At 34.1% G+C, this 72,089-nt stretch overlaps 2 protein-coding genes and 1 long non-coding RNA gene across 5 annotated transcripts; 1 reads left to right on the top strand and 2 right to left on the bottom strand.

The window, feature by feature from the left end:
* Positions 1-29,499: 29,499 nt before the first annotated feature.
* LOC145053019 (uncharacterized) lies at positions 29,500-33,406 on the bottom strand. Of its 3 annotated transcripts, none has more exons than XR_013684320.1 (6): positions 32,789-33,404; positions 30,835-31,976; positions 30,548-30,743; positions 30,374-30,457; positions 30,148-30,253; positions 29,500-29,596 (listed from the first exon to the last, which is right to left on the bottom strand). It is a non-coding gene; the product is annotated as an uncharacterized LOC145053019 (long non-coding RNA). The 3 variants fall into 3 exon arrangements; XR_013684321.1 differs by lacking the exon at positions 29,500-29,596 and having other exon boundaries at positions 29,993-30,253; positions 30,835-30,951; positions 31,061-31,976; positions 32,789-33,406; XR_013684319.1 differs by lacking the exon at positions 29,500-29,596 and having other exon boundaries at positions 29,993-30,253.
* LOC145053017 (actin-7-like) lies at positions 29,536-57,661 on the top strand. The gene is made up of 5 exons (XM_079000973.1): positions 29,536-29,610; positions 33,818-33,890; positions 34,816-35,209; positions 52,285-52,898; positions 57,389-57,661. The coding sequence occupies exons 2-5, from the start codon at positions 33,831-33,833 to the stop codon at positions 57,452-57,454; spliced, it is 1,134 nt and encodes a 377-aa protein (XP_078857099.1). The 5' UTR covers positions 29,536-29,610; positions 33,818-33,830; the 3' UTR covers positions 57,455-57,661.
* A 5,155-nt stretch (positions 57,662-62,816) lies between these two features.
* LOC145049830 (uncharacterized) lies at positions 62,817-65,973 on the bottom strand. The gene is made up of 6 exons (XM_078998185.1): positions 65,297-65,973; positions 64,567-65,164; positions 64,029-64,495; positions 63,468-63,943; positions 63,334-63,393; positions 62,817-62,914 (listed from the first exon to the last, which is right to left on the bottom strand). The coding sequence occupies exons 1-6, from the start codon at positions 65,971-65,973 to the stop codon at positions 62,817-62,819; spliced, it is 2,376 nt and encodes a 791-aa protein (XP_078854311.1).
* Between the last annotated feature and the right edge of the window lie 6,116 nt (positions 65,974-72,089).

Below are 72,089 nucleotides of genomic sequence, written 5' to 3'. Positions count from 1 at the left end.
TGTGGTGATACTGTGGGAAGCCGTAGTATTCACCAGTCAGCGAGTAGGTGTGGTGATACTACAAGGATCCATGGTATTCACCAAACAACGAGCGAGCATTGTGAAACTGCCGGGAGCCATAGCTTTCACTAGTCAGAGGGAGAGCCTTGTGAAACTACGGGGAGCCATATTTTTCACTTTTCAGCGAGAGAATATTGTGGAACTGCGGGGGAATGGTAGCTTTCATTAGCCAGCGAGCAAGAGAGAAACATTATGAATCTACGGGGAGTAGTAGTATTCGATAATCAGAATAAGACGCAGGGGATTTCTTAGGCTTGCGTAGCTTTATCACTTGAGTCTTTTGGAACCTGGTTTCTGGACCAGGGGCGAGACTGAGGTCTCCATGTCGGTCGAGGATTGTTGTATTCTAGGTTGAGGAGGGATTATCGTAAGCGAGAGGAATTGGATAGATGTTTCGGGCATAAATTCGTGAATCACGGGTACGGGTCGTGTATCATATTGGAAATGAGTGGTTCCATTTCTGCGTCAGGCCAGACTCTCGATTTTGAGTTGGCTCTAGTGGTGTATTGAGAAGGCGAAATGAGATTCCGGACTTAGAGGTGGGTTCCATTTTGATAGGTATTGAGTGTCATCTGATGTCTTAGACCTGTGTGGGTCAGTTCGTTTGTATGGAAAGAATCATGAGGCCTATGGAGCTTATGATGAGTAGACAATAGAGGTCGAGGGTAAGATGATTTCAGTTGGGGCTGTAGTATTCGCTTGGGGCAAAGTGAATTTCGTGACTTGTGTGTCAGACTGGGCCAAGATCATTATTTTGAGAAGGAAGTTAGTGAGACGTTTTGGGGTATGCAATAGGTAACCTTTGGAGGTTCAACTTTTGGGACGGGAGATGACCTAGTGCTCAGTGTCGAAAGGGATACTTGAGAAAGGAGCTGGGGTTTATGATTGTTAGATGTCGGGGATATTTCTGAGCATGCATGATCTTTTTCTTATGTTTAAGGTCAAGGTGTTGAGAGTTCATTGTTCAGATGGGTTTTCATTGCAGTATATTGGATAGGTCCCTGGTGTGAGGTGATCCTTTCATTCCTCGGAGTATGATTTAGATTGTTTAGTATGTCTCATATGAGTGATCGATAGACAATCTTTGGGCATTGACTTGTTTCTATCAGTCGCAACAAGATAATCAGAGTGGCAGTGTGTTATCAGGGTCTGTTATTCGAGGAGCGATGAGCATGATTATATCTTGCGAGGGTGGTCTGTTTTCGGCAGTCGGGAGATTCTGTTTGGGTTCAGCTGTCCTTGAAAGGAAATTGTTGTGTGATATGAGATTCTTTCGATGGTGCTTCTCAGATCTTTGGGTTCAATCTTTGTATTGTTACAGAGCGATTTCGAGGGCGAAATCTAATTCAAGTGGGGGAGAATTGTAAAATCTGGATTCCCAGGTATATTAATTATGTGTTTATTTTTGAGATTCATTGAGCGAGTCGAGAAGTTGTGAGACCAACTCGTCGAGTAGAATCGTGTTTGGCCACGTGGGATTAGTAACCTACTCAATGAGCCATAGAGTCGACTCGCTAAGTAGACGCTGAGTGATGAAACCCTAAATCCCCGGGTTTGGGGCCTATTTAAGGACACTTGTAGCCTCACTTTTTTCCTACCTTCTCTAAGACAAAACCCTAGTCGGCCATTGTTTTAAGAGAGTGAGTTTTGAGCGAACTTTGAGTGTTTGGTGCATCTTTTGAAGAGAAGGGAAGCGTTCCAAGCCAAGGGATGAGAAGCAGCTGTTAGATCCGCGATTATTTCACCTTAGAGCTTCTGGGAAAGATATAAACTTCGCATCTTTCTCATTTTGTTGAACAGATCTCATGATTTTGGAAGCTTAGGGCTTTTTCCATCTAATATGAGGACTTGGAGTGTTTTGAGTTCATATACAAGTTTCGACATCAGATCTGGACCATGTAAGGTCCCTAGAGTCCAAAAATCCCTGCTTTATTCACAGATAATAAGTATCTTGAGTGAAAAACCAATAATAGAGTATCTTGTTGGCATTTCAAGCCCTAAGTGCCATGCATGGACGTAAAGCTCGTGGCTTTACGTAATAAATGAGCCTTTAGAGTATAGATCTAGAGTTTGGGAAGGTTTTCTACCTTGAAATCGTCTGAATGAGAAATGAGTCTAAATGGACTCACCGAGTCGATGAGCCGACTCGACGAGTCGGTTAGGGTTTGTCCCGATGAGCTTGATCATGCGATAAATCGGCGAGTTTGGGGTCAACTCGACGAGCTAAGCTCGACCTTCAAAATACTTCTAAGGAAATGAGTGGACTCGACGAGTCACATAGGAGCAGTTGGCGAGTCGGGTCAAACATGTATTATTAACTCAAGTTGACTTATCTTGACTTTAGGGTTTGGTCAAACATGAGTAATGGAGACCATGGAGGATTAAAATTGTCTTTTACCCACTTCAAGAGTTAGAAATAGGAAAAATAACCTTTCTTTTACTTACAGGCAAGAATCGGGTATTTATTAAGATAATTACCCTATGTGTTAGGCGGTGGCTAGTTTGAGATTCGGGTACGTGGATAATTGCTTGCTGTCGAGGTGAGTCTTCTCACTATACATATCTGAGTAGTAGTTACTATGTGAGCGGATGGTCTTCATAGAGATACTAGACTGGAGGGTCCTTATTATTGACCTGAGGGTCTCATTGTTATACTATGATATGCGTTATTATACATATTGTCTTTGTGACTTATGTTATTATGTTACTCGGTGTAAACGTTGTTTATATTTTCTTACACTAAGTTGTGAGATATATATTATGAATTATGCTTTGTTTTTATGCTATACTTTGTGATTATGAGATGCTTTGTGATTATGCTATGTTGTGTGGTTATGATATGCTTTGCTAAGTTAGGACCGGAGGGTCCACCCGAGCTGTGGGACCGGAAGGTCTCCACTGAGACACATTGACCGGAGGGTCTTATATGAGGCGTACATGGTATTTTCGGGAACTCTCTAAGATTCGTGCTTACCGTGTTATGTGTTATGTGTTATGAGTTTTAGGTTTTCTCAGGATCACGAGAAGGCATATTGTTATACTGTGATATGCGTTATTATGCATACTGTCTTTGTGACTTATGTAGTTATGTTATTCGGTGTAAACATTGTTTATATTTGCTTAAACGGAGTTATGTGATATATATTATGAATTATGCTTTGTGTTTATGCTATGTTTTGTGATTATGAGATGCTTTGTGATTATGCTATGCTTTGTGTATGATATGCTTTGCTGAGTTAGGACCGGAGGGTCCACCCGAGTTGTAGGACCGGAGGGTCTCCACTGAGACACATTGACCGGAGGGTCTTATTTGAGGTGTATGTGGTATTCTGGGGAACTCTCTAAGCTTCGTGTTGACCGTGTTATGTTTTATATGTTTCAGGTTTTCTCAGGATCACGAGCAGGCACCGGCTAGATTGTACACACCAGCGAAAGAGTTGTGTTTTAAGGGTTCTGGATTTCAATCATAAAATTATGGAGTTGCAATTGTAACGTAAATAAATGAGATTTTGTGAGATGTGTATTGAGACAAATGTGGTTTTAAATTGAAAACTTTGGTTTGAAAATTTACGTCGTTACACATAAGATCCGGGTATCACCAGTTACGAGGGTTAGAGGAACATGATCCCGAACCAGCCTTCCAAACTCGTTATGGTCACTACGAGTTTGTAGTGATGCCTTTTGGATTAACCAGCGCACCCGCAATGTTCATGGACATAATGAATCGGGTGTGCTGTCCTTACCTAGATAAATATGTGATAGTATTCATCGATGACATACTTATCTACTCATACATTAAGGAAGAACATATTCGACACTGACGACTGATCTTGGAAACACTACAATCAGAGAAGCTTTATGCGAAGTTCTCTAAATGTGAATTTTGGATTCGAAGAGTCAAATTCTATGCTCACGTGGTTAGCGAAGAGAGAATTCACGTGGACCCTTCCAAAATCAAGGCCATCGAGAACTAGTCGGCACCAACGACGCGTACGGAAATTGGTCAATTCTTAGACCACACCGGCTACTATCGCAGATTCATTCAGAATTTCTCAATGATCGCGAAAACACTCACCACATTGACCTAGAAATGTGTGAACTTTGACTAGGAAGAGAATGAAGAAAAGGCATTCCAAACACTGAAGCAAGCCTTATGTAGCGCACCTATATTATCCCTCCCATAAGGGATAGAAGATTCTATGGTATACTATGATGCATCCAATCAAGGGCTTGGTTGTGTTCTTATGCAACGGGGAAAGGTCATCGCCTATGCCTCAAGATAGCTTAAGACACTTAAGACACAAGAAATCAGCTACACTACACATGATCTTGAGTTAGGAGCAGTGGTATTTGCTTTGAAGATCTGGAGACACTACCTGTATGGTACGAAAAGCCCAATCTTTACATACCACAAAAGCCTTCAATATATATTCGACCAGAAGGAGCTCAACATGAGACAACGACGGTGGGTCGAGCTACTAAATGACTACGAATGTGAAATTCATTATCATCTCGGTAAAGCCAATGTAGTAGATGGAGCCCTAATTCGGAAAGAGGAATCAAATCATAGAGTCAAGGCATTGACTGTGACAATCCATTCACATTTGTCCACACAAATTAAAGAGGCTCAACAGGAATCCTTGAAACCTAAAAATGTGACAGGTGAAACCTTGAGAGGGATGGATAAGAACTTAGAAGTCAAGTGTGACAGAGCCTTATACCTCATGGATCAGGTCTAGACACCAAACTAGGTGGTTTTAGAGACGTTGTCATGAACGAAGCACACAATACTCAATACTCCATTCATCCAGATTCAGACAAGATGTATCCGGATCTCAAAAAGCTATATTGGTGCCCTAACATGAAAGCAGAGATTGCTACCTTCTTGGGAAAGTGTCTTACTTGAACCAAGGTTATGGTAGAATATCAAAAGCCCTCAGGTTTACTAGAACAACCGGAGATACCTAAGTGGAAGTGGGAGCAGATTACAATGGATATCATAACCAAATTGCCCAAGACAATGGGTGGTCTCAATAGCATTTGGGTGATCGTTGACAGGTTATATAACTAAGTCTGTGCACTTCCTACCAATCAAAGAAACCGACAAGATGGAAAAACTGACCAGAACATACATTAGAGAGATAGTACGACTGGATGGTGCTCCCATATCTATTATATCCGATAGAGACAGTAGATTCACCTCAAGATTCTGGCATTCACTACAAAAGTCCTTGGGATCTAGGCTGGACATGAGTACAGCCTACCACACACAAACTGATGGACAGAGTGAGAGGACTATAAAAATGTTGGAAGACATTTTGAGAGCTTGCATGATCAACTTTGGTAAAGCATGGGATCTCCATTTACCATTGGTTGAGTTTTCATACAACAACAGCTACAATACTAGTATCAAAGTCGCTCCATTCGAATCCCTCTACGACCGGAAACACAGATCCCCTCTATGTTGGGCTGAGGTGGGTGCCACGCAACTAGCTAAAGGGAAAGTTCCTAACAGCACTCTCACTGCTCCAGAAATCATCCGTAAAACGACAGAAAGTGTTATTCAGGTTCGTGAACGATTGAAAGCCTCTAGAGACAGACAGAAAAGCTACACAAAAAAAAAGATGGAAACCCTTGGAATTTCAGGTTGGTGACCTTGTTCTTTTGAAGTTCTTACCCTAGAAGGGCATGCTCCACTTTGGAAAGCATGGTTAACTAGATCCAAGGTACATTGGGCCTTTTGAGATTCTCGCTAGAATCAACTCTTACTACCTTAAGAACTTAGCAACGTACACCCTACCTTCCATGTATCCAACCTAAAGAAGTGCCTATCTGATGAGATTCTTGTTATCCCACTCGATGAAATCAAGATTAATGAGGGCCTCAACTTCGTGGAAGAACCTGTAGAAATCATGGATAGGGAAGTCAAGTAAACAAAATAAAGTCGTATCCCGATAGTGAAGGTCCGCTGGAATGCAAAGCGAGGACCTAAATTCACGTGGGAGTGAGAAGATCAAATGAAACATAAGTATCCACAACTCTTCCCTTAGTCCATTTGCATCTCTTAGACTTAATTTCGGGACGAAATTCCCTCTAACGGGGGATGATGTGACAACCTGTAATTTCAAATCTTGTAAAGGTCAATCTTCGACAACGAATGTCAAACATGTCAAATAAAGGTCAAACTTATTTCATTAATTATCTTAATATAGTTAGATTAAAGATTTATAGGTATATAAACCTTGTATTCAAAGGTGTTGTGTGTTTATGGAGGAAAACACTTGGAACCGAGAACCTTGTCCGAACCGCAAACCCTAGCTTGGTCGGTAAACCCTCGGACCGCAAACGGTTCGCAGCTACAAATGGTTTGTATCCGTAAACCACGGTTCATAGTCGAGAACTCATTCCTCGGACCGTAAACCCTGGTTTTATCCACTCAGTGTGGTAACCAACGAAGGTGTCCCATCAGTTTTGACACCATAGGAACCAAACCGTGAACTCCTCCTCACTTCTTCAATCCCAACCGAAAACACCCACCTTTCACTCTCAAGAACTCCAACCGTGAACACCTTTTCTCTCTCAAATATCATCCTTCATCCTCTGAATCTCCTTAGGATCTTGCTTGGATCTTCAAGGGTTCTTTATTTCCACAAGAACACTCAACCGTAAACCCTTGAATCTCGTTCATTTCATCAACAACACTTAATCGTAAACCCAAGAACACCAAGATCTTCTTGGGCCGTGAACTCTTGGGGCTAACCGTAAACTCCTAGCAGCCGTCCATTTTGCTTCTAACACTCTTATTTGTAAGTTAAACTAACAAATTAGTCACATTCCTTATCACTCATATGGTTATATACACTAATTGTATACATATATTACAAAAAATGCTATTTAGGACTCGGTTTTGCTACGGGACTTCACTTGTAGAAACAATCATCCTATATCAAACTTACAAAGGAATCACTCACATAAGGTGAATTCAGACCCATAATATTTACCTTTTTTTAAATGCTTTTAGGGGGATACAAGTAGAACACAATGTAATTTTGTTAAACAATTACATGTTGAAACAAACAAAAATATTTCTTATGTTTAAGTACCGTCAAAATCATTTTTAAAACTCTTTTAAACTATTTTTAGAATTTTGTTGATATAAAAATCATATTCATATATGTATATATATATATATATATATATATATATATATATATATATATATATATATATATATAAGTATGCTAATGGACTTCGGACTATTGCTAAATACTGTAACTCTTGTTCCTTGTTTGGTTGTGGGCTTAGGGTAGGATCACTAGTTTGACTATCGGCTAAATCATAGTTATACTTGATAAATACATACATGAATATTAAACCCCCATTTTAAAAGAACATACTTAACTCAGTTGCATCTGTTGAGCAATTGAGTCTTTTCTCCAAATTAGTTACAGTTCAATCATACATGCTAGCAAATTATAATAGGTATAGTTTAGAGGATCAATACATACTATTTTCTAGAACAGAGAAACAGACATGAATCAATACATGCATACTATTACTATTCATTACAAAGTATACTATTCATTTACTAGAACAACAAGAGAACTTACATACTATAACAAGAACAAGATAACTAAAATGTGAGATACTATTTCATGGCATGGCAATATTCTTGCTATGTCGCATTTTGTTACCAGAGTCTCCTAGAGGGAGAACGTGAGTTTGTTTATATATCTATAGGGGATTGACCATCCCAGACCTTGTTGCTAGCTACAGTGGGACTTGCAGGTCTACGGGTGACAAATGTTATATCATTTTCGACGTCTGAAGAACGTCTTGTTTAAACTAGTCAATTAAGCATTGTTATAACCTTAATCACATTTTAACCTTAATTAACCAGTTTGGTTCAAGGTAGTTAATACATCAGTAGTGTATATTACGCAGTACTACTATAAATCTTCATTTTCCATTACATTCATACAGTGATATTCTCACATGAGAAATGAATACTATTTTTCTAGTAAAGATAGTTTTACAAATATGGAAAACATAAAATTTATACTATTTCAAGTACAAACATACATTTGACACTATTACAAGAGAATAAACATACAAACAGCTGAGTCTTGGGTAGAAGACTACTTTTCATTTAAGCAGAAAATATACAATTTTTTGGGAAGTATACAAACATTTTCACTAAAAAAATTACAAACATTTTCATGGAACAAATGCAAACACTTGACACTAAATTACTTATGAACTCACCAACTTAAATGTTGATACTCTCTTTCAAAATAACTTGTATTCTCAGGGAACTAGTAGACAAGTACACTGGCAGGTTTTGGAGAAGACGTTGCATGTTAAAGACTCGTATTTTATTTTGTTATACAATTTTGGTGTCTTACAATTATACAAAGAACATACATGTATTAAGTATTTTACTAATGCAATGGATGTTGTTGCCTGTTTTACTATTGTGCATTGTTATGATACTGTAGATGACGTCCTCCGCCCCCGAACGTTTCCGGCGTTCCGGTTTGGGGTGTAAAATTATACACTAAAGGGTACAAGCAACCTATTAGATCTACTCATAACTCAATTAAAGTAACATTATATTGAACAACAAGAACCCTATAACCTTAGGTAATTTCAAAATTTATAGAAGAAAAAATACATTATGATTGTTGTAGTAAACAATCAAACAATCCTTGTAGTTGCTTGGAAACCAACACCAGAAATCTCGTGTCTCTGATGTTTCACACACAACCCTAGCAACAATGAGGATTAAGATACATGAGAGGGGATGATGGACTTTTCGGCTAACTCTAGGAAAGGAGGAGTGGCCGAAAATCCAAGGCCAAGGGTCATTTATATAGTGTAACATGGAAACCACGGATAACTCTAATTTGAATAAAATAATATTAATACAAATTGGTAATTATCTAGCTTCCAATTTATTTGTAGGGAATATTTCAGATGCCCTGGAATACACTAAAAACCATCCATCCCATCAAAGGAAGATTTTGGAATCTTTCTTGTTCCACTATTAAACAATTACATTTTAACCCTTACAATTTTAATTAATCCAGTTAATCCCAAAATTAAATCTATTTAATTTCTGATTAATTCTAAATTAAATATTAAAATTTTTGATTAATATATAATTTTCATAACATATTAATAAATTCATTTATTGCTAGTTATTTACCATATAATAATTCAATAAATCCATCTCTCTCTCTCTCTCTCTCTCTCGCTCTCGCTCGCTCGCTCGCTCGCTCTCTAAAAGCCATCCTATTCAATTACAGGGTTTGAGGGCAACCCGAAATGACTTTGCTAATAATTCAAGTATATATACTAATTCGGTTATTGGCTTAGGCACTCAATCCAACAGTATCCCACTTGCATAAGTCTATAACTGCAATTACGGTTATAACTTCTAAATTAGATAGACAAGAGTGCTTCCATAGCAACTGTCGAACTCTGATCTGAACAAAAATTGGTCATAAGATAAGTGATCAAATATTCATCTATTTTACTAGATATTATACAGAGATGAGACATGGATTCGAATCAATCTCTTTGTCCAAGTTTTGTTTCTCAATTTCACACCCGAAAACCGATAACGGCGGAATACGTTCTGGGGTGGAGGACGTCATGTACAGTATCATAACAATTGCATAATAGTAAAAACAAGTGACAACAACCATTGCATTTATATAGTAAATTTAATTACAAACGTGTTCTGTAAAGTTTAATAGACACCAAAAGTATAACAAAATAAAAGATGGGTCTTGTATGTGCTCCATCTTCTCCAAAAGCTGCACCTGTACCTGTCTATCTTTGACCTGAGGATACAAGTTATTTTGAAAACGAGTATCAGCATAAAGCTGGTAAGTTCATAAGAATTTAGTGTCGTTTTTGTGTAAAAGTGTTTACAAACTTATAGTGTAAGGACTGAAATTTATATTTATGAGTAGTAGAAATCCCTAGAAAATCCTATATTTTCCAGAAAAGTACATTGTAAGTTAAATCCTTTGAGTTGTGTGTAAGTATTATCATTGAAAACCTTCAGTTGTAAAAGTACGATAATAAATTTCATATGAGTAACATAGATGAAGAAAAGTTATGCCTGTTGACAGTAGTCGTGGTGCAAACTTCCATTAGTAATAGATATTTACTTACTTCGGGATGTTAGGTTATACTTAAGCCTTAGTGTATTAATTTGGATAAAGGTGTAACCCCTCATGTAACCCGACTGAATGATAATACACAACTCGATGACCTTCCCGGTCATGCGTAGTGTCGTGATCTAGTGCCACCCCTGGGCCTAGTCGGCTCGGACTGTAGTTAACAATCAGGATGTAATAGTGTCCGCCCCGTATAGATCTATACATGTAGTGTTGCCTTGCATTCGAAAAGCCCTTGTCACATGGTGTAAGCGCGGTAGTGTGTCTTATACAAAAATTAGTGTAGTCTTTTTTTTGTATAGTTCATAGAGTGTTCTCTTATATGTGTATTAACTTGTAATAACAGCAGTTATAGTGAGTATAGTAGTTGTAGAGGTAACGAGCAGTAGTCTTAACTATACCTATTATAGTTAACTAGAGTGTATGATTACCTGCCTTTGAATAACAAAGGTATTGAATAAGATGAAGACTTTCATATCTAACACCAATATATATGATATATATAACTAAGAAATCAGCGACAGTCGGACGGATAACAGATACCCTAAGACCACATAAAACAAGAACAGGAAATAAGGCGAGCTATCGGTCCTAAGTCCTTCAAGCCTTACTTATATAAATATATTAGTGTAGATATATTTTAAAAAGGAAAGTGATTTAACACAGTTTTGAAAACAGTTTAACAACAATTTAATCTTAAAAATGCATTTGATAATCAACTAAAACAGTTTTATTGGTAAGCAGCTAAAAGTGTAGAAAAATCCCTTTTCGATGATAATTGGTGAATCACATATGATTTAATAATAAAAACTTGTAGAATTTTACTTGTATTACCTCCCTAAAACATGTAAAAACATTTAAAAAGGTTCATTGATGGGTATGAACTCACCTGAAATGAGTAGATCGGGTGGATGTGTCGGATGAGCGTTTGGTGTCAAGTAAAGACTTGTATACCCCTTATGACCCTAGTAACATATGAAGACATATGTTTACAAGTAATTAGTGATTTAAATTTAAATTATACACATATAGACATCCTAATGTGACTAAAATCCTTATGGTTGAGTGTTAGAAGGCTAAAGGGTTGCAAGGAAAGAGTATAAGACCTCACCATGGAGTTTACTCTTTTAAAACTCACCTTAAGTGATTTTATGGTTGGGAACCATTTCCTCCATGCGTTTATGCCCGTAAACTCATGGAAGAAGTGGTTTTGAGTGCTAAAAGTGTTCATACACAACTAGGGGTAGTTCTAGGGCTTAATCCGAGGCTTACGGGGGTGTTTAGGGTTAAAGGAGGGTACTCCCTTGGAGTTTACGGTCCAAAGACCACTCCTTGGGAGTTTACGGCCATAAACCCTATGGTTTACGGTAGTAAACTCTTGGACACTTCCATTCTTTGATTTCAAGGTCCTTGGCTCATCCCTAACAAGTTCTAGTGAGGGTATAAGGCTCTTTAGGGGGGATAAACTTTCATTTGGCATGATTTAGGGGAGTTTACGGTCTAAGCATATGCTTGGGCCGTAAACCCTTGTTTACCCTTCAAATGACAAGATTTATGTGCTCCAATTTCGGAATATCAAGTCCCTAAGCCATGTCTTAAGCCTAAATGGGGTTTGGAAGTGTTTTGGGCTTGGTTTGCATTTTAGAGGGTGTTTACGGTCTAAGCATATGCTTGGACCGTAAACCCTCTTTCAAGCCCTAAAACTTGATGAATCAAGGTTCAAACACTTCTAGATTAAGTCCAAAACTAGTTTCTAAGGTTAAAGGGGAGAATTTGGGCACTTTTGGCAACATTTTAGGGGTTTACAGCCTAAGGATGTTCTTAGCCCGTAAACTCCTCTTTTTCAGCCTTCATGAACGATTTTTGAGTTAAAAAAACAATCAATGATGTCTAGAACAAGTTAGGGTAAGGGAACTTACGTTTTGGAGGCGGAAACTTGCGGTTTTGAGGTGAAATCGAACTTGAGGAGAGAGAGTAGAGAGAGAAAGTGGGTCTAGTGTGGTAAAAGGTTTCTAAAGAGTGCCCACCCTCCTTTATATAGGACTTGAGTGTTGTACCCGGTACACGACTACCCGCTACTTATGTTTAACGAGGTTTAAACTTTTTACCCGGTTAAATGGTCGTAATTAAAAATAAACTTTTTCCACTAAAATGGAAAGATAATTTACATGCTTTTATTTATTTTATTACGACGATAGTAACATAAAATACAAATAAATAAAACATTTATTTATTTGTCGACCCCAAATTAACGGAACTTTTATAAAATAGAATATTCTATTAACGGAAACGCGCTATAACGACGGACTCAATTTTGGGTTGTCACATCATCCCCCCGTTAAGGAAATTTCGTCCCGAAATTTAGAATTTAAGCAGTTAATTTATTACAGTACTACTAATCAAAGAGATGGGGATATTTGAGTTTCATTTGATCCTCGCGCTCCCAAGTGAACTCCGGTCCTTGTTTGGCGTTCCATCGAACCTTCACAATTGGGATGCGGCTTTGTTTCGTTCGTTTTACTTCCCGGTCCATAATCTCCGCAGGCTCTTCCACGAAGTTGAGGCTCTTGTTGACTTCGATCTCGTCGAGTTGGATTACGAGAGTCTCTTCGGACAAGGATTTCTTCAAGTTTGAGACATGAAAGGTAGGATGTATGTTACTTAGTTCGTGGGGTAGGTTGAGTTTGTAAGCTACAGGGTCAATTTTAGCGAGAATCTCAAAAGGCCCTATGTACCTTTGGTTCAGCTTTCCACGCTTTCCGAAGCGTATAGTGCCCTTCCAGGGTGAGACTTTCAAAAGGACATGGTCTCCCACCTGGAATTCCAAAGGTTTTCTTCGTTTGTCTGCGTAGCTTTTCTGTCGATCCCTAGCGGCTTTTAATCGTTCGCGAATCTGTACAATCTTTTGGGTGGTTTCTCGAATGATCTCCGGACCCGTGAGGGTGCTGTCAGGAACTCGTCCTTTAGCTAACTGGGTGTCACCTACCTCAGCCCAGCACAAAAGGGATCTGCACTTCCGACCATAGAGGGCTTCAAATGGAGCTGCCTTGATGCTCGTATGATAACTATTATTGTAGGAGAACTCCACAAGGGGTAGGTATGTATCCCACGCTTTATCAAAGTCAATCACACAGGCTCGCAGCATATCCTCTAGGGTTTGGATCTTCCTCTCACTTTGTCCGTCAGTCTGCGGATGGTAGGCTGTACTCATGTCCAGCCTCGTCTCTAATGCTTTTTGCAGTGATTGCCAAAATCTCGAAGTAAATCTACTATCTCTATCAGTGATAATAGATACAGGGACACCATGCAGTCGTACTATCTCCTTAATGTATGTTCTTGTGAGTTTCTCTATCTTGTCTGTTTCTTTGATGGGTAGGAAGTGCGCGGACTTGGTCAATCTGTCGACGATGACCCATATGGTATCCAACCCACCCGTTGTCTTGGGTAGCTTGGTTATGAAATCCATGGTGATCCGCTCCCACTTCCACTCTGGTATCTCCAGTTGTTGGAGAAGACCTGATGGCTTCTGGTATTCGACCTTGACCTTTGCGCAAGTAAGGCACTTACTCACGAAGGTAGCAATCTCTGCTTTCATGTTAGGCCACCAATATAGCTTTTTGAGATCCAAATACGTCTTATCTGAACATGGGTGAACGGAGTATCGAGTGTTGTGTGCTTCCTTCATGACCAAGTCTCTGAAACCACCGTGGCGCGGAGTCCAGATTCGGTCCATGAGATAATAGGCTCCATCACCCTTTACCTCCAAGTTCTTGTCCATTCCACGCAGGGATTCTCCCGCCACATTGTCAGGCTTTAAGGATTCGATCTGAGCCTCCTTAATCTGTGCGGATAGATGTGAATGGATAGTCATTGTTAATGACTTAACCCTTCGACCGGAATACTCTTTTCTGCTTAGGGCGTCTGCTACTATATTAGCTTTCCCCGGGTGATAATGAATCTCGCAGTCATAATCATTGAGTAGTTCGACCCACCGTCGTTGTCTCATGTTGAGCTCCTTCTGGTTCAGTATGTGTTGGAGGCTTTTATGATCAGTGTATATTATGCTCTTCGTTCCATACAGGTAATGTCTCCAGATCTTTTGAGCGAATACAACCGCCCCTAACTCGAGATCGTGAATGGTGTAGTTAACCTCATGTGTCTTCAGCTGCCTTGAGGCATAGGCGATGACCTTACCTCGCTGCATCAAGACACAACCGAGCCCTTGATTTGATGCATCACAGTATACCACAAAATCTTCTATCCCTTCGGGAAGGGATAACACTGGTGCGGTGCATATCTGGAATGCCTTCTCCTGTTTCTCTTCCCAGTCAAATGTTAAGCCTTTCTGTGTCAACATGGTGAGAGGTTTCGCAATCCGAGAGAAGTTCTAAATGAATCTGCGGTAGTAGCCAGCGAGGCCTAGAAATTGACGAATTCCTGTAGGCGTCTTCGGTGCTGACCAGTTCTCGATAGCTTTAATCTTGGATGGGTCCACGTGGATTCCTTCCTCACTAACCACGTGTCCTAAGAATTCAACTCTTCAGATCCAAAATTCGCACTTAGAGAACTTCGTGTATAACTTCTCTGATTGTAGGGTTTCTAGGACTCGTCGTAGATCATTCCTGTGTTCTTCCTCGCTCCGAGAGTAGACGAGTATATCATCAATAAAGACGATGAGGAACTGATCTAAGTATGGACGACACACCATATTCATCAAGTCCATGAACATTGCGGGTGCGTTAGTCAGTCCAAAGGGCATCACAACGAACTCGTAGTGCCCGTAACGAGTTCGGAAGGCTGTCTTCGGAACATCCTCCTCAAGCACTCGTAACTGATGATACCCGGACCTAAGATCAATCTTAAAAAAGTAACTCACCCCTTGTAGTTGGTCGAATAGGTCATCTATACGAGGAAGAGGGTAGTGATTTTTGACCGTGAGTTTGTTGAGCTCCCTATAATCGATGCACATACATAACGATCCGTCTTTATTCTTCACGAACAAGACCGGAGCTACCCAGGGTGAGAAGCTCGGCCTTATAAAGCCCTTGCTGAGCAGCTCGTTAAGTTGACCGGATACTTCTTGCATCTCGGCAGGCGCTAAACGATAGGGCGACTTAGCTACGGTGGTAGCTCCTGGGACTAGGTCTATTCTGAATTCAACCTGACGTTTGGGAGGTAAACCTGGAAGGTCCTCTGGAAAGACGTCAGGGAAATCGCATACAACATGGATGTCCTTTGGATCTCTCGCTTTCTGGCTTGTGTCGACAACGTGTGCAAGGAAGGCGCGATATTCCTTGTGCAAGTATTTTTGGGCTTGAATACTCGAGATGATACGAAGGCTCGTATCGGGTTTGTCTCCGTAGATCAACAGAGTTTCGTGATTCGGTGGATTTAGGCGAATGGCTTTGTCGAAGCATAGAATATCAGCGCAATGAAGACTCAACCAGTCCATTCCAACAATGACATCGAAACTCTTGATCGAGACTGGTATGAGATCGATTGGGAATGAATGATCGTCTAACGTGAGGGTACAACCTATGTAAATTTCGTTAGAGCTTTCTGTCTTTGTGTTAGCCATTTCTATGACGAATGTCTCTTTTAGTGGTTGTGGGGATTGTTTAAGTAAGTGTTTAAAGTTTTGGTTTATGAAGCTTCTTTCTGCACCACTATCGAATAAGACACAGGCATAAGAGTTGTTGAGAAGGAACATACCCATGACTATTGTGGGATCCGCTACTGCTTCATTATGGCCAATAGCGAGTAGTCTTCCTGTTCCTCCCGCATTCCCAGCCTTCGAACAATTTTTCTTGAAATGGCCCGCTTCACCGCAGCCATAGCAGGCCCGACTCACTCCCGAACTGGGGACTTGAGAGATAGGTTTGGGTTGGGATATGCAAAACTGGACAGTATGGCCCTTCCGGCCGCAGTTGGTGCATTGTAATTCACGGCAGGGGCCGTTGTGATGGAAGGGGCACTTGGGCAGGTTCCCAACATAAGTTTTTGCTGGTACCGGGGTAACAGGAGTGGTGGCAGCATGAACAGCCACAATTTTTTGGTCTTTGGAGGAGGGTTGAGTTGTCTTGCCCTTCTTCCGATCCCATTTCTTCCTCTTTTTGTTGGTTGACTTGGGCGGTGCAGTGGCAGTTGTGGTTGTTGTTGCTGGAGTGGAAGGAGTTTCATGATCGATCAACCTGTGAGCCAACTCCATGGCGCTATCAAAGGTTGCAGGATGGGAAGATAGTACATTTCCTTGATACGGGGGCACTAAACCCCAGATGTATCTCTCGATTTTCTTGCTCTCAGAAGGGATCATGTTAGGGCACATAGCTACGAGGTCGCAGAACCTGGCCGTATAAGCCACTATGTCCGTTCCCTTCATCTTGAGGTTCCAAAGTTCCTCTTCAAGCTTCTGAACCTCCCCTCTAGGGCAGTACTCCTTTCTCAGCAGGTCCTTTAGTGTGTCCCAGCCCATGGCATTGGCTGCTATTAGAGAGAGTGAACTGACGTGGCCATTCCACCATGTCAGGGCCCTTTCAGTGAAGGTGGCAGCAGCGAACTTGATTTTGCATTCTTCGGGGCATGAGCACATTTCAAAAACAGCTTCGGCCTTTTAGATCCATTGGGACAGAGAAGGATTCCTCCGGTCCAATTGAAAAATGTGGGCTTAAAGTTCATGAAATCTTTATAAGTACACCCCTGTGTACGTGAGGGAATTTCACCATGTCTGGAGTTGGTGCCCATTCCTACACCGTTGGCATCACCAAAATTCATTTGGGCCATGGCTTCCGTCACAGCCGCGGTCACAGCTGTTTGAAACAACACTGGATTGAACTGCGAAGGAGGAGGTGGTAGAGGTGGAGTTTGAGTCGCTGGTCTGCCTCTGTTTGGGCGCTTTCGAGGAGGCATCTTTCACTAAAAGTTAATAGGGATGATGACAATAGTAAGAGTCTATTGCAAGTATGACAAGAGTGTTTCATGAACTAAATCAACATAGTCCAAAAATCAGACAGAGAGCCATAGCAATAGAGTAGTTAACTGCCAATTACTGGTATTAATGATGTAATACAAGTTCGGGAAAAGTGACCTAACAGTAGGTCTTACATCAAACCAAAAGGAAAATGTTGGCAGTCTAGAGGCCTAATTAGAGTACTTTCAAAGTTAGGAATGTTTACAGACAAGTGCTCTACTGAGCATAGAAAAGAAAAGTCTAGTCCTTAAACAAAAGAGTGAGATGTTTCGACATCTTCTACTGGCGACGGGTCCCCATTGGGCGAACCCTTTGATCTGCTAGTTGGCGCATAACTTCCTGAAGTTGTCGTTCATGAGTCCTCTAACGTGCTCGGAGTTCCCTAACTTCGGCTCGGAATGCAGCTAGTTGTTGCTGCAGAGCCTTGTTGGTCCCCCTTGTCCTATCCATAGCTTCTTCAAGTTGGCAGATGCGAACAGTGTTGAGATTTGAGTTGGCATCCCCTTCTACAACTTGGCCAATGGTTGCCTGACCTTGCTCGACGTTCCTGGCAATCCTTCGGACCATGATGGACAGAACTTGGTCCGCTGATCCTCCTTCGATTATGTTGTAGAAGCTTCGGTCTCCATTGTAAGGTAAAGGCTGACCCTGCTCCTCGCTCCATCGGTTCAAGGTTATTGCCCACATGGGAGTGGGACCTTGAAATGTCGGACGGGGGTTGGGGTTTGCAGCATCAGGGGGTAGGTTGTTAACTTCGGGCTCGGATCTGGAGCTATCTGAGAAGCCTTCTGCACGGTGATCATCCAAAGGGATCGGGTAATCATCTTCTGGATCCTCATCGAGCCATCCTCCATTTCCTTGGTTTGGATAATACGGATCGTCGGGATGGTGGAAGCCAGCCATGCTATCTACGCGAGAAAGGGGGAAAGAGAGGTTAATAGACGTACTTATCTAGGATACTTATGAGATGGATCGTTATTGGTCGACCCAATACTTGCGTAGTTCATACCAATTACATGTAACCGAAGCAAGATAGTCCTTCGAATAAGCAACCCTAACTTCAGATCCCCAATCAAACAAGAACAGGAAATGAAGCAAAGGCCATAGATTCTAACTCTATAGCGCCCTAGTCACATGTAACCGTGGTGTATCCACTTAGCAACTATTTTCCTACCAGTAACAACCCTTTTAGTTATCACATATGTAGTTAGTAGAATGCAGAATACTCCTATAGTATTCTTGTTCTAAAGTTCTTATGGTAAGTTTTTAGACTTGTTGCAACACCACAGTCACTCTTAGGCACATCCTAGTCACTCCTGGAAAAATGTAGTTGATTAGGCTACCTCCATCAAGATGTGACTATATGTCTCTAAGCTTAATTGTGTTGTTCAACAATCTTAATACTTTTGTTCTGTTCTAGTATGATACTGACCCTTTTGTAGTGGTGAATGTATATATATACTTAATTAAATATTTTAGTATTTATAAGTATATATTCTTGGTCAGAGTGTTTTAGTCCCGAAGTTTTTATAGTTCGTATATCTTTTATAGGTTGATATACTTGATTCACTATAAACAATGCTCTGATACCAATCTGTCACACCCCAAAAACCGATAACTGCGGAATACGTTATGGGGTGGAGGACGTCATGTACACTATCATAACAATTGCATAATAGTAAAAACAAATGACAACAACCATTGCATTTATATAGTAAATTTAAATACAAATGTGTTCAGTAAAGTTTAATAGACACCAAAAGTATAACAAAATAAAAGATGGGTCTTGTATGTGCTCCATCTTCTCCAAAAGCTGCACCTGTACCTGTCTATCTTTGACCTGAGGATACAAGTTATTTTGAAAACGAGTATCAGCATAAAGCTAGTGAGTTCATAAGAATTTAGTGTCGTTTTTGTGTAAAAGTGTTTACAAACTTATAGTGTAAGGACTAAAATTTACGTTTATGAGTAGTAGCAATCCCTAGAAAATCCTATATTTTCCAGAAAAGTACATTGTAAGTTAAATCCTTTGAGTTGTGTGTAAGTATTATCATTGAAAACCTTTAGTTGTAAAAGTACGATAATAAATCTCATATGAGTAACATAGATGAAGAAAAGTTATGCCTGTTGATAGTTGTAGTGGTGCAAACTTCCATTAGTAATAGATATTTACTTACTTCGGGATGTTAGGTTAGACTTATGTCTTAGTGTATTAATTTGGATAAAGGTGTAACCAGACTGAATGATAATAGAGAACCCGATGACCTTCCCGGTCATGCGTAGTGTAGTGATGTAGTGCCACCCCTGGGCCTAGTCGGCTCGGACTGTAGTCAATAGTCGGGATGTAATAGTGTCTGCCCCGTATAGATCTATACATGTAGTGTTGCCTTCCATCCGGAAAGCCCTGGTCACATGGTGTAAGCGCGGTAGAGTGTCTTATACAGGGATAGTGTGTTATACTCTAGATTAGTGTATTCTCTTGTATTATAGTATAGTAGTCTTTTTTTTGTATAGTTCATAGAGTGTTCTCTTATATGTGTATTAACTTGTAATAACAGCAGTTATAGTGAGTATAGTAGTAGCAGAGGTAACGAGCAGTAGTCTTAACTATACCTATTATAGTTAACTAGAGTGTATGATTACCTGCCTTTGAATAACAAAGGTATTGAATAAGATGAAGACTTTCATATCTAACACCAATATATATGATATATAACTAAGAAATCAACGACAGTCGGACGGATAACAGATACCCTAAGACCACATCAAACAAGAACAGGAAATAAGGCGAGCTATCGGTCCTAAGTCCTTCAAGCCTTACTTATATAAATATATTATTGTAGATATATTTTAAAAAGGAAAGTGATTTAACACAGTTTTGAAAACAGTTTAACAACAATTTAATCTTAAAAATGTATGTGATAATCAACTAAAACAGTTTTATTGGTAAGCAGCTAAAAGTGTAGAAAAATCCCTTTTCGATGATAACTGGTGAATCACATATGATTTAATAATAAAAACTTGTAGAATTTTACTTGTGTTACCTCCCTAAAACATGTAAAAACATTTAAAAAGGTTCATTAATGGGTTTGAACTCACCTGAAATGAGTAAACGATAATGGAATTTCCGTCTATGCACACCCCTTATGACCCTAGTAACATATGAAGACATATGTTTACAAGTAATTAGTGATTTAAACTTAAATTATACACATATAGACATCCGAATGTGATTAAAAGCCTTATGGTTGAGTGTTAGAAGGCTAAAGGGTTGCAAGGAAAGAGTATAAGACCTCACCATGGAGTTTACTCTTTTAAAACTCACCTTAAGTGAGTTTATGGTTGGGGAACCATTTCCTCCATGAGTTTACGGCCGTAAACTCATGGAAGAAGTGGGTTTGAGTGCTAAAAGTGTTCATACACAACTAGGGGTAGTTCTAGGGCTTAATCTGAGGCTTACGGGGGTGTTTAGGGTTAAAGGAGGGTACTCCCTTAGAGTTTACGGTCCAAGGATCACTCCTTGGGAGTTTACGGCCGTAAACCCTATGGTTTACGGTAGTAAACTCTTGGACACTTCCATTCTTTGATTTCAAGGTCCTTGGCACATCCCTAACAAGTTCTAGTGAGGGTATAAGGCTCTTTAGGGGGGATAAACTTTCATTTGGCATGATTTAGGGGAGTTTACGGTCTAAGCATACGCTTGGGTCGTAAACTCTTCTTTACCCTTCAAATGACAAGATTTATGTGCTCCAAGTCCGGAATAGCAAGTCCCTAAGCCATATCTTAAGCCTAAATGGGGTTTGGAAGTGTTTTGGGCTTGGTTTGCATGTTTAGAGGCTGTTTACGGTCTAAGCATATGCTTGGACCGTAAACCCTCTTTCAAGCCCTAAAACTTGATGAATCAAGGTTCAAACACTTCTAGATTAAGTCCAAAACTAGTTTCTAAGGTTAAAGGGGAGAATTTGGGCACTTTTGGCAACATTTTAGGGGTTTACAACCTAAGGATGTTCTTAGCCCGTAAACTCCTCTTTTTCAGCCTTCATGAACGATTTTTGAGTTAAAAAAACAATCAATGAGGTCTAGAACAAGTTAGGGTAAGGGAACTTACGTTTTGGAGGCGGAAACTTGCGGTTTTGAGGTGAAATCGAACTTGAGGAGAGAGAGTAGAGAGAGAAAGTGGGTCTAGTGTGGTAAAAGGTTTCTAAAGAGTGCCCACCCTCCTTTATATAGGACTTGGGTGTTGTACCCGGTACACGACTACCCGCTACTTATGTTTAACAAGGTTTAAACTTTTTACCCGGTTAAATGGTCGTAATTAAAAATAAACTTTTTCCACTAAAATGGAAAGATAATTTACATGTTTTTATTTATTTTATTAAGACGATAGTAACATAAAATACAAATAAATAAAACATTTATTTATTTGTCGACCCCAAATTAACGGAACTTTTATAAAATAGAATATTCTATTAACGGAAACGGGTTATAACGACGGACTAAATTTTGGGTTATCACACTCAATTTCCTAATTTGTAATGAGACATAAGACTTCAAATTGAACACATCAATCGATTCCTAGCTGGACCCAGTAATATAAGTCAACACCAAATCACTAAGAGGCACAAAGATATTACTTTTCCAATTACGATAAAAAGAACGAATAAACCTAGACTCATATGCTTGTATCCTTTACTTATCAACTCATACATGATACTATGTTTTATAACATTATCTTACCGATGCATTTTCACAATACCAATTCATGACGGACTTGCAAATTACAACTCATATATCTATGTTTCTATAATATAAGATGTTATCGTCTCAGAATTATTCATGATATCATCCATGAAGTAATTCTTTGAGCGTGTGTTTATACAGTACTTAAATCTCCATGTCTAAGTATCCATGAATGTTATAGCAATTCAATTGTTATGTCTAACCCCCCTTAGACAATCTACAATCCAATTCATGATAGTCTTAATTCACTACTTACTTCCAAAAGTATGCGTGACTATGGAATTTGAATAATTAAATTATTTGGAAAGTAAAACATGAATACAAAACCTAAGAAAAACTAATTGACAAGGCATAAGACAACTCATTAATAATTATATTATTTTGATCACCAAAGATAAATCACATTTACATTTGTTACACGTTTCAAACCAATCATCTAACTGTTAAAACTAATATCATCTCTCAAACCATTGCTCCTAGCACGTTGATTATGTTTAATCCTACTTAGAGTCTTTGTGATAGGATCTGCAGGATTCTCTTCTAATGAAACTCTCTTCACTATGAGATGACCTTCTTCAAGTCTATGTCTGATATAATGATACTTTTTGTCGATATGTCTTAATTTACCATGATATCTTGGTTCTTTGGTCTAAGCATTCGATCCTTCATTATCGCAGAAAAGTTCCATTGGCTCTTGAATGGTTGGAATTACTTTAAGATCTCCGATAATGTTTTTTAGCCAATCCGCTTCCTTTGATGCTTCACTTGCCGTTATGTACTCTGATTCACACGTAGAATCAACCATTGTGTCCTGCTTAGAACTTCTCCAAGTAAGTCCTCTACCATTTAATGTAAACATTTAGCTAGATTGAGACCGAAAGTTATCGCTATCTGTTTGAATGTTGGCATCACTATACCCAGTCACTCTCAACATATCACTGCCTCCAAAGACAAGAATCATATCCTTCGTCCTTCCCAGATACTTGAGAATGTTCTTAACTATTTTTTAATGAGCTCAGATAGGATTTCCCTGATAGAGAATGACCATTCTTAAAGAAAAGGACCCATCATGGCGAGTACATTTCATAGCATACATGATCAATCCTACAGCCAAAGCATAAGGGACTTGACTCATCTCAGCTATCTCTTTATCCATACTGGGGCTTTGAGTCTTCCTTAAGTTGGCATTGCTCTGCATATGTAGCTCTCCTTTCTTGGAATTTTCCATACTAAACCTTTTTAGTACCTTGTCCAAGTATGTACTTTCACTAAGTCCAAATAGTCTTTTTGTTTCTATATCTCAAAATTCTTATCCCGAGAATATAGGTAGCCTCTCCTAGATCCTTCATAGCGAAACACTTTCCAAGCCAAGATTTTACATCTTTCAAGTTTGGAACGTCATTTCCTATAAAAATATTATGTCATCAACATACAGTGCTAGAAAATCTTGGCTTGACATACACACAAGACTCATCTTCACTTCTAGAAAAACCAAGTTCTTTGACTTTCTCATGGAATCAAAGATTCTAGCTACGAGATGATTGTTTCAATCCATGAATGGATTTCTCAAGCTTACACACTCTATTGGGAAACTTTGCATCAACAAAACCCTCTGGATGACGTCTCATGTAAGCATCTTCAGCCTACTTCCCATTAAGGAAAGAGGTTTTGACATCCATCTGCCAAATTTCATAATCATGAAAAGTGGCTATGGCTAGCGCTATCCTAATAGATTTTATCTTGTCCACTAGTGAGAAGTTCTCGTCATAGTCAATCCTTAGGGTTTGAGTAATTCCCTTCGCAACCAATTATGCCTTGAATGTGTGGACATTTCCATTCATGTCGGTCTTCTTCTTGAAGATCTATTTGCAACCAACTATCTTTCGACCGGGTTCTTGATCAACCAAATTCCAAACTTCGTTGGCATACATGGACTTGATCTTGCTTTCTATTGCTTCTTTCCATTTGGCAGCCTCAAGGCCTGTTAGGGTTTCGTTGTAGTTAGCTGGCTCATCCAAATGTGTCAGTGTTTGATCACTGATAAACATATCACCATCTGATGTTATATGGAAACCATAGAAGGTTGGTGGCATGCTAACTCTACTAGAGAGAAGAAAAGGTAATGAATTTTCAATTGGCTCAACTTGAATTTCTTCCTCTGGTTGAGTGCTAGTGTCTTCTAAAATTCCTTTATTGGTTGACTCTTGAATCCCTTCAAGGTCAATTGTGCTCCCACTATCCTCTTTGCATATGTGCTCCCACTAGAGTTTAGGTTTGATACTTATTTAACCTTATTAACCAACTTATAATCATTATTAGAAAGACACTACAATTTATCACTTTTAACTATTTAGAAAATATTCTTTAGGTTGTTTAAGTTAAACTAAAAATTTTATATTTAAGTTGATTCTGTAAGGTAATATTTAAATTAACAATTTAAGTATTTTATACAAATTGTTCAAAAGTTGTAGCTTTAAAATGATAATGGTTTAGATACAACAATATATTAGACCTAATACATTAAGTATAATGTATTAAAAGTTAAAACATAACTTTATAAGTAAAAGAAAATATTTTTTTAATATTGAAATTTAGTTTATCTATATTTACACTTAGGATTTAATATTTATTTAACCTTATTAACGAACTTATAATCATTATTAGAAAAAAATTGAAAAATCATGGGAGTTTCAAATAAATATTGTGAAAGGAAAAATGAATGGGAGTTTCAAATGCATGTGTTGAAAGGAAAAATGTTTCATTTATAAGTATATAATTATAATGATGATAATAATAATGTTAAGTATGATGTTTTCTTCAATCCTTTAGTGTTAAATGTTTCTCTTTTAGTGAATTATACTTATGAATTCGTTGATTTGTAAATTTAGGAAGCAATCAATACAATTATGAACTTATGAACCAGAAAAGCAATAAATCACTCAATGTGAATATGTGATTTAACATTTTGGAACACAAATTAACGAATTTATGATGTTATGATTTTAAATTCTTAATTTTTGTATATATATTATGTATGTTTGTGTAATATAATATTAAAAATCTAATATGTAAATTCTATATAAATATATAATATGCAATTATAAAGTATACATAATATTAAAAAACCATTATACCATTGGTATAACTTTACGATAACCGCGATTTCAAATAGGTGCATTCCAAAAATAAAATAAATGCAACTCATTATTTTAGAATTAAACCATCAATTCCTAAGGAGTGAAAGAGTTGATGAATACTTGAGTTTTATATGTTCCAACTTGCAAGATGACTACTCATTATTTTGAGAGTTTACGACAAGAAGATTGGGCAACAGCTTCGACACGTGTCGCCGCTAAAGGATAGGCTTGTCGCCGCTAATACCTTTAGCGGCGACATGTCGCTGCAAATGCGTCACCGGTATTGATTCGTCGCTAATACGCTGAATGTCGCCGCTAATACTCATTGTCGCCGCTAATACAAGGCGTCGCCGCTAATGCTATGCGTCGCCGCTAATAGGTTGTCGCCGCTAATAACATAGTATCGCCACAAAAGCTGTCGCCGCTAATACTCTTTTATTTTTATTTTTTTATTTATTTAACATTAAATTTATAATCAATCCAACTATTAATCCATATAGCATTTGAGAAATCTGATATGTTTTTATAGAAATATTAATACATATTATACAATCAATCCAAAATATTAATCCATACCACATTTAGTATTCTTTCAAATTACAAAACGTTTTATAAAATCCTAAAACAACTACTCATCCTCATCATCATCTCCTTCATTATTTGGTGGCGGCAATTAGCGAAACCACTCTTCCAATGCTGCAGAACAGGCCGGGTCCTGTAGTATTGTTTGGAGCATTTGCAACTATAAAGAAAACAAAATATATTAACAACATATCAGAATAACATTATAATTAATTATACCATTCCATTATAGCATTTACTAACAATTACCTGTGATTGTGGTTGTTCTTATGTCATTGGTTGTTGCTGATCGTACATAGACACAACGGTAGGGGGTTTACGCTCAATGCATCTGATATGTCCGCGTCGAACACCCAATATTCTTTCAAAACAATCTTTTATATCAGTTGGTGCTAGACCGCTTGCCTCAGAAGTAGCTTGGGTTCGTTGGTTTATCTCTTCGAGTAAAGCATTCTGTATTTTTTAAAAACAATAAAAATCATAAAAATTAGATTACTAAATACCTTTGACGATATAAACACTTATATGAAAAATACAAATTAACCACTTACATATTGTTGCTCGACTGCAGGACTATAAAATACACCTTGGCGATTAGAATTAGCTTTACGAAAAGCTTCGATTCGACTGATATCCTATTTAACATTAAAATTTAGATTAGTTATACTTTAAATAAATATTTAAATATATCATAACTTACTTCTTTGAAACATGCATTGCTGTATGAGCTCGACCCCCCTCTGTTTACAACTACTTGTTTTGCACGACATTCCTTGTTTGACGCCGAACTCCTTAAAAATTCTGGCGTTTGAAAATGTTCGACTGCCTTCGCCCAATTTTCATGTGACATTCCGTTAGGGGGGTTGTTTAATGCGGCTTGGATATCTGCAGGCCCCCCGATTTCTTTAAAATAAGCATGAGTTTTACTTTTTCAGCCTCTGCTATTAAGTTGGTTTTATAATTGATTTAATTTGATTTTATAAAGGTAACTTAATTTGATTCTAAAAGTAAATTAATTAGATTTTATAATTAATTTAATATTTTCTTTTTTGTTATTAGTTTAATTTATTAAACTAACTTTATTTTATTTTTAATTTATTAAACTAACTTTATTTTATTTTAATTTTAACATTAACTTGATTTTACAACTAATTTATTATTTTTTTAATGTTTTTTTTAAATTAATTTAAATTTATTCTATAATTAAATTAAAATTACTAGAAGTACGTTGCTATTAATAACCTAATTAAAGCTAAAGTTGTAATGACCAACATTAAGTCACTAAAAGTATGTTGCTATTAAGTTGGCCAAACATTAAGTCGGCCAAACATTAAGTCACTAACAAAATTAAGCACTTTGAAACCATATACAATACATTACTAGAAGTAAGTTGCTATTAATAACCTAATTAATATTAACATTAATTTGATTTTAAAACTACTTTAAGTTGATTTTACAATTAATTAAAAAAAGTAATTTTATTTTATTTTAATATTAACATTAATTTGATTCTAAAGGTAAATTAATTTTATTTTCTAATTAATTTAATATTTTATTTTTTGTTATTAGTTTATTTTTTTTAAGTAATTTTATTTTATTTTAATATTAACATTAATTTGATTTTAAAACTACTTTAAGTTGATTTTACAATTAATTAAAAAAGTAATTTTATTTTATTTTAATATTAACATTAATTTGATTCTAAAGGTAAATTAATTTTATTTTCTAATTAATTTAATATTTTATTTTTTGTTATTAGTTTATTTTTTTAAAGTAATTTTATTTTATTTTAATATTAACATTAACTAGAAAATGCATACAATCTAACAAAATAATCCAACAAAATTTATACATCTAAATTTCATACAAATTTATACATCTAAATTTCATTCAACAAATTTATACATCTAAATTTCATCCAACACACAATCCAACAAAATGCATACAATCCAACAAAATTTATACATCTTAATTTATACATCTAAATTTCATACAAATTTATACATCTAAATTTCATACAAATTTATACATCTAAATTTCATTCAACAAATTTTTACATCTAAATTTCATCCAACACACAATCCAACAAAATGCATACAATCCAACAAAATGCACAACAACTTCATATCTCAAAATAATAACATATCACTCAACAAAATTGAAAATTATTCACAAATTATCATGTAAATGAACACAAAAACAGAAAAATCATAAAAAAAGAGGAGGAATTTGACCTTTGATTAGGGGTAATTTCGGAATTTAGCTAAATATCGCCGGATTTTGGGGCTGTGGCGGCCTTGTGGTGGTCTTGGGGGAAGAATGGGCTAGCACCGGTCCAACAAGCAATTTCTACTCCACCAAATTGGAAATGACACGCGAAATTGAAGAATGCCCGAGAGGAAAGCGAGAGCAAGAAAAGAATGCAGAAAAAAATGGCAGAAAGGGAGTCTGGAAAGGGATATCTGCATAAAGCATTAGCGGCGACTGGCAATAGCGGCGACGTTAGGTCATTAGCGGCGACATTAGGGCAATAGCGGCGACAGGTGGAGGGAAAAGTCAGCACGTCTTTTGGCTTTCCTCTACAGCCGTTGGATTGAAATGAAATCGGACGGTTGGGGTTAAATCGACGCGGATCGCTGTAACAAGGCATTAGCGGCGACGCCTTTAGCGGCGACACATAGCAATAGCGGCGACATGTAACGCGTCAACTACATGTCGCCGCTATTGCTAGGTGTCGCCGCTAAAGGCGTCGCCGGTAATGCGAATATTTCTTGTAGTGGTTGACGAATACATTAAGTTTTATATGAATCCTGTATATTGTTTTGCCTCAATGGACGCAATATCACATCTTTAAAATTGAATCCCGTTATTTTAGAATTAAACCATAAATTACGTAAGGAGTGAGAGAGTTGACGAATACATTAAGTTTTATATGTTCCAACTCGCAAGATGACTACTCATTATTTTTAAAAACTGCAACTCGTTATTTTAGAATTAAACCATCAATTACATAAGGAGTGAGAGAGCTGACCAATACCTTAAGTTTTATATGTTCCAACTCGCAAGATGACTACTCGTTATTGAGAGAGAGAGAGAGAGAGAGAGAGAGAGAGAGAGAGAGAGAGAGAGAGAGAGAGAGAGAGAGAGAGAGAGAGAGAGAGAGAGAGAGAGAGAGAGAGAGAGAGGACTAATATTTACGTTTGTATATTGTTTTGCCGCAATGGACGCAATATCACATCTTTAAAATTGAATCCTGTTATTTTAGAATTAAACCATCAATTAGGTAAGGAGTGAGAGAGTTGACCCAATACCTTAAGTTTTATATGTTCCAACTTGCTAGATGACTACTCATTATTTTAAAATAATGCAACTAGTTATTTTAGAATTAAACCATCAATTACGTAAGGAGTGAGAGAGTTGACGAATACCTTAAGTTTTATATGTTCCAACTTGCAAGATGACTACTCATTATTTTGAGAGAGAGAGAGAGAGAGAGAGAGAGAGAGAGAGAGAGAGAGAGAGAGAGAGAGAGAGAGAGAGAGAGAGAGAGAGAGAGAGAGAGAGAGAGAGAGAGAGTTGATTAGTATTTACGTTTGTATATTGTTTTGCCGCAATGGACGCAATATCAAATCTTTAAAATTGAATCCCGTGTGATTTAATTAATTCTTTGGAAGTAAGTTTTAAAACGTTGTATATACAGGGTAGAGTTTATTATATTTATGAGCTATACGATTTAATATTGACCCATCATTAAGAGAGTAAATTGAACAGAAGTCAAATCGGACGGACAGGAGCAGTCCTAATGATTCCTTCCTCTCTTCCCATTATATAACATATCATTGTTCACCGAACAGACGACCGAAGCCTAGTGTTTGAGTTGCCAGCGAGTTGAGGTTATTTTCTGCTGCTTCCTCTTCGATCTGAAAAACTAAAGGTTTGCTTTGATTATCATGCAATTCTAATGGTTTTATCGTTTTGAATTTCGGATCCGAGTTTCTTCAAGTAAATCTGATGAGTAGTATTTCTGGTTTAAATTGAATCCGTGTACTTGGGTTAGTTTATTCTTTATTACTGAGGGATCTGCTATTGTTTGAACTGCATGCATGTCTGATTTTACCGTATCTTTTGAATATGTGAGGATACATTGATGATTTTCATCGGGATCTATAGGGTAATACTTGGTAACTTTGATCGTTTGGTTGGTGTAATTTTGATCTTTTCACCATATGACACTACTAGAAAAAGTAAACGCGAGCATACATACATATTGATGAGGGTTTGACAAAAAAAAAAAAAAAAAAAAAAGAAGGAAGGAATTGAATAAAATTCGTTTAAAATGAATTCCATGAATATATGAAGGATTCAAATTCCAAAAACACCCATGGAATGGAATCTTAAATTCCATTTCCATCTGATCATGCACCAATCTATAACAAAATATACGAAAACCATACAGAAAGCATCAATTGACCTGATATAGGAATATGTGCTTGACCAAGGGGGATTGATTCTCCATTAGAAACACGGATTTGCCATTCTACAAGATCTTGACCAAAAATCATCTCAGGATGTTCAACCTGAAAAAAAAAAAAAAAATCAAGAGTATCCCTCATTACTCTTTAGCTTTAGCTACTACATGTCATTAATATGAACATATACACACTTCTATATCAATAAAACCATTTAAAATATCTTACTTTTTCTCCTTTTTTGGCGAAAACAAGATTATAGACTCCTTCATTACCTTGGCACCAGATACAACAGCTTGACCTAAGCGTGAACTGGGTGAAGAACATAACAGAGGTTTGTTAAAATTTTAGAAGAATTAAAGAAAAAGGTAATGTAAATATGAGTATAAAATCATGAATTACAGCTGGAGCTTCTTCAATTATCTTTTGGTGTCTTCTTTGCACACTGCAATCTCTCTTGTATAAGTATACAACATTGCCTTGTTTGTCCCTAAATCACTGTTATCGATAGCGATAGCGAGGTAATATCGACAACCTACCTATATGCTACGTAGCAATAGCGATGAAATAGTGACGGCTATTTCATTTTAGCGATTCCCTGTTAAAAAAATAATACTAGTTTTACCTACGCCTATTTAGCAATTATAGATAATAAATAAGCTAAGCACCAAGATTCTGGGAAGGTGTACCCATTTCAAAACCAAATTCCAGCAACATAATTCCACCAATAGCACAGTTAGAAACAGAATTTCAAGAGCCTAACAGTCGCTTCTTCCAAAAGAGGCATGCTAGCATCCTTCTCTTAACTACAAAACGAAATGTAGAATACACAGAATAGAATACTAGAAGTAATTGTAGATTACATGGAATAGGAATATAGGATAATAGGAATGTCACTTGATGTAGTTTCTTAACTTGAAATCTCCCACTCAAGTGTCAAAACTCACGGATGAAAAGAGCTCACAATATAAAAATAGTTAATGAAAAGAAAGAAGAAGTGTCCAGAAGTTTATAGAGGAAAAACACATTGCTTTATTCATGAAAAGAGATGGCTATATATAGCCTTATGGAGTACCACGTGAGGCATGAAAGTAGCCATACAGTTCTACCCATTACTTCACCTAAAGAACCGGTACAACCCATGACTCAATCTTCCAATGTCACTTTCTCAACGTACAACTCCAACAAATTCGGTCAAACCAAAATACCTATTCTACCTAATAAACTATTAATAAAAACATAACATATAAAACCATAAATAATTCTAAACCCAGCCATATGCATAATCACGTGACCTTGGTAAATAATCGATTAATCCCAACACTTGAATCCATTAAACTACCAGGTATCGAAGCATCATAGCATAAGATTGGAATTTTCAATCGGTGGATAATTTTTTAGTCGGAAATCAATTTCCCGTCAATCTATAATTCGGCGTTCCAAAATCCAAATTTACGAACCCACTTGCAAATTGAAGCGATTCCATTCGGTAAAAACACGTTCCAGTATTCAATTTGGACATGGGATGGGATCGTCAAGTTGTTGTACTAGATAGCGTTTCCCGTAAATTTCCAAGACGGCGATTGATTCTCCAAATTGGCAATCCCAAACGCCAAATTGGCAAAACCTAATCACGAATTGGACCTATTCTGATCGCTAAAAACGTGTTTCAACTATCAATTTTGCAATTCAAAAAAAAAAAAAAAAAAAAAAAAACATCGTTGCGTCGCTATTTCCTCGCTACAGACCACATAGTGACATACCATCACATCCCCTCGCTATTCGCTATAGCGATCGCTATGATCGCTATTGACAACACTGCCCAAAATACCTATCATTATGAAATTCAGAATCAAGCTTAGATGGTTATTCAATCTTCATAGTAAAACCAGTTATTTGCTATAAAGTTAATAGGAAAAGTAGATAATTAAAAGTAATATGGACTTCTATATGCCTAGTTCTTGTTATATATTTGCTATAAAGTTAATTCAAAAAGTACATAAGCAAAATCTTTGCAAACTCGACCTTTGCAAATGTCCCTTCACCAATTGTTTGGCCAATCTCATATTTCCCCACCTTCTTTGTTACCCTCTTCATCATTTATCCAAGGCTTAAAGAACATGGATAATTGACAATTTGACAATGAAAAAACTTCACATCATCCAACATTTATAACTATCTATATATAATAACCAAAGTCAAATTTATAAAGTAAACCAATCAAACCAATTATAGAGCGTTGGCATCATCAGCTCCAATCCTCCATTTTACAAAAATATTATTATTTTAGGAAAGTGTTGAGCTTAAAGTATTATTATTTTAGTAAAGTGTTGAGCTTAAAGTATCTGATCATTACAAAGAATTTGGAAAAAATGTAAAATGCCCTAATTCTTGTAGTTAATTATGTCCATCAAACCATTTATAAGATTTCAGATGCAATGGACCAGAGAAAAACTTCGATCTAGAACATTCAAAAGTATTGCAAGAAGCATCAAGAAAATGATTTTGTCAGTTAGGCATTCTACCAAACACTTGGTGGCATATTTACATATATACTTTTAAGCACAAAATGGAGTATAGCAATAAACCGAAACTGTAGAACGTCAATTAACAAAAACTGTACAAGGAATTCTAAATACACACCGTTGAAGATGCAAGAGGCCAGCGTGAGATCAATGATAAGTAGCTCAAGACTTGCTATAAACCTATAAATTTGACGTATGATAACTGAGTCTATAGATAGATTACGAAAAGTATTAGTGTTTCCTTCTTCATTCTTCATTACTAATGGCTCTGATTCTAAACTTACTGATTGCTCATAGGATAACCACCACTTCCCTCTAATAGAATACCTAGTACAAGTAACCTACGCAAGGTTGGAAATCACTATTCATCAAGCGTAAGAGTCTTGGTTGAGGTGTAGATGAAAGTAGGCGAATCGTTTATGGTGGTTGAGGCGTAGGCTAGGGTTTCGCTAGGTTGTGTTGGCGATGGTTCAGGGGAGGAAAGGGGTGAATTGGCGCTTAGAGTGTGATTGTGGTGGTGAGAGGAGGCTTCTAAGGTGGTGGTGGATAGAGATAACGACAAGTCGACATCAAAGTTGAAGTCGGTGTAAGACAAGGAACAGACTTTAAGAAGGCAATTGATGTTAGAATACTGAATCATTCATTTGCAGTTCATCATTTAAAACCATCAGCACTGCTCAGAAAGAGAAAATCGATAAAGAGAGAACGAGGAAGAAGGGGTAATTGAGCGGTTGGCTAAGAGAGCAACTAAAAATTAGCTAATAAAGACCTTGACCGTTATGACCATAAAAAAGGATCTCCCGCGTCCGAATGTCCTTAACAGTACATAAGCCGTACTAGAACACAATTAGCTGTACTTGAATGTAATTAGCCGTATTTGAAAGTTATTTTTAGATGTTTTCAAATTTTCAAGTATGGGATACCTAACCTTTTACCGGTATTATATATCCCTGTATTATATTAACGGTTTTCTAGTAGTATGAGAATTGTCGTAGGAAAATGTTTAACATGTGGATAATGATAATTCGGAGTTTTTTGTGTATATTAATTTCTTGCTAACCATGTTGAAAACTGTTGAAAATAATTGGCATGCATGTCATAGATTTTTCTGTGTAAAATTATTGTTTGTTTGACATTTGTGTTGCAGGTTTATAGAATTAATGGCCTACTCTGCGGATATTCCGTCCATTGTTTGTGATAATGGAACTGGAATGATGAAGGTAGCATAACTCTTCTCTTCCTTTGTCCTAATTATTTGAACTTCATTATTTTATTTGTAATCTTGTACTTTAAATTTTTTTGTAAAATAAAGTTAAAAGCTTGTTTAGGCATTGAAGCATCGTATATACTTTCTCTCCATTATGCAACACATTGGTATTTTGGACAAGATATGCAACTATTTTGATTATGTCACCTAAATACGCAATTATCGTATGAAAGCCTGTTTAACCAATTCAAAATATGCAACTATTGAGGCATGGGTCTCTTTCCCAAAAATAAAACCTGCTTGCAAAAGTTGTAAGAGTTGCATAAATTGATAAAAGTGTGAAATTTTATTGCATAAATTAGTAAAAAGGTGTAACATTTTGGGTCTAAATATATATTAGTTTTCTAAGGAAAATATGCATGCAAGTATATTTTTTCCTATTAACTACCAAAAGATGCAACATTTTACTAGCTAGTCGCCTATTTTAAAGGTACAAATGTCGCTGCATTTCATTCCATTGAATAAATTGGTAACTAATAACCAAGGGAATCAATATAATTTTTTTAACACACAGCCACTAAACCTACTCTTAATTTGAAGCGAAACAGTATAAATGAATGAACACTGTACAGTGTGTCATTTGTATTTGTTTTTATAAATGCAATTCTAGATAAATACTAGGGAAACAATATAAATGAATGAACGTTTGTACAGTGTTTCATTTTTATTTGTTTTTATAAATGGAATTCCAGATAAATACGCATTTAGTCATTTCCAAGTTACGATATTAGCGGTTATCATTTTGCATATTTGCGTCTTAAATTGAAAATTCCATGATTCCATAAATCTTCTAAAACCCACTTTGTTGCTTAAATTGCGTAAAAGAACTAAATGACACTCAAGTTGGACTTCTTTTGGTTCTTTGATTAAATTTACAGGCAGGATTTGCTGATTATGAAGCTCCCACTGCAGTCTTTCCCAGTATTGTGGGTAGGCCACTACACGCTCGGGTTAGGGTGCGCACTGGCAAGAAGGATGCCTATGTTGGATTTGAAGCCCAGTCAAAAAGAGATAGCTTGACTTTGAAATATCCTATTGAGAATGGCATTATTACCAACTGGGACGATATGGAAAAGATCTGGAATCACACATTCCATAATGAGCTTAGTGTTGACCCCGCAAATCACCCTGTGCTCCTTACTGATGCACCACGAAATCAGAAGGTAAACAGACAAAAGATGACTGAAATCATGTTTGAGACATTCAACGTTCCTGCCATGTATGTTGCAATCCAGGCTCTACTTTCTTTGTTTGCAAATGGTCGGACAACTGGTTAGTCTCTGATTACTCTTGCTTTTCAACTATAATTTACACAGCCTGCATTATTATATTATATTGAGAAAATGATATCAAAGGATACCAACATTCCCAAAACTAGAGAAAAACCATGGCCCTCTAAAGAGAAAATTAAGGACATTATGTTTGTTACAATCAAATTGATTAACCTCTAAGTTCAATCCAAATTACTTATTGTGTTTGGTATAACGGAATCATAAAATAATTGGAATAGAACTAAAAAATAAAATTTTTAAATATAACTGTGATTTCTTTATGTAAATTCGAATGAATAAATTTCATAATTGTAAGTTATGATTTTTTTTTTCTTTCTAAAATTTGAGTAGAAATATAGATTTGATCATTAGTGTGTTACATTTAGGAAAAATATTACGAAAATATACCAAATGAAACAAGAAAACCGAAAATTTTGAGGCATGTGTTTAACACAGTATCCATAAAAATAAATTTGTCTGCTATTAGGTGTTTGTTTCCCAGATACAACATTTTAAAGTGGTTCTTCGAAACCACTTGAACATATATTAAGCCTAGATAATACCTTTACCTCAGCAAGAAAATGATGGTGTATATATATATATATATATATATATATATATATATATATATATATATATATATATATATATATATATATATATATAGAGAGAGAGAGAGAGAGAGAGAAAACATAACTACCAATTTAATGGCATAATTAAACACCACAATTTTAATGGAAAATGTGTTTTAGTTTGTCATTAATATGGGTTTAAAAATGAATATTAATTTAATTGTCAGTTATATTTGCAAAAATGTCATTAAACTTTTCTAATCAATGCACACTAATAAAAGTTCAAGTCTTACCAAGAAATCTTTTATATCTATATCTATATCTAACTAAGAAATCTTTTATATCTATATCTATATCAGTATCATTATCATTATTATATATTTATAAAGCACTGTTGTAAAAATCCTGACTAGGTCCCGATTAATCCTAGCATACATAATGAGTGAAACACTATAAAACTATGAAATTTTAACATTTTGAAGAAGTTTTATCTCAAAGAAAACCATTTGAGGCATGATTAGTGTTGTATTAATCATATTAACCTATTTTGTTAGCATATTAGTGGTATTTACGAACTTTAAAATGATATTAGTCATATTTAATTTTTTAAAATTCAAGAAATTAGCAATTAATGGTACCCGATTAATCTCCGCCTAGCCGATTAATCCTTTGACCTCAGTCCACCGACTAGCTAACGTCGAGCGTTTTTTGCAACCTTGTTATAAAGAAAGCATTTTTTTTTTCTTTTACCACATTCATTTGAAACTTTCATTAATTTTTCCTTTCACCACATTAATTTGAAACTTACATAACTTTTTAATTTCCTTCTAATAATGATTGTATGTTGGTTAATAAGGTTAAATAAATATCAAACTCAAAGTAGAATCATATATAAACTAAATTTTAATACTAAAAGAATATATTTTCTTCTATTTATAAAGTTATGTTTTTAACTTTTTAACATATTATACTTAATTTATTAGGTCTAATATGTTGTTGTATGTAAACCATTATCATTTTAAAGCTACAACTTTTGAACAATTTGTATAAAATACTTAAATTGTTAATTTAAATATAACCTTACAAGATCAACTTAAATATAAATTTTAGTTCAACTTAAACAACCCAAAAAATATTTTATAAATAGTTAAAAGTGATAAATTGTGGTGTCTTTTTAATAATGATTATAATTTGGTTAATAATGTTAAATAAGTATCAAACCTAAAGTATAGTTATAAATAAACTAAATTTTAATATTAAAATAATATTTTTACTTCTATTTATAAAGTTATGTATTTAACTTTTAACATATTATACTTATTTTATTAGATTTAATATGCTGTTGTATGTAAACCATTATCAATATAAAGCTATAACTTTTGAACAGTTTTGATAAAATACTAAAATTATTAATTTAAATATAACATTACAAGGTCAACTTCAATATAAATTTCAGTTCGACTTAAAAACACCCAAAGAATATTTTATGAATAATTAAAAGTGATAAATTGTAGTGCTAAATGCAAAAGCTAAATTGTAATATCAATTCAATTAAAATATTTTCTAAAGATATTTTTATAATCGTTAAAAGTTTTCGAATAAGTAGCTTAAAATGATTTACAATAACAATAGTTAAAAATAATATATATAAATGATTATATTGTTACTTTTAAAATCCAAAAAATGTTTGATGTTTTAAATAATTACAAAGATAGAAATTAAAATGTTAAGCAATAAATTTTAAAATATTAATTAACAATAACTCAAAATATTGAGATTATGCAGTTTTAATTGATGTATATATATTATTATATAATTCAAAATTAATCAATGTATTATATCAACTTAGTATATGAATTATTATATCAAATTTAACAATAACATTATTGTTATATTTAAAAAAAAAAAATCATTTTTCTTTTCACCGCATTCATTTGAAACTCTCACGTATTTTTCCTTTCACCATATTCATTTTAAAATCTCATGACTTTTTAATTTCTTTCTAATAATGATTATAAGTTGGTTAATAAGGTTAAATAAATATCAAAACCTAAAGTGCAATCATGTATAAACAAAATTTTAATATTGAAAGAATATATTTACTTCTACTTATAAAGTTATGTTTTTTTAACTTTTAACATATCATACTTAATTTATTAGTTTTAATATATTGTTGGATGTAAACCATTATCATTTTAAAGCTATAACTTTTGATCAATTTGTATAAAATACTTAAATTATTAATTTAAATATAACATTATAGGATCAACTTAAATATAAATTTTAGTTAAATTTAAACAACCCAAAGAATATTTTGTAAATAAAAAGTGATTAGTTGTAGAGTCTTTCTAATAATGATTATAAGTTGCTTAATAAGGTTAAATAAATATCAAACCTAAAGTGTAATCATAGATAAACTAAATTTCAATATTAAAATAATATATTACTTCTATTTATAAAGTTATGTCTTTAACTTTTAACATATTATACTTAATTTATTAGATTTAATAAATTGTTGTATGTAAATCATTATCAGTTTAAAGGAACAACTTTTGAACAGTGTGGACAAAACACTTAAACTGTTAATTTAAATATAACATTACAGTGTCAACTTAAATATAAATTTCATTCCACTTAAAAAAACTCAAAGAATATTTTGTAAATAGTTAAAAATGGTAAATTTCAGTGCTAAATGCAAAAACTGAATTGACATTCTATAAAATCATCAAAAGTTGTAGTATTTATTTTTTCATACTACTTTACTTTTTATATATATAGAAATCAATATATATTTGATATATAATTTATATAACATAAAATGGTCTATAAAATCATGAATTAATAGTGGAAATATGTAAGGATATAAATTTATTAAAATTAATAAAAGCAGTATGTTAGCTATAGAGATTGTTTTGTTATTTACATGTATAAATAATAAATCAGAATTTGTTAAATGTTATTATTTTAATTAAATAATTATATTCACGCGCACTGCGCGAGATTCGACTAGTATCTTATAATAGAAGCATTTTTCTAAGCACCACATTGTTTTAAACTCCTTTGTCTTTTCATATTCTCAAATGACTATATTTCTAAACATCACGTTGATTTGAAACTCCTTTGTCTCTTCATTTTCTCAAATGTAATTTCAAATGTCTTCTAAGTAATTGATTTGATATTAAACACCAAACTTGGTATATAAACTCTTATATATAAGGATGTCATAAGAAAATGAAAAGAAAAAATTTCAATAGGCACAATTCTTTTAGAATATATTAGCAATGATGGAGTCCCTAAAAGAGCTTAGCAAGTGAAGGTTGTAGATGAATGTATCATTTTGTACTCATACTTTGATTATGTTATAATTTTTTCCAGTAGTGATGTGCAATTCAAGTTGTGGTTTACAATTTTCAAAGTTACATGTGAGAACATCATCATTAGCCTATTTGTTTTTATCTCTTTGTGTTTGTTATGAATAATTCAATATGCTTTCTTTTTTCTTATATTTTTGTTTCCTTTTATATTTACATTTGTACATGTATAAAAGGTTGTTTGAACCACATATTGTAATTGATTAAAGCAATACATGTTAAGTATATTGATATGCTACATAATTTGTATCATAAAAAGCTTAATTTCAAGTCCATCGTTATATCAAGTTGTACAAATCTTATATGAAGTGGGCTAAAATGAGAAGTTTACAGTCTAACAAAACTTCTTTCATAATTAGTTTAATGTTATTAATAATTTTTTATTGTATGCTTAAAAGACAACAAACATGTCATAATGAGTTTTTATATCAACTTCGTATAAATATAATTATTTCAAATTTAATAATAGTGATATGATTATTTTAATAGTATGTATGTGTGTGTGTATATATATATATACATATATATATATATATATATATATACACACACACACACACAATATATGTCTTCTATATATTTTTTTGTATGATTTATCAGTGTCTAATAAGGTTTTTTTGTTACAAATGTTACAGTAGACATTGTAGTGTTTTTATGTTATTAAAAGTTGTAGTATTTATTTTTTTACATATATTTGTTATTCATTAAATACATAAATTAACATACAATTTATATACAATTTACAAACCTTAAAATGGTCAATAAGATCATCAAATATTTATTTTTTATACCATTTGTTATTCGATATATATAGAAATCAATATATGTTTTATATACATTTATTATCATTGTTTTTTCATTTATAAATATTAAATCTCAAAATTTAGAATTAGGAGAATGATTAAATAATTGTGTGGATGTGTTTGTTTACTGTTAAAAAAAACTATATAAATATATTCTTGCGTAACACGCGGTGATTCGTCTAGTTGTGCTTATATACTCAGACATGTGAGATGAATTAAAATCATTAAACTCTTTTATTACTTCTTCCATCACTCTCAATTTAAGAATTAACTTATCACTCATATTAAATTTGTTTTGGACGTGTAGTATACCAAAGCGAATGTATCACATAGAACACAAATATATAATCACTTATTAATTTTAATAATGGCTTAGGTTTCGAGTTACGTGTTCAAAAGTGAGGAAAACCTATTTTTATAAATTGATTAAAACTAATTTTCCAACATTCACTACAAGAAACATGATCATTACTGGCTACAGATGTCGCCACTAAAGAGTGTATGTCACCGCAAAAAAGGTTGATGTTGTTGCCTCGCTGCAAATGCTCAATGTCTCGCCGCTAATGACATATGCCGTTGACTTGCCACTAATACTTACATGTCGCCGTTAATATATATATATATATATATATATATATATATATATATATATATATATATATATATATATATATATATATATATATATTATTTAACATAAAAATTATTAAAAAAAACAATATAACATACATTAAAACTGCTATGAAACTTAATTTTGTAGAAAAATTGTTCGAAACATTAACCACACTTTATACTTTATCAAATCCAAAATATTAATACCTAGACATCCTGTCCAAAATATCTATCCAAACAAAGTGCAATATATCCAAAATACTAACTCATACAAAACATTTCATAAATCCTAAAAAACTAGCTACTCGTCCTCATCACTCCCGCCGTTTCCTTCGTTTTCATTTCATGGCAGCAATGTGCAAAACAAGTCTTCCAATTTCGCAGAACAGGCCAGGTCCTTTAGTATTATTTGTAGCATTTCCAAGTACAAAGAAAAACATAATATATTACTAACATATCATAATAGCATTCTACTTTCCAAAAATTACCAAAATACAAAATATCAACATATCAAACTATAACCAATATATCATTATGGCATTCTACTTTCTAAATACACTTAAACATACATCATACACAATATTACATATACATTATAGTATTTTACTTTTTTTCATTTTTTCATTATAGCATTGTACTTTCCAAAAAGTTACCAAACTACAAAATACCAACATATAAAACTATAACCAAGCTACATTATATACATTACATATTCATTATAACATTGTACCTTTTTTTCATTTTTCGATTATAGCATTGTAATTTCCAAAAATTACCAAAATACAAAATACCAGCATATCAAACCATAACTAACATATCATTATAGCATTCTACTTTCCATTATAGCATTGTACTATATACTAAACAAACAATTACCAATATATCATTATAGCATCCTACTTTTATCATTTTTCCATTATAGCTTTATACTTTTCGGCTTAAACTAAGAATTACCAGTGATTGTGGTGGTTGTTGTGTCATCGGTTGTACCTGATCGTACATAGACATAATTGTAAAAGGTTTACACCCAATGCCTCTGATATATCCCCGTCGAACACCCAATATGCTTTCAAAACAATTTTTTATATCACTTAGTGTTAGACCGTTTGCTTTAGTAGAAGCTTCGGTTTGTTGATTGATCTCTTAAAGTAAAGCATTCTGTATTTTCAAAAAATGATAAACATCATAAAAATTAGATTAATAAATGCCCCTTGACGTTATAAATGCTTATATGAAAATACAAATTAACCACTTATGTATTGTTGCTCGACTATAGGACTACTAAATACCCCTTTCAATTGGTATCAGCCTTACGAAATGATTCGATTCGAGTGATCTACTATTTAACATTAAAAATTAGATTAATTATACATTAAATAAACAGTTAAATATATCATAACTTACTTCTTTGAAACAGACATTGCTATACAATCTCAACCCCTATATCCATAAAATAAGTATGAACTTCGCTTTTTCGGCCTCTGTAAATTTTTGCAAGACTCGCAATAATGCTCCGCAACAACAGAGCAAGCTTGGGATCCAAGTTAACCTTATCCAAATCAAACTTATTCTATAAATACAATATATATATATATATATATATATATATATATATATATATATATATATATATATTAGCAATACCAATCAAAACTAAACTTAAAATTGATGGGTTTTATGCATAAGAACAATCCTATGTGCTCATACAAACCCTAATGCTTGGATCTAGGTTTCTCTATTGTACATGCTTTGAATCCAAGACTTGCAACCCTAGATCTATCATATAAAATTCGAAATTAACATCATAAGAACATATCTAAGTGTTAGCTTTTCCAAATAGCTTGAAATCCTTGTAGTCTTCTTGATCTTGAGCTTAGATTCACAATTGTAACTCCTCTAATGGTTCACAAACCCCACAAGAAAGAAGGAAATATGAGAGAGGGTGAGAGATGCTAAAATCAGCCCTAGGGTTCTCTTCGAATCAAGTGTAGCCGATTTTCATAGCCTAGGGGTCATATTTATACTGTAGGCTGCTAGGGTTTCAGTCTAAACCCTAATGGACAGCTTAGTCACCAGGCAGCCCAATAAACCTTCTAGAATAAGGCCTTGGACGAAAATATGATGGATACCCATCACAATTTCGTTCCCCCTTTAGTCCATTAGGTTTCCTTAGCCCAAAACTTAACTATCATACATTTGACAGTTTATACCCCTTTATTTAATTAATCTCTTTTAGTCACCAAATCAAATCCTAATTAATTTATGACCAATACTAATTAAATAAATATGATTTCTCCTTTAATATATTATTCTTATAATATATTAATAAACCATAATATTCTTTCTCTCTCTCCTTAAATTACCTTGTCAAATTACTTTGGTGAAGGAAACCCAAAAGGACCATGCATGACCGGGTCATGTACATACCAAATATAGTTACGGGCTTAGACACTAATCCAACATTCTCCCACTTGGATAAATCTAGTAACTATATCTCATATATGACTTCAGGATCCGATTAGAAATCGTAGCTCTTACACGTTACTGTCAACTATGATCTGTAACTCGTCCTTTAGATAAGGGATCGTATAATCCTCTGTTCTAGATATCATGCTGACAATACATATTGTCCAACACTTTTTTCTCGATCTCCGATTTGTTCGACATAGGATTTAGTTGAACACATCAACTTCATTCTGACCGGGCCCGACACATAAGTCAAACCAAATCATCAAGTGGCCAAGATATCGCCTTTATTCTCACAGAATAAAAGGAACAGATTAACTTCGACTCATATACATCTATTACTTACCAATTAAATGATGCACAACGTGTTTTATAACATCAAGTTACTAATGCGTTTACACATCATCAATGCATAACCAATCAGCAAACAACAACCATATCTCTAAGTTTTAAGACTATATGATTTTATCGCTTTGCAATCACTTCAGCTAAAACACCACGAAGTGATACCAGCAAACGCGGGTTTATTCCAATGCTCAAATCATATTCATAAGCACTCATGAACTTTGCAGCAAACCCTTGCTATGCCCAAAACCCTTTAGACAATCTACAAACAATTCATGACAGTCTTCATTCACACCTACTTCCAAAATATGAACGATTGTGGACTGTTCGAATAATTTTATTATTCAGGAAGTCAAAACATGCAAAATTGAAACAATAGATAAATAACCAACACAAGATAGTAGCATTACTCATAAATAACACAACTTTGTTTATTCATCAAAATGTCAAGTACAAAATATATATTACACGTTTCTTATCTATCTAACCTAAACTTATATCATCCTTCAGCCCAATGCTCCAAGCGTGCTGCAAGTGTTTGACCCTACTCGGTCCCTTCGTAAGGGGATCTACTGGGTTTTCTTCTGACGATACCCTCTTCACAATGAGGAGTCCCTCTTCTACCCGATGTCTGATAAAGTGGTATTTTCTTTCGATATGTCGAGATCTACCATGATCTCTTGGTTCCTTGGTTAAGGCAACCGCTCCTTCATTATCACAGAAAATTTCCATCGGATCCTTTATGGATGGCATAAATCCAAGGTCTCCAATGAAGTTCTTCAACCATATGGCCTCCTTTGACGCTTCACTTGTTGCAATGTACTCTGATTCGCACGCTGAATCAACTACGGTCTCCTGGTTGGAACTTTTCCAAGTCACTGCTCCTCCATGTAGGGTAAAGACCCAGCCCGACTGCGATCAGTAACTATCCCGATCCGTCTGAAAACTAGCGTCACTATACCCTCGTACCCTTAAGTCATCACTCCCACCGAGGACTAGAAACCATTCCTTGGTCCTTCGTAGGTACTTAAGAATATTCTTAACTGCAATCCAATGAGCTCTACCAGAATTCCCTTGATATATGTTGACCATGCTCAAAGCGAAGGCCATATTAGGGTGAGTACAGGTCATAGTATACATGATAGAGCCTACTACGGAAGCATAAGGTACTCGGCTCATATCAGCTATCCCTGCCTCTGTACTCGGGCTTTGAGTCTTACTCAGCTTGGTATTGCTTTGGATTGAGAACTCCCCTTTCTTGGAATTTTCCATACTAAAATGCTTTAGTACCTTATCCAAGTATGTATCCTGACTGAGTCCTATCAGTCTCTTTTCCCTGTTTCTTACTATCCTTATTCCCAGAATATAAGCAGCCTCTCCGAGGTCCTTCATAGCGAAACATTTCCCAAGCCAGGACTTGACTTCCTGCAAGGTTGGGACATCGTTTCTTATGATTAGTATGTCATCAACATACAGTACGAGGAAGATCTCTATACTCCCACTGGCTTTGACATATACACAAGATTCATCTTCGCTTCGCAGAAAGCCAAACTCTTTAACTTTCTCGTCAAAACAAAGATCTCATCTGCGAGACGCTTGTTTCAATCCATAAATGGATTTCTCAAGCTTGCACACTCTATTTGGATGCTTCGCATCGATAAAACCCTCTGGTTGATTCATGTACACATCCTCAGCCAACTTCCTATTAAGGAAAGAGGTTTTCATGTCTATCTGTCATATTTCATAATCATAAAACGCAGCTATTGCAAGCATTACCCTAATAGACTTTATCTTTGCAACTGGTGAGAATGTCTCATCATAGTCAACTCCGGGAGTTTGAGTAAAGCCCTTTGTAACCAATCGTGCTTTATAAGTGTGCACTTTCCCGTCCATGTCCGTCTTCTTCTTGAAGATCCACTTGCACCCGATTGTCTTACGACCATGTACATTATCAACCAAATTAGAAACTTGGTTGTCATACATGGACTGAATCTCGCTGTCCATCGCCTCTTTCCATTTAGCAGACTCTGGGCCTGCCATGGCTTCCTTGTAGCTGCTAGGTTCGTCCAAATTCATTATTGTTTCATCACTAATAAACGTATCCCCTTCAGTAGTAATATGAAAACCATAAAACTAGGGTTGAACACTAACCCTACTAGAACGTCTAAGAGGTAAGGACTCGTCAACGGGCTCAACAAGAGTTTCCTCCTCGGGTTGAGTGCCGGTGTTAGAGGTTCCTTCATCGCCTTGCTCTTGAATCTCTTCAAGATCAATTTGCCTCCCACTGTCCTCTTGGCTTATCAATTCCCTTTCTCGGAAAACTCCTCTTTTAGCAACGCAGACAACATTGTCACTCGGTCTATAGAAAAGATAGCCAAAAGACTTCTGTGGTAGCCAATGAAATAACACGTCTCACTACGAGGTTCAAGCTTGTCGTGAGTCTCTTGTCTTACGAAAGCCTCGCAACCCCAAACCTTAATATATGCCAACGAGGGAGCTTTCCCTGTCCACATCTCGTGAGGAGTCTTGGCAACCTTCTTGGTGGGAACTAAGTTAAGGATATGGGCGGCAGTCTCTAAGGCACACCCCCCAGAAAGCTATTGGTAATGAAATCCGACTCATCATAGAACGAACCATGTCCAACAAGGTCCGATTACGTCTCTCAGCCACACCATTCAATTGTGGCGTTCTTGGAGGCGTCAATTGCGAAACAATTCCACATTCTTTTAGATAGTCGTGAAACTCAAGACTTAGGTACTCTCCTCCTCGGTCTGACCGAAGCATCTTGATTTTCCTGCCGAGTTGATCCTCCACTTCATTCTTAAACTCTTTGAACTTTTCAAAGGTTTCTGACTTTTGCTTGATTAAGTAGATATATCCATATCTGCTATAATCATCCGTAAAAGTCACGTAGAAGCGGAAAGCCTCCCTTGTGGTGGATCTAAAGGGCCCACACACATCGGTGTGTACGAGATCCAATAGACCCTCACCCCTTTCACAAGTGTCAGTAAAGGGTGACTTGGTCATCTTCCCAAGTAAACAAGATTCACACGTGTCATTGTCCCTAAGGTCGAATGACTCCAGCACTCCATCCTTTTGGAGTTGGGCTATGCGTTTCTTGTTGACATGGCCAAGGCGACAATGCCACAAGCATGCTTTTTCTAGGCTAGTAGACGAATCAATATTCAATACATCATTTCCTAAATTATCAACAACCATCACAGATTCATAAATCCCATTACAAGGTAATGCATTGAAATAAAAGACATCATTCAAATAAACATTAATAGAACCATTACTATTATCAAAAGAATATCTGAAACCTTGTCTAAACAATCCATGAAATGAAATAATGTTTCTTGCCATATCTGGCGAATAACAGAAATTATCTAAATCTAATGCTAACCCATTACTCAGCCTTAAAGAATAAACTCTGACTCTGGTCACAGGCGACGATCTTCTGTTTCCCGTAATCAAGTTTATCTTCCCATGTTCCATCTCCCTACTTCTTTTTAGGCACTGCAAATCAGAACAAATGTGGTAACCACACCCCGTATCAAGAACCCATGAAGTAGCAAATGATGAGTTATTAGATTTAATAGAATACATACCTGCGAAGGTAGGCTTAATCTTCTCATCCTTTTATGTCTTGCAGATACTGAGGGCAGTTTCGTTTCCAGTGACCCTTCTTGTGGCAGTAAAAGCACTCTGCTTCTTTGGGGTCGGAAGAGGGTTTAACCGAATCAGCTTTGGTTATGCTAGAAGAGGAGCCATCTTGGATCTTACCCTTATGGTGGCTCTTACATGGAGCCTTTCTCTTCTTTCCCTTTCCTTGGCCAATTGCCAACACGAGAGCAGCAATGGTAGGGGATGGTGCAACAGATTTGTCTTTGAGGTTGCTCTCAACAGTCCTCAATAGTCCTTGGAGCTTGCTCAAGGAGACCTCCTCCTTATTCATGTGGTAGGTCATTCTGAACTGGTTGTAGCATGAAGGCAAGGAGTGGAGGATTATGTCGATAGCCAAATCCTCATCAAACATAACATTAAGTTTGAGAAGACGATCAACATACCTCTGCATTTACTGTAAATGAGAGGTTAGGGATTCTCCACTCCCCCATTTTAGTGGTGATCATGTTAGTAATGATCTCATAGCGCTCTTGCCTCGCGCTTTGGTGGTACCCATCCAGCAAATCCTGATGCAATTCATACGGATACATGTCCTCATAGGACTTTTGGAGTTCGAGGTTCATGGTGGCCAGCATGATGCAATGAACTTTCGTAGCATCACGCTCGTGAGCCTCAAAGGCGGCCAACTCTTCAGGAGTAGCAACATCTGGGATGATCTTCTCAAGCTTTTCATCAAGGACATATTATTTATCCTCGTAGCGTGTGATCATGCGAATGTACCTCATCCACTCGTTGAAGTTTGAACCATCAAATGTCACCTTTTGACATAGGTTCATCAACGAGAATGACCCAGAAGCGTTGTTGTTGTTGTTTGCAGACATCTGAAAAACAAAGGAACAAAGTTTGATTAGAAATGAGTCCCTAATTAAACAACCAAATGAGAAATAAGGGCTAGGACCCAACAACATTATTTACAACTTAGAAAGGGATGTTGTACTCTAAAAGTAAACAATTTGAAAGTAAGTGAATGACGATTCACTAATTCTCACCATGAAAAACGAAAAAAAGATTTAAGTTTTAAATGTGTTTGAAAACTCCTAGATCTTTGAGATTCATTGAACTTTTCAATGGCATGTTTAGATCTCGATATGCACTTCAAATTTGCGACTAGGATGCCGAGGATCGCAAACAAGTTGTGAATAACCATGCGAATCAACATGGTGCCCTCAATGTCACTATCACCTAATCAATGTGTTGGTTAGCCACGCATGCTCCATTGATCTATGACAAACATCGAGCCACCCTTTGCCACCAATGTCAATCCCAAATTAGTGTGTCGGTTAACCACGCACGCTCCACTAATGTTTGACAAGGGTACAAAGTGTAATTCCATGGGATATCATCATTTTCACATTTTTGCCCTAAAGTAACTAAGATTGGGAATTTGTAAAAAAAACATGTTAGTTACTTTGCAATATTCATTATACTTATAATGAGGTATTAATTAAGTGCCCTATCCTATCCGTTCTGCTAACGACCATCCACTAATCAAGCAAGCGGTGGGTGTGAGTGTACACCCATTAAGCGTCATTTTATAGGCAGCAACCTTATACCCACTTTATAGATCGGCTTCGTGAATGAGGCCTACTAGCGATAAGAGTAGCTTTAATCTTATATATATATATATATATATATATATATATATATATATATATATATATATATATATATATAAATCTTGTAATAATATAATATTATAGAGTTGAATTTTAAACTTGTAAAACTCTAAGGGTTTGAAATTTAAATTACTCAACATTAAACTTTTAATCATAAAATATAAAAAACTTGAGGACAAGTTTTGGACTTTTCAAAACAAAAGGGATCAAATAATAAATAATTTAAATTAAACAATTAATTTCATAATTATTTATATTTGACTTAATCCAATTTTAGTTACAAGATAGTTACCAAATAAAATAAATATTCCATATTTATCATATAAATAAATTATTATTCAAAAGATTTGAAAGTATCTATTGTTTTGGCAAGGATAATCATGCAAATAATATAAAATTCGGATTTTATCTTTCAAAACCGATTTAGGCATTAATCCCATGTCAAAACAACAACAAAATCCCGAAAATCTCTCTGTCTGACGTCTAAACTCGTCGAGTCCACTTTGGAACTCGTTGACTTCATCCAACTCATCGAGTTTATCAAACAGTTAGCACAAAATTCGATTTTTAGCAAGCAAACAGTTAAAGCATCACATACAACTGAAACCAATCATGGCTCTAATACCACTGATGGGTTTTATGCATAAGAACAATCCTATGTGCTCATACAAATCCTAATGCTTGGATCTAGGTTTCTTTATTGTACATGCTTTGAATCCAAGACTTGCAACCCTAGATCTATCATATAAAATTCGAAATAAACATCATAAGAACAGATCTAAGTGTTTACCTTTTCCAAATAGCTTGAAATCCTTGTAGTCTTCTTGATCTTGAGCTTAGATTCACAATTGTAACTCCTCTAATGGTTCACAAACCCCACAAGCAAGAAGGCAATATGAGAGAGGGTGAGAGATGCTAAAATCGGCCCTAGGGTTCTCTTGGAATCAAGTGTAGCCGATTTTCATAGCCTAGGGGTCATATTTATACTGTAGGCTGATAGGGTTTCAGTCTAAACCCTAATGGACAACTTAGTCATCAAGCAGCCCAAGGAACCTTCTGGAATAAGGCCTTGGACGAAAATATGATGGATCCCCATCATAATTTCGTTCCCCCTTTAGTCCATTAGGTTTCCCTAGCCCAAAACTTAACTATCATACATTTGATAGTTTATACCCCTTTATTTAATTAATCTCTTTTATTCACCAAATCAAATCCTAATTAATTTATGACCAATACTAATTAAATAAATATGATCTCTTCTTTAATATATTATTCTTATAATATATTAATAAACCATAATATTCTCTCTCTCTCTCTCTCTCCTTAAATTATCTTGTCAAATTGCTTTGGTGAAGGCAACCCAAAAGGACCATGCATGACCGGGTCAAGTACATACCAAATATAGTTACGGGCTTAGACATTAATCCAACAAAAATATTATCCAAGTTACATTTAGATGCACGACTGTTGCATTCTTTAAAGTGGGGGAAACATTGTCTCAACCAGATACACTGGAAAGGGATTTTCATACACATATACCTACCAATCTCATGTGTAAACCAATTAGCACGCTTCTCAACAGAGGAATATGTGATCTCTGTGTTGAATTCCAAATTCATGGGATTTCCCTTGTTTGTCTGTATCAACTTTCTTAGATTGATGTTTTTTTTATAAACCCCTGCTTTTTTTAGGAAGCTCAGTTGATAAAATACAATAAAAAAAATACTATTCATGATACTTATAATAAATTAATAAAAATAGCTAACAAATATATCATAATAAGACTTACCATCATGTTTGTGTTGTCCACGACCAAAGCCTATTAGAGGTGGTAGATCCCCGACTCTATCACCTCCATATCCTAGGCCAATAACATTGTCCATCATGGTAAAAAACATCACCCAAGTCAACCTCATATGTAGCCTATAAAATTACAAGATGCACAATATAGAAATACAATATAAATAAAAGTTAGTTACCCTACAAAATTTTAAGATGTATAATATAGACAAACAACATGAATAAAAGTACAGTGCTATAATTGAAAAAAAATTATGTATTTGTATGTAATTTGGAAAGTGCAACACTATAATATAATGAAAGAAAATGAAAAAAAAGTTTGAAAAGTACAAATTATTTTTTCATTTTTTCTATTACAACATTGTACTTTTCAAATTGCATACAAATATACAAAAAAATTCATTTTTCCATTATATCATTGTACAACCCTTTTTTTTCATTTTTCTTCCATTATAGTATTGTACAAAAAAAATCATGTTTAAACATGCTTCCTGCACATATATATGCATCATACATATAAAAATGCACATAATACGTACACAAAATCAATAAATTCTACATTAAAAAATAAAAAATAAAACATTTTTGTGGTGGCTCAATTTCCGACGAAAAATGGGGGCGTTGGGGATCTACAAATCCGAAATACACTCCAAGAAATTGAAATTCCTTCAACCAACATGTAAATTAAGTGGGGGAGAGAATAAACTGAATAGAAAACGAGAAAAAGAAAAACGAAAAAACCTACACTTTATGTCGTTAGTGATGGGTTTTGAATGCCACTAACGTTGCCGGTGATGGGGTGGATCGCCAATAATGGGGTAGGTCGTCGGTGTGTTCAACGCTGGTGGAAGCCTTGGACGATTCGAGGTCACCGGGTTGCAACAATTTTTCCCGAAAATGAAAAGGAGATGCACATTGAATTGGAACAAAACGGAGGGGGTAGAATCTGCGACGAGTATTAGCGGAATAGCGGCGACGTCAACCAATTGTGGCAATAAAAGGGTAAATAGCGGCAACACCAACAGAGGCAATCTTTGGCGGTTATGTTTTTGCATATTAGCGGCAACAACGTCGCCGATAAAGGCGTCGCCGCTAAATGTATTAGACGAAATGGATTTCCTGGCGTTGGATTAGGACTAAATTGACGCCTATCAATTCACCTTAAACACGGATCGATGACGTGTGATCATTAGCGGCGATGCACACCTTTAGCGGCGACAAAAAACGCAAAACTTGTTTGTCGCCGCTAAAAGTGTGTGTTGCCGCTAATGCTCACATTTCTTGTAGTGATTAGGTTTCTTGGTTTCAATAAAAATTTTATCATGTTAAATTTTTTTCTTGCAAATACAAAACTCATTAGTTATAGTTAAATAATAAGAGTGAGATTAAAACTGAATATCATTATCTAGTTAAATATTATATATCAAACGGCTCTTTAGCCAAGATGTTGTCCTCCTCCTTAAAATTGAGGGTTCATGTCCCAGAATGAATATATGTGTAATAAGGTTGTGGAGTGGTTCAGTATATTTGTTGTTTCATCTGAAAGTAAAACTTCATGCATATGCTAACGACACGTTGAACATGGAATGTAACGTTACTATGCCATTACCCAGTCCATTTCTTTCCTTAATCGTCCATTTCCTATAAACACTTACCGTTTTTAAATTGTATTTTTATCGAGACACTTTGAAGCCAAAGTCTGGACTCGGCACGGACCCCAATCCACCATTTCTTTTTCCGACTTGGAAGGATAAACTTACCTTTTATGTTGGCAAACATAACTCAAGGTTACTTTTTCATTTAGGTATCGTGTTGGATTCTGGAGAAGGTGTGACCCACGCAGTCCCAGTTTACGAAGGTTTCCCACTTCCTCACGCCATCAAACGTCTTGATCTTGCGGGTCGTGATCTCACAGATTTCCTAATGAAAATCCTAAACGATAGAGGTTACTCATTCTCCACTACCGCTGAACGGGAAATTATCCATGACATGAAAGAAAAGCTTGCTTATGTGGCTCTTGACTACGAGAAAGAACTCGAAACTGAAAAAAGTAGCTCTTCAGCTGCAAAGCTCTATGAGTTGCCGGACGGGCAGATGATCACTATTGGGGAAGAGAGATTTCGTTGCCCAGAGGTTCTCTTCCAGCCATCTCTGATTGGAATGGAAGCTGATGGTATTCACGAGATTATATACGCCTCGGTCATGAAGTGTAATTTTAATATCAGGAGAGATCTTTATCAAAATATAGTGCTTAGTGGTGGGTCAACTATGTTCCCGAAGATTGCTGACCGAATAAGCGAGGAAATTACCGCCCTTGTCCCCAGTACCATGAGGATCAAGGTGATTGCACCGACCGATCGGAAACATAGTGTCTGGATTGGAGGATCAATTATGGCATCTCTTAGCACCTTCCAAAAGGTAAAACTAAAACCTTGTTTCTTCTTTTTCCCATAATGCCAATATTGACTTGCATGTTTCACTGGTAATATATTGTTACTATTACGACACTCCTATTTAAGTACAAAAAATGAAAAAATGTAAAGTATGTTGCCATTATAGCTGCATATTGCTATTATCAGTAAAATAAAATGAAAGTATATTTCATTATGTGTTCACAAAATCTAACTACATTACTGGAAATAACAACATAGTTCACTTTCATTAATAATGGAGAAATTTTCTTCTTTCTTTTACCTACAGCCTCCTAACTTTCTTAAAAAAACTCCCTTGTCACATCAGTACTCTTAATCACCTTCTAATTGTTATGTTTTTTTTTATTAATTTTTTTTTAAAATTGATTTATAATTATTATTTTCCTTTTATTTTTATTAACGTAATTATCTAGATTATTCATATATAATTTGTCTTATTATTAAAAGAATTTATTTTTTGAAATATTTTTCCATATAAATCATATACTTTTCTAGGTTTTTTCACTCTTTTTTTTATTTTTTAATAAATTTTACAACTATTTTTTAGTTGGAGTTTTGTTTGTTTTTTTATATTATGTTCCTATTTTTTTTATTAAAATAATAAATTTTAGTAAGTAAATCAGTTAATTTTTTATATTTTCTGTTTAACGTTTCGCTTTAATAAACAGATTAAGATAAAAATACGGATACTATCCATCATCCAATACAATCAATTAATATTGTTTTCTTGTGTTTTGCTTCCTTACATACTTCACTTATACGTTCATATTCGTTCGTTTATTCGACTTTTAAGGGGTTTAACTTAAAAGTTATTTGTAAAATGAATTATCTTAAATATCTTCTCTAATAAATGAAGATAATTTTGCCACATCTCAATTTTTAAATAATTTTGACACTTGTCATTTTGTAATATTTTTTTAATAAATAATATGCACATGTCAATTTATGGTTTTTTTTTCAATTTTTAAAATTAAAAAACACATAATACTTATATTTATATATGTAAAGTATCAACTGTAATAAATATTATAGTAAATTGCAATTAATATGTTTCTTCATTTCTTATTTCAAAATTTATTTTAAAAAATATTTATTGTTTACATTTTAGTGTATATATATATATATATATATATATATATATATATATATATATATATATATATATTAATCAACCCGTGTAATTCACGAGTTTTACACTCTACACATTAACTTTTAAACTTTCTCAAATATACATTGTTATTTACCAAACAACTAACTAGCAAAATTTGATACTATATCAACATAAATGAAAAAAAAGACAAAACTACAAAAATGATCCTTATACTTTACCAAAAGTCACAAAGTCAGTCTTGCTAATTTTTTTGATGTAAATAATCTTTGTGGTTTGCAAAACTTGCAAAGTTGGCCCTTTTTACTAACACGGTTAGGGACTGAATTTGTAAGGGTATTTTCGTCTTTTCAAGTAAAAAATGACTGGTATTTTCGTCTTTTTAAATAAAGAATGATTGAATTCGTGATATTTGATAAACCACAGGGACGATTTTTGAAATTTCTTTGAAAAAGATAATTAAATTGCCTAGGGAGGGATCGAACTCATCACCACCACCTTCTATTTTTCCCAACAATTTAACCACTTGCACTAAAGGCTCACTTAGTTTTACCTTCTAAAATGCATTTATATAATAATAAATCGATAAAACATAACCAATAAATAAATTAAAAAAACATTTTTTTACATAATTTTTTTAAATAAAATAAAACGTGTTTTCCGTATTATAAAAAGATAAGTAAATTACAAAAAACATTTTAAATAAAACATAACTTATTTTTTTTTTTCTAAAACTCATATATACAACTTAAAAACACTTATAAAACCTATTCATTTATATGTTTTATTTAAAATACGTATTTCAACTTAACCGTTAGTTCTAAATCGTATAGTTAAAAAGACGATTAAAAGAAATTAAGATATATAATTTTACAATAATAATAACTAACACTACTTGTGACATAAAAAAAATATTAATTGTTTAAATACATACAACAAAATTGTTGTTAAGTTTTCTTTAACCGAAAAACGGTTTTTAGAAAACCGATTTGGCCAAAAAAAAAAAAAACAAATTCGGCCAATTTTGGCTTTCATTACAACATAATAACATTTTATACGAAAACATATTTTTCAAAGACATAAAAAAACATGTTATGTAAAATAAATACATAAAATAAATATGTAAAAAAGTATTTTATTAAAAAAAACATTTAATATAAATAAATACATAAAAATAAATACTTTTTCTAAACGTATTTTTTTTATAATACACTAAAATACATTTTGTTTTATTAAATAAAAGTATGTAAAAAAATGTTTTTTTTTAATTTATTTATTGTTTATGTTTTATCGATTTATTATTATATAAATGAGTTTTAGAAGATAAAAATTAAGTCAGTCTTTAACTCAAGTGGTTAAATCGTTGGGCAAAATATAAGGGTTGAGGTCTGGAGTTCGACCCCTCGCCTTAGCAATTTAATTGTCTTTTTCAGAAAAAATTTCAAAAATGGTCCCTGTGGTTATCAACTATCAGAAATTTAGTCCCCTTATACTTGCAAAGACGAAAATACACTTATAGATTCAGTCTTTGTAAAACAGTGTTATTAAAAAGGGCTAACTTTGCAAGTTTTGCAAACCACAATGACCATTTGCATCAAAAAATATTAAAAATGACTGACTTTGTGACCTTTGGCAAACCACAAGGAACATTTTTGTAATTTTTTCTAAAAAAATAATATAAAATTTAAAATATAATATAGTTAGAATTAGTTAAAAACAAGTAATACTACATTTAAAACGAAGAGAAAACGACCAAAAAAGTAATTAAAACAAGGACAAATAGAAATAAACACTTAAATGTATAAATAGAATCCATAAACTGTTAAAAATTATATTTTGTTGGGTTTTGAATTATACATAGGAATATAGGATAATTAATTTGAAACGCGTATAGGCTAATCCGAAATAGGTTTCAAATTACGTACTTAAAATTCGTAACGGTTATACAGTTTAAGCTTATTCCGATTTAACCGAAATCCGATAGCCATAAAACGAATTTGTATATTTACATATATAAACTTTTGACAAAGAAAGGCTAAAAGTGTTCTCAAATAAACCCATTTTTTATTGAATCTACAAATTAAAAAAGATAAGGGACCATTATCGTAACTTTAATTTCCGAAAAAATAAATAAAGAAAAAATAATTTAAATGAATGTAAAAATGTTATTCATAAATTATATAAATATTAAGAAAAAGTAATAGAAAATTAATAATAGAATTTATTTAATTTTAATCGATATCCCTAAATGATTTGACTACTTAACTAGGTTTAGTCTTTCACGATAAATTAAGTAGTTAAAACCCCAAAATAGTTTCTTTAGCACCAACACTTTGAGGAGCGGAAGTCCCTACGTTAGACGCTAGGCCACGCTAGACTTGCTGCACACCACCCCTTGGCTTGCGCCAAGGGGGTCGCTAGGAAACACTCGTCATGCACCTAACCATGCATCTAACGAGAAGAATTAACCTGTTGATTTTGGTGTTTAAACTTTAGGATTATTTTTCATATCTAGTCCTGCAACTTTTGGAGTAATTTGTCAATATAAACATTTAACACAGAAAAATGTTGTACATGCAATCTTCAAACTTGTTTTTTTTAAGTATAAATAAAAAATAAAATATAAAATTTTATGTATTAAGTCATGTCTTAGTATTTTAAGTTTTAATACAATGTAACTTTTTTATTTAATATTAAATATTTTTGTTTTATAAAAATATAATTTATCTAAGTTTTAGAAAAATTAATCTAACATGCTAAAATTTAATTGTTTGTGGTTTTAAAAAATAAAATTTATTTAATATTATTTGTATGTGTTTAAAAAAATGTAATTTAATTAAATTTTAAAAAAATAAAAAATAAAATGTTAGGAGTATTACCACTCCCTATCAAATGCTAAGAGAGAAAAATGACGTGACGTTCAAAAAAATGATGTGGCAAGATGTTAAGTATGTTACCACTCCTCTTAGCCTTAGCTCTATGTCTACTATTTTTCTTATTGATAACAACAATGCTACTTTACTCTTTTGGCAATAATAACATCATAATTACATTTTGTTAACAATATGAGTAATAACTTTAGTTATGTTTTATTATTTGGTTAAGAAACGTAACCACGTAGTTAGCAAACAATAAGTACACTACTTTCTATATGTAACGAAATTTAAGTATGTCATTGTCATAGTTACATATTGTTATTATTGGTAAAAGTATGCGAGTACATATGCATAAAGAAATAAAAGTTAATAGTATTGTTATGGAGAAAACGTAATGTACATTGTCCATATTGGCAAAAAAAATATATAGTTTTGCTATTTTTCATAATGTATGACTAATTTTTCTATTTGACTATTTTTTTCACGTGACAGGAATGGATCTCCAAGGAAGAATATGATGAGTGTGGTACATCTATCGTCGATAAGAAATGCTTATAAACACTTGTCTTGATGCTTTTGAGATAAAGTTTGTTTTTGTTTCGTGTGAATTATGTGTTTTTCATTTTATGTTTCATGTGATTTAAGAAAGGCTGACATGGACAAAAAAGTGTTAATCTAAGGCGGTATTTTATAAAACATAGGCACAAGTTTGTATCTACATATTTTATGGGGCTCAAAAAAATTTAAAAGATAATTCAAAAATATTACGTGACATTAATTTTCGTTTTAACGTACAAAAATATTAAAATAAAAGCATTCTATTAAATCCTCTTTAGAAAATGTATATTTTTTTTCCACTTGTTATACTCTTATTCAATTTGTCAAATGTTATTTTGTAGTTATTTTGAATTATTTTTTTCCACATGTCATTTTATTAGTTTTTCTACTTTATTAAATTTCATATAATATTTTAATACTAGGCGAATGTCCGCGCGTTGCGCAGTGGGATAATTATGTAGTTTAATATGGTTATATATGGTTTAATGTATTGTGAATAAGTCATACATAAAACTTGTATGCGATTAAATAGCATGTATATTTTTTGATTTACAGATTTGTTATCATAATAAATAATGAAATTTTTTTACTATTAGTTTAAAATTTTAAATATAATTTTTATGTACACATTAGTATCTAATGTAATTAGTTGATAATTGATTAGATATAGATTCTCATTTGTGGTCGTCTATTTATGTTGAAACTCATAAAAATACATATTTAACGACTTTTGTTAGTTTTAGTATTGAATAGAAAATGGTGCCGTATTTTAAGTAATATAAAAAATCTCATTCTCAGTCTATTTTAAGATAGTGACATATTTTAAGTTAATATAAAAAATCATATTGTAGAACTAATGAAAAGAAAAAACGGAGTCAAAATTTTTAACTATAATAAAGTTGATTCCAATTAAAAAGTGCTCAATCGAAGATAATATCTTTCAATAAACATCATAAGATATTACGTTATATTTAAATTACAGACATCATTTTTGCAAGAGCCATTCAAAATATATGAGACTATAGTGCCTAATACAACAATGTAAAAACCAAATGACTCTAACGTATTTTAAATGAAATATAATTATAATATATTATCTATGCAACTGAATTTCTGCACAACATGTGGGATTCGTCTACTATATGATATTCTTCTAATATATTATATTATAGTATAAACATTATATTTGGAAAACCACTTTGGGTTATATTGTAGTTTATAACATTAAATTTGTGATGAGCTGTATTTGACACACATTTATGTATTTATATCTATATTATATATTTAAAACAAATCTTATAAAAACATCCGACCTAAATATTCATCTTCAAGTTTTCTTTTTTCGCCACATAAACAAACTTTTGTTATAAAGCCAAAAATGAAATAAAAGAAACTTAATTATATGATCATGATATATTGTATTTTGATTGGGGCTTGTACAAAACATGCATGAGCATATATTATTAATTTATCTCATGTTTTGGGTAATTCGAATAAGATAGCTTCAAATCCAACGTATCAAATGGATTACCCATTTACTAAAGTCTAAAACCCAAAAACTCAAACATGTTCTAATACCATACAAATGCATGAGGCTTTAGCAAATTATTATCTCATATGAATTACCATTGATTATGTGTGATTAATTATTAAGAATGTGAAAAGGTTTGGGGGTTTAAATGCATGAGGTTTTAGCAAATTATTGTGGGGGGTTTCAAATGCATGACAATCAAGGGAAAATGCAAGTTTTATAAGTGTGTAAGATATTAATTACAATAAATGTAGTAATAAATAAATATTAATTTTATTAATAAACTTACATTTTAATTTCAAAATTTTCAAAATTAAAATTAATTAGTTTTTTTTCTTTATTTAAATTATTTGTTTAAATTTAAAAGATGAAAAACATTTTCATTATAATAATTCATTATTTTTCTTATTTTCTTATAAATTCAACGTTTTCAAATATTTTGACATTTATATTTAATTATTTTTTTTTAAAATTAACTCATGTAATACATGAGTCTCACAACTAGTTAGTATAACATAATACTATTCATTACTATAACATAATACTATTCATGAAAATACAATGTTTGTAATATTTTCTATAATGTGAAAAATTATAAAATCTCAAATGATATATTTATTGAATATTAAGATCGTAGTACAATATGCAAAATATAAGATCTTAATATTATTGTTATAGAATATTAAAAATAGTATTTATTATGAACGTTACATGCACAAGTATACCATGCAACAAAGCAATGTGTGCAGTCCTTTTATAGCATATGTGTGGTCGAGCAAATGTAAATAGTGATAAAGCGAGTGTGTTGCCGAAAGTACGCATTTCAATGTATCATGCATGCTTCAAGGCCTACGTTGATATATCCACAAGTAAGTGGTGCATGGTTCACTTGGGACAACTTCATATATGTGGCCCAAACTTGTCGGTGATGTAGATATTTGACAATCAAACTTGGCAACACTCATTATTGAATGTGTTAATGTTCACTTTAATCATGCATGTGTGCATCACGTTTGTTCAGGAAAACATGTGTTTTTCATATTGAATCTCACTATCTGCAAACCTACTTATGGATAGGTATTGTTGCTCTTAGTTAGGGTATCCCTTATTGTTCTATAAATAGGCACATATCCTCACAACATTCTGTGCAATTATTGAGAACAAATTTGAAAAAAAAAATATTGTGAGGTTTAGTGTACAAATACTTTAGAGAAGATTTTCATAATAGAGAGCCTTATTTGTTGGTAGCTTATGTTGGTACAATTTTAGTTAAGGAATAAAGTTAATGGAAATAAGTTGGAAAGTGCAACTATTAACAATGAGTGTAAAACTGTAAAAATTGAAAATTTCCCATTTTATATTTCTAGGAAGGAAAATAATTGTAATATTAAGCATTCGAACTAATTGTACGGGTGCAACTAGTTATAAATATCATTGGATGGAACCAAGGGGATAAATGGAAAAGGTTTTGAAAAATGAAATTTGACATCAAATGATGAAAATATGTAAATTAGACATAAAACAATTTATCTATAAAAAAGAACTTAACTTAATGGGTTTAGAAATGAAAATGTTATGAGCTTGCAAAGTTTGAAGAAAATTACTTTGAATTATAAAGGTTTTTAAGCTAACACTAGTTCAAATATGGGTTTTTCGGACACAAAAAATCCTTAAATATACACTAGTTTATGACGTGTTTTTTTTTTCATTTGAGGAAAGGTCATGTGATTGATGATAAATGTGTTTTTTTTTCATTCAATGTAAGAGGAAAGGTCTAAGTTATAGTGCTATTCACTTGTGGTTACTATAATTCATGAAAACATGTTGTTATAAGTCAAACTCGCCACTATATTTGATAGGTAGTTTTTGTAGTTGTATGTATCTTATTTTGATAATTGTTACCAATAATAAACTTTTAATCACTTTTAATTTATTTTAATATGACTATTGTGTAACTTTTGTCACCATTTAGAATGTAAAACGTCACTATAATATAGTTTTAGTTATAAGACTGTTCTTATAGAATGACTACTGTGCACATTTAGTTACTCGTAAACAATTAAACGACAGACAACAAAATAACTATAGTCACATGTTACTTATTTTAGGGATAATGACTTGAGAGGGTAACATACTATTCCATTTTATCACATTTGATCACTAAACTTTTTTTCGTGCTCTAATAGCCATTTAACTTGTTCATTCGTGTAAATTTCACCCCTACGACTGATTATAGCCGGTTTCAATGGACTGGTCGATCCTACGTGTCAGTATGATCCTACGTGGCATGTAGGCTAATGTTATTAAAAGAGGGGTGTATGCGGTTCCTTGATTGTGCCCTAATACCCCCGATGGCTTCCTCCTACAGCTTCTCATCATCCCTCAATCGATCAAGCAAGAAATCAACTGCGCACGATACAAAAACTTGTGATTGTGGGTTCCCTGCACGTATTCTAACATCAAAAACACCAAAGAATCCAGGGAGGCATTTCATGGTGTGCAATGAGGTAAACTATTTCACTTGAATCTTCTCCTTTTTCTGATTCTTTTTTCCTAATTTGAAATCTCATTACGAGTTATTTGTGTTGAAGGGTAAATGCAAATATTGGAAATGGTTGGATGTAGAACCTGTAGAAATGCCTCTAATGGAAGTGGTGGAGGGAATGAAAGTTGAATTAATAGCATTAAAGACCGAAGTAGAGAAGGTGAAGGAAGACATGGAACAAATGAAGAAGGAAAAGTGCTCTGATGCCATTGCAATGAAGGAAAAAATATATAAGTTTACCATAGGATTTCTTTTTTTGATCATCGTGTATATGATGAAATGATGTGAATGATGTATTGAAAGATGTTGTTTGAATGGAATGAATGTATTATCTTAACTTCTTATTGGAATCACAAAGTAGTAATTTTGACTGGAATGGAATCACAAAGTAGTAATTTTGACTGGAATGGAATCATAAAGTAGTAATTTTGACTAGAATGGAATCACAAAGTAGTAATTTTGATTGGAATGGAATCAAAAAGTAGTAATTTTGACTGGAATGGAATCACAAAGTAGTAATTTTGACTGGAATGGAATCACAAAGTAGTAATTTTGACTGGAATGGAATCACAAAGTAGTAATTTTGACTGGAATGAAGGCATATATGTACAATTAATAGCATTACACATCAAAGACTTCTTTCTAACTCCAGTCAAAAGCTTAGCTAATTCCAGTCAACATCTTAGCTAATATGACCATAATCTTTCATAATGCTCTATTAGACTTCCTTCAATTAATAACATTACACATCAAGATGTTTAAATAACTTGTAATAGACTAGAAAATAGGAATTGACGAAAATACCCTTAGTAGTACAAACTGATTAACTGTCATTATCCCTTAATAACATTACACATCAACATGTTTAAATAACTTGTAATAGACTAGAAAATAGGAATTGACGAAACTACCCTTGGTAGTAAAAACTGATTAACTGTCATTATCCCTTAATAACATTACACATCAAGATGTTTAAATAACTTGTAATAGATTAGAAAATAGGAATTGACGAAAATACCCTTGGTAGTAAAAACTGATTAACTGTCATTATCCCTTAATAACATTACACATCAACATGTTTAAATAACTTGTAATAGACTAGAAAATAGGAATTGACGAAACTACCCTTGGTAGTAAAAACTGATTAACTGTCATATTATCTAACAATATAGGATTCCATTCTTTGACTGTAATGGAATCATTGAGACAACAATGCATAGAAATAATAAGAAACTAATTGAATACGGTGGTTGAATTCATTGCAAATACTCCATCAATATTCTAAATTAAATAAAGGGTGAGTACTGAGTAGTTGTCTGCATACACAAGGACAAAAGATTCCTTCTAGGGACCACAAAAGAAGGGCAACCATGTGCCCACAAACCTAAAAGAAAAGCATAAATAACACATAGTATTGTCTTTACATCACAACTTGATAACAAAAGATGTGCCCACCCACTACCTACACACCTACTTAATTAAGGACTGCAGGGTTCTCTGCACTGCTCCCAACCCCAGGTATGTTCCTCCTCAATGCCATTTTGACAATCCTTTCAGAATATTTCCTCCGTCCAGTTCTACCAATTGGGGCCCTTCTTGGGACAAGCCTTGCAGCTGGTGGTGGTGGTGGTGGTGGAGGTGGTTGGGCTGCTGGTGGTGGTGGTGGAGGTGGTTGGGCTGCTGCTGCTGGTGGTGGTGGAGGTGGTTGGGCTGCTGGTGGTGGTGGTGGTGGAGGTGGTTGGGCTGCTGGTGGTGGAGGTGGTTGGGATGCTGCTGGTGGTTGACTTGGTCCTACTCCACTACCCCCTGATGAACTTGGTGGTTGACTTGGTCCTGCTCCACTACCCCTGGATGAACTTGGTGCTGCAACAAAAAATTGAAGTCTCAAGATTACATATTAAATTAATGTATTATGTTCATATAATTGGGACATTTACCTGATGTATTTGTTTGCTGCTTAGATGGACACTTTATCTTGTTATGACCTGGTTCCTTGCAAATACTACAGTTTATCAGGGATCCCCTTCTTGTCACAGAATGTCTAACTGGTCCACTCAACTCCCTTTCCACTGCATCCCTCTTCCTTTTCACTGATGGCCTACCAGGTAATCTTCTTCTTTTGGGAGGCAAAGGCTTTCGATAAGGAACTTCTTCCCACATATCACTACCATTGACAGGGTTAATGCTATAATTATAGCATTTTAGAAAAGCCTCTTTACTGTATGATTGGGACACATATGTTTCTGCATCTTGATTCAGGGAAGAGATTGCAGCTACTCCATGTAAGCATGGTATCCCTGTAAGTTGCCATATTCTGCATGCACAAGTCTTTGCAATCAGATTCACTCCATATGCTGCATCATTGAACCTAACTTCATACTTTTGATAACCACAAGGAGTAACCCCCCACAATCTGTATAAGGCAATAATGACTACAAATTAATAACTAATAACACAAACTAATACTTGGATAGATGAATTGTAAAACTATATGTTACCTCTGTTTAACCTTCAAATCTTGTATACGCTTCCTAATACTTGGACAGATATTCAAATCCCATTCAATTCCTTCTACTCTTTGACTGTATATCCTCTCCATCACAAATATCCTAATCTCCTCTAGCATAGTGATGATTGGTTTCCTTCTAGCATGCCTAATAGCAGAATTGAAACTCTCACTCACCCCATTCTCAACTGCATCACAATCTCTGCCCTCTTTAAAAAATGCCTTAGACCAGGTAGTAGGATCTCTGTCTATAAGGTACTCATATGCTTGAGTATCTAAAGATTTGATCTTTTCCATTACATGTTTGAACTTTTGTTCAGTACTAGCTCTAACAGCCCTCCAAAAAAGCTTCCTGAAATGGTGACCGGTAAACCTTTTAGCAAAATTAGCCACAATGTGCCTGGCACATTGTCTGTGTTCAGCTTCTGGACACCTTTCTTTTACTGCTTCTAGCAACCCCTACAAATAACAACAACAAAATTAGTGAAACATGCATAAAACCATATGTATAAATATGAACCAATGCTCACCTTGTGTCCATCAGAAAGAAGGGTAATGCCTGCACCAAGACCACCATCAATATCATCCATGAGGAGATCTATGAACCACTTCCATGTGGCCTTGTTCTCAACTCCAACTACAGCCCATGCTATAGGGTAGATTTGGTTGTTTGCATCCCTCCCTACAGCTGCCAAAACTTCTCCCCTAACAATACCCTTTAGAAAGCAACCATCAAGGCCAATCACAGGCCTGCACCCTTCCTTCCAACCATCACTTATAGCTTTAAAGCAGACATAGTACTTAGAAAACAAAGTTGTGGAATCTTGCATGATGTCTACATCCATCCTCACAGTAGACCCAGGGTTTGTCCTCAGAATTTCATGACCATATGACCATAATCTCCCATAATGTTCAATTAGACTTCCTTCAATTTCTTGTAATGCAAATTTCTTTGCATTTCTGCATTGCCCCTCACTCACATTTATATTGAATGTTGTTGAAACTTTAGCTTTCATCTTCCTAACACTCATTTTTGGCTTCTCTATAATTTCACTCATAAACTGTTTTCCTAACCACTTATAAGTTACTATGGACCCAAACTTAAACACCCTGCTACAATTATGTTCACTAACTAAAGATTTTATTTAAAAAGTCCTCTCTTTACTCATCCAAGAGGCCCAAAGTCTAAATGGACAATTAGGTGACTTGTTTTTTTTGCAACACTTAACTAACAACCTTTGGGAGTCATTTTTTTCAAACCAGAGATCATATCCATTAGCAACTGCATAGTTGCTCAACATGTTTTTAAGTTCATCAGGGTTGGAAAATCGCATACCTAACAGTGGTTTCATCTGATTCCATGGTTGTCTATCATCATGTACAGGGTATCGAGGTTCAAGATATTCAACATCTTCATCTAATGTGTCTACACAAAGTTTGTTTAAGAACCTGTCACCCTTGGTTTTGTTGGCTGGGAATGGATATTCAACATCATCTTCTTCATGATCAACAGAATAAGTCTCCGAGAATACTGAGTCTTCATCCTCTTCACAGCTGTAGTCTTGATCTTCAATTTCCTCTTCCTCAATCCATTCGAAGATTGGTTCATTATAGTGGTCCACATACACATTCATTCTCCTCTCATTTGCATAAGCCAAATCCAAAAATTCTTTGTAATCACCGTCATTCACCAGTGTATGAATTCCCTGACTTAAAGACTCTTGTGGAAGGCAGAAGTAAATGTCTTTGCTTCTAGTTCTGGTGAGCTTTTGAAGGAATTCCATGAACTCCTCGTACTCAAATGCACTGAAGTCAACATCTCCTACTGATTGTTTGTCGGGATCAAAGTATACTAATGGGTTGGGTGCAAACGTTCCATTATAGTGGAAATCCACTACAATGAAGTTTCGATCTATGAGACATTGAGATGAAGCCATTAAAGAGACTGATTGAACATTGAAGGAGAAAAAATCGGGGGTTAATGAGACTTGGTGCCCTAATCGAATTTAAGGACCAAACAAGACTTCACTCTTAACTTTAATGAGGATGGGAGGCAAAATCGGGGCCTACATGCCATCTCATTGTCCACCTAGGAAAAAAAGCCACATCAGACCCATGCAACCGGTGAAACCGGCTATAATCAGTCGTAGGGGTGAAATTTACACGAATGAACAAGTTAAATGGCTATTAGAGCACGGAAAAAAGTTTAGTGACCAAATGTGACAAAATGGAATAGTATGTTACCCTCTCAAGTCATTATCCCCTTATTTTATTATGCCTATTGATAACTTATAGTGACATGTTGATCGGTTTCATAGGCTTAAGAACGGTCATAAAATAATATTGACAATAACATATAATTTTATAGGATAACACCAATAACAATTTATAAACCAAATTAATATTAATTAGAATTTGATTCTTGATAAATATTAATACTCCATGAAAATGTTATTTGGATGCAAAAATAAAAAATAAATGTCTAGTTTTTTTTAATTATATGAATGTTTAGCTTGAAACTATAAACTAAATGAAGGACTACATTAGTCAAGTTTGACTAGTTAAAGTGGTGACTTGTAACTAGTCAAACTAGTAAGGGTTAAAAAGGAGAAATATACATGACTAGCTACTTTTTGGTTGATTGGATGCTAAAATCTTATTTGGTTGGTTGCTTTTATTGTTGGGTTATGAGCAAAACATCAACCCTATGGTGCATATGCAAACCCCAAAGCTTTGGATCTAGGTTTTTCTATTTATACATGCCATAATCATCCAAAGCTCTCAAACCGTAAAACTAGCATACCAAAATCGAAATTAACATCTAATAAACAAGTTAGAAAGTTACCTTTGATTGTGGCTTGATGATCTTTGAGCTTTTGAGAACCTAGCACCTCAAATGTGATGCCTCTAATGAATCACAAACACCAAAGCAATTGGAGAATCTTAGAGAAATAGGGAGGAGGCTCGAAATCAGCTCTATGATTCTTAGGGTTCAAGTGTCCGGTTTTGGGATGCCAAGGGTGTCCTTATATAGCCGAAGAATTACGGTTTCAGTCAAATACCTAATCTGGTTGCTTAAGACCTAAGTAGCCCATAGGAACATTCCATAATCCCTACTATGGACGAAATCCAGTGGGTTTCCACAAGGATTTCGTCCACCCCTATCTTTAGGGTTCCTCATCCTATATTGTAATTATCACATAATTACAATATCAGTCCCTTTAATTCAATTAAACTCTTTTGACCACAAATTAATTCTAAATTAATTGTTAACTAAAGTTAATTAAATAATATGATTTCTCTTTTAATATATAATTCAAATAATATATTAATAAATCTTATTTATCCTCTTTCTCCATTATTCTTCCAGTCAACTTGCTTTGGTGAAGGCAACCCAAAAGGACCATGCTACAATCGGGTCAAGTACATACCATATATAGTTATTGGCTTAGACACCTTAATCCAACAGTCTCCTACTTGAATAAGTTTAATAACTATAAATGCAAGTACGGCTTCAAAATCCGATTAGCAATCGTAGCTCTCAAAAGCCGCTGTTGAACTCTGACACGTCCTTTAGATAAGGGATCGTATAGTCCTCCGTTCTCAAGATATCGTGTGGACAATTACATGGAACATAGTCATACTTATTGTCTAATAGTTTGTTTCTCGATCTATGATTTGTCTGACATAGAACATAATTAATTGAACACATCAATTTAGTCCTGACCGGGCCCGACACATAAGTCAGAACAAAATCATCGAGGGGCCCAAGATATTGCTTTTAGCCTCGTAGGATAAAAGGAACAGATAACCTTCGACTTATATGCTTGTACTATTTACTCATCAAATCGTACACAACAATATGTTTTATAACATCAAGTTACTGATGCGTTTCCGCATTATTAATGCACAACCGACTCGTAAACAACAACTCATATATGTAGATTTAAAGGCTATATGATATTATCATCTCAAAATTACTCGTGACTAAATTCCATGAAGTGGTTCATGTGAGCGTGGGTTTAATCCAATACTCAAATCATATTTCATAAGCACTCATGAACATTGCAGCAAACATTTGCCATGTCTAAACACTTACACAATCTACAAGCCAATTCATGACAATCTTCTTTCATACTTACTTCCAACGTATGATCGACTGTGGATAGTTTAAATAATCTTATTATTTACGAAGTCGAAACATGCAAAATAAAACAATAGTATATAATTGATACAAGATAGTAACATTACTTATAAATAAAACACCTTTATTTAATCATCAAAATGTCAATTACAATCTATCTATTACAAGTTTCTTAAAAACTATCTAATCACAAAAATTAATGTCGTCCTTCAGCCCAATGCTCCTAGCGTGCTGCAAGTGCTTAACCTAACTTAGTCTCTTCGTAAGGGGATCTGGTGGGTTCTCTTCTGATGATACCCTCTTTACCACGAGGGGTCACTCTTCTACCCGATGTCTAATGAAATGATATTTTCTGTTGATATGACTGGATCTGCCATGATCCCTCGGATCCTTGGTTAAGGCAACCGCACCTTCGTTATCGCAAAAAATCTCCATAGGCTCCTCTATGTTCGTTACAACTCTGTAACATCCCAAAATTGATGACCAAAAATTTCGTTTTTAGTTTAACAATTCATAAAACCAATTAGTATAGTAAAATCCATAATAACATCCCATGTCAAAACCAAAGTGTAAATAATCAAAACATATCAATGTAAAACAATATCAGAGTGTAATCCCAAAGAACCCATGTGCGGAAAACATAGTGTGATGCGCTGCGATCGACCCGACTCCTTTCCTTTGAAAACGCAGTACCTGAAATCAAAACTGTAAACCGTAAGCACGAAGCTTAGTGAGGTCCCCCATCATACTACATACCATACCATTACATATTGTCAGGCATATCGGGGTGTCCGACCTACCCCATGCCAGGCATATCTGGGTGCCCAACCTACCCTTCATGAGCATATCGGGGTGTGTTGGAACCTAAAAGTGAACCTCTAGCAATCCGAAATCCATTTGTCATTACCGAAGTCAAGATAGTTCCGAAGTGAAGTGTTCTCCAGAATTCCTTAGTGTCCGGACCTAAAGTCAAAATGGTGAAGTGAATATAGAGTGAAGGCATTCAGGAATGAACCTTGTGTCCGGAATGATTACTGTTCCGAAATCAATATTTTGTTTTTATGCATTTAATGTAATTTGTCTTTTGTTTGATTTGACTTGTCATAGGACTTAGTTTTATTTGTCAAACACAGATATTCAGAGTGTCAGATGTAACTCTTTCGTCCCGTCCTTTGATTGTAATTGGTTAGTACTATGTTTTATGTACTCCTATTTATAAGAGCATGCAATGTTCAATCAATAGACGGATTATTCAAACTTTTTAGGATATCCAAGTTACTTCATCTTTCTGAACATTCTTTCAAACATTCTTCTTCTTCATCATTTATTATCTTTACCTTGATCTTTATTCTCATTCATCATTTATGGCTTGAACATTTGTTGAATACTATATCTCAAACTTGACTGGTCTATCCAGACTTTACTGGAACATTTATTGGCAAGTAGACATTGATCTTAAGCATTTACTCAAGTTTTGAGTTTTCAAACATTGTCCCTACGCATCAGATCGTTCTTGTTCTTACAATTATATGTGTGTGTGTGTGTGTATATATATATATATATATATATATATATATATATATATATAGGGTTGAGATCGGTTGAGAACTCAAAGTTTCCCAAGAACCCGAGAACTAAAAGTGAAGCGTTAGATCAAAAGTAATTCGTTAAGGACATGATCGTCATCTTACCAAATCTCATTTAATGTTTAATTTTTTTGTGTTATCTAATATATTAATATAAATGTCTAAAAATTAACAAAATAACTCAAATTTTCAAATTTATTTTTTTAAAATAATTTTTTATTTTTTAAAAAAACAGAGTTGTTTTAATTTTTTTCAAAAAAACATGAATTTTTCAAAAAAACATGAATTTAAAAAAAAAAGTGCAATTCTTTTAAAAAAACTGTATTTTCTTTCAAAAAAACTGCAAAATTTATTCAAAAAACAATAATTTCTTTTTTAAAAAAATCTGCAATTTTTTAAAAAAAAAACTACAATTTTTGTAAAAATACTGCATTAAAAAAAACTGCATAGTTTTTCCAAAAAACTACAATTTTTGTAAAAAAACTCCAATTTTATTATTCATCGCTACATATGCATATTTCTTATACTATAATATTCGTAAGTAAATCATATAAAAAATCTTATTTTTATTAATCAATCTATAAACATAATAGTACAAGTGTTTTATTCGATACAGAATAAAATAAAATAAAAAACTACAAAGATTCACAGTGTTATCATTTCTTCATATCAAGATTTCCATATTTTCTTCAATTTCACTTTTTACATCTTCAAAATTTTCCACATTCTTCAAAATCTACAAGAAAATAAAGATAAAAATTTGATTAATGCAACAACAATCACAAAAATGTACATGTATATATCATGTAATATTCACATGTGATTCACCTGTGAATTACATGTGAATCACATGTAATTCATATGTGATTCACTTATGATTTACACATGAATTACATGTGAATCACACGTAATTCATATGTGATTCATTTGGGATTTACATGTGAATCACATGTAATTCATATGTGATTCACATGTGAATTACATGTGATTTACATGTAATTCATATGTGATTCATTTGTGATTCACATGTGAATTACATGTAATTCACATGTGAATCATCTGCGATTTACATATGAATCACATGTAATTCATATGTGATTTACATGTGATTTACGTGTGAATTACATGTGAATCATATGTAATTCATATGTGATACACTTATGAATTACATGTAAATCACATGTAATTCATATGTGATTCACTTGTGATTTACATGTAAATTACATGTAATTCATATGTGAATTACATGTGATTTACATGTGAATCACATGCAATTCATATGTGATTCACTGTGATTTACATGTGAATCACTACATACTTGATATTGTAGTAAGTAAAAAAAATAGTTGTATAAAGTTGATTGATTTTTTCAACTGATTTGAAGCATTCATAGGCTGGATATGCATAACCAAACACGATTATGTAATTTAGTAGTTTTTTCATTAGAGAAACAGAAAGTGAATTGAAATTTTGTGACAATTGAAAAAAGAAAAAGTTTTGATTAAATTACACAAGTCCTATAGTAAGAAAAGATCCAATCATCTTGTAAGCCTGTTAGAAAAAATGAATACAATGTTTAAATAAATCCATTCACCAACTATGAGAATAAGAAAACAAAAACATGTGCAAGTTTCTTCCTGTCTACTCTATTATGTTGTATCCACAACTAGATTAAAATATTGAAGCTTAAACTAGGAAAATAGGCATATATGATATATCCTAATGAAAGAGACACATCTTATCTATATTGTTATCTAAGCATACGAATTGCTAATTTATGTGAATGTTAACAAAAGCCACAAATATATAAAAGTGAATTTGAAGCTTTCTTCGTCTTACCTACATTAATCAAATTTAACTACCAGAAGCATAATTGTGAAAGACTGGAATCACTTTTTGTTATGTATACATTTTAGGAAAAGTAATTGCAAGACAAGAAGCGAATGCTCACATCTTTGACAAGCAGCAAGCTTATATTAATGATAATCAGCTCTAATACTTTTCTTCAACATTAACAATTTGTAACAAATTCGGTGAAGTTAAATTCATAATGCAATTAAAATCATTCGCATTCAAATCCTCAGATCAGCTTTTCTACCAAAGTAGAAAGACAATTTTGAAGTAAGGATTTGAATACCTTATCTTGAAAACTTTCGCGCTTTACTTTTCCTTTTGACAACAATATGAAATCACCTAGAGAAACAGCCACAAACAAAGGAATTCATAATCGTGGATTTAAGTATTTAACAACAAAATAAAAGTTGAAATTGTTGGTGAATAAGTGGGGAGGGGAGCAGGAGAGTGAAATTACCCTCACCTGTGA

The sequence above is a fragment of the Lactuca serriola genome, chromosome 5 (genome assembly GCF_051521515.1).
Source record: "Lactuca serriola cultivar US96UC23 chromosome 5, Lser_US96UC23_V15, whole genome shotgun sequence".
Taxonomy (NCBI): domain Eukaryota; kingdom Viridiplantae; phylum Streptophyta; class Magnoliopsida; order Asterales; family Asteraceae; genus Lactuca; species Lactuca serriola.
This window is presented reverse-complemented; position numbering and strand designations above follow the sequence as displayed.

Excerpts from the sequence above, each read along its gene's own strand:
- LOC145053017 (XM_079000973.1), top strand. The coding sequence starts at position 33,831 with ATGGCCTACTCTGCGGATATTCCGTCCATTGTTTGTGATAATGGAACT. Across the intron at positions 33,891-34,815 it reads ATGGAACTGGAATGATGAAG|GCAGGATTTGCTGATTATGA; the intron begins GTAGCATAACTC and ends TTAAATTTACAG. Across the intron at positions 35,210-52,284 it reads TGCAAATGGTCGGACAACTG|GTATCGTGTTGGATTCTGGA; the intron begins GTTAGTCTCTGA and ends TTTTTCATTTAG.
- LOC145049830 (XM_078998185.1), bottom strand. The coding sequence starts at position 65,973 with ATGGCTTCATCTCAATGTCTCATAGATCGAAACTTCATTGTAGTGGAT. Across the intron at positions 64,496-64,566 it reads TTCTTTCTGATGGACACAAG|GGGTTGCTAGAAGCAGTAAA; the intron begins GTGAGCATTGGT and ends TGTTATTTGTAG. Across the intron at positions 62,915-63,333 it reads ACCACCAAGTTCATCAGGGG|GTTTGTGGGCACATGGTTGC; the intron begins GTAGTGGAGTAG and ends CTTTTCTTTTAG.